Raw genomic sequence first — 71240 nt, forward strand, 5'->3', positions numbered from 1 at the left:
TGCAGTCACTAAAGCTTTGGCAATGATGATGGATGAGGATGGATCTTCTTCAATCCTTGAGTTCAACTCGAACTCATAGGCCTTGAGATCAGCAAACAAATCGAAGAGCACGATCTTGTTCAGGTCTTTGGATTCCCTCATATCCATCGTCTTTATGTCTCATTCCCTTGGTAAAGCATGCATGACCTTGATAGAAATCTCCCCGTTGATATAGGTCTTACCGAGAATAGATAAGGTGGATACAACTTTACTGAACCTTGCATCAAACTCGGTCATTATTTCTCTATGACGCATTTTGAAACTGTCGAACTCTTGAGTGGCAACCATAATCTTGTTCTCCTTTGTTTGTTCATTTCCCTCACATAGTTGGGTGAGTCTGTCCCAGATCTCCTTGGCAGTTTCACACTCGATGATGTAGTTGAACAACCTATCATCAAAAGATCTATACAGGACGTCTAATGTCATGTTGTTGAGGTTGTTTTTCCTCTTGTCTTCACTGGTCCATTCGGATTTCTCCTTTTCAGTCTTGATGGGACCATCTATGATAACACTCCACATGTCGTCATGAAGAGAGAAAATGTGATCACGAACTCTCTTCTTCCACACAATATAGTTTTCTTTTGAGAATGTGAGGATAGCGGTAGCACTGGCATCTTTGGTTATGGTCGATATTCTTTGTGATAGCTTGAGAATAGAAACAGGACTCTGATACCAATTGAAAGGATCGGTGGCACCAATAGAGACAAGGGTCTAACTATTGATGACAACTTCATACAAAACGATTTGATAGAAATTGTCACGTCCTAAAATCACGCTTTTCTTGACCGAGGAATCTGCGGTCGTGACCGAGATCTACGACCGTGGATGCTGGCACCCAGGGCTGAGTGGTCCGACCGATGATTCCGCAAACAAGGAATTATCAGGCAAATACTTTTCTATACGTTTCTAAAACTCACACAGTGCTATTTATTCATGTATTTTATATAAACGATGCATTTGGTTTCAAAGCATGTTTTCATTGCAAGTTTATGGTTTTCTAAAGAAGAATGGTTTTGAGTTAAGGGCTATGGAATCTAAGAGATAATCATGGAGGAATTGACGGATACGAGAGGATGGCCAGCCAGGATGAGCTCTGGTGGTCCGATGCTCTCAAATATGGCTGGAGGAATTGACGAAGGGATGCCCACCCCGGAGGATCAGCTCTCCGGGCTAAGGACCCGAATATGTGCTCAAGTCTGCAACTATACAAGATTGGCTGATGAGATACCCTTAAAAACCCTCATGGATGCAATGGCTTAAATGGTTTTCTTATAAATGTTTGCTGGGTCCATAGACTCACTATGCTTGTGTGGTGTAGGAATTCAGCCAGCGGATTTTATGACAGGCGAAGGAAGAGTTGGAGCGGAAGCGTGGTATTGGAGATGTGTGTGGAAGGAGGGACCGAGACCGTAGGACCGTATTTTATATCAACATTTTCAATGATTGGGTCAGATAGGCACCCTAGAGCTTCCGCATTTATGTTTGAAATCACGTTGATTTAAGTGCATGAAAGTAGGAATTTAGGGCGTAACAACTTGGTATCAAAGCAACGGTTCAGAACCTTAGCACTTTCACACATATGCTCCTGCGGATGTACCTCCAAGGCCTTCATGTCTGTAAATTGTTTTAAATGATGTTTTTGCATGACATGAAATCGTTTTTCATAATGGTTGGAAATAATGTTTTTCATGAAACTATTTTTTTCACAAACACACTATTTGTACTTACTTTATGATCGAATTTAGGGGACAAAATTCATTATAAGGGTGGTAGTTTATCACGTCCTAAAATCACGCTTTTCTTGACCGAGGAATATGTGGTCGTGACCGAGATCTACGACCGTGGATGCTGGCACCCAGGGCCGAGTGGTCCGACCGATGATTCCGCAAACAAGGAATTATCAGGCAAGTACTTTTCTATACGTTTCTATAACCCACACAGTGCTATTTATTCATGTATTTTATATAAACGATGCATTTGGTTTCAAAGCATGTTTTCATTGCAAGTCCATGGTTTTCTAAAGAATGATGGTTTTTGAGTTAAGGGCTATGGAATCTAAGAGATAATCATGGAGGAATTGACGGATACGAGAGGATTGCCAGCCAGGATGAGCTCTGGTGGTCCGATGCTCTCAAATATGACTGGAGGAATTGACGAAGGGATTCCCACCCCGGAGGATCAGCTTTCCGGGCTAAGGACCCGAATATGTGCTCAAGTCTGCAACTATACATGATTGGCTGATGAGATATCCTTAAAAACCCTCATGGATGCAATGGCTTAAATGGTTTTCTTATAAATGCTTGTTGGATCCGTAGACTCACTATGCTTGTGTGGTGTAGGAATCCAGCCAGCAGATTTTATGACAGGCGAAGGAAGAGTTGGAGCGGAAGCGTGGTGTTGGAGATGTATGTGGAAGGAGGGACCGAGACCGTAGGACCGTATTTTATATCAACATTTTCAATGATTGGATTAGATAGGCACCCTAGAGCTTCCGCATTTATGTTCGAAATCACGTTGATTTAGGTGCATGGAAGTAGGAATTTAGGGCTTAACAGAAATCCTGTTAGGGATTTATATCACTTTCTATTTTCACAAACCTTTGCAAACTCTTGAAGCGATTCAAGTGCGGAAACGGTTGCTTGGGTTTGAAGCTAAGAACGAATGAAAGAATGAAGGACAGAATGTAAAAGACACAACGGGTTGTTTATGGATGTTCGGAGTAAAACTCTCATACGTCACCCCTTCTTCCAACCATCGGAAGGATTCACTATACTTTTTTTGAATCAAATACAATTTCAGTGCTAACTAACTGTTGAACAGAACAGACTATGTTCAACTTACAGAAGGTTTAAGAATATCACTCAGCTAGATAATGTTTTGATTCTATCTCTCTTTATGTACAAAAACTCAATAATCAAGTAAACAATTCGTAAGATAGATTGTAAGTCCGGCAGCTCGTCCGTTGTCCTTGAAGATCTTTAAATAGAGAACAGGTACCAACGGTCGAATCTTCTCCATTGAGACGTGGCAAGCACCCATTGGAAAGCCTCCATAGTACACAGGTACAGCAGACTCAGTACACAAAGATCGTGGCTGTACCAATCTAGTATTGCGCCAAATATTCTTCTAGAATTGTCCTGCAAGGAACAAGTAGTGGAAAGAATATTTACTTACGTGGCATTCATTCATTGGAACAACTGGTTGTCGTACTGATCTGCACGGATGAGTGGAGCAAGAGTAACATACAACTAGTTGATCGTGGGTAAACGGATGTTGACTTTAAGCAACTGTTGAAGCGAGGCATTAGACGTACTTCGTTAGACTGCCAAGTCTAATAAAGTTAGACGCCCACGTCTAATAGCGGGATCTATTAGACCGCCAAGTCTAATGGAGTTAGACGGCACGTCTAACTACGGGTCACTTCAAACTAGTCTGAAGGAGTTAGACTCCCTACATCTAACTTTCAATCGTTAGACTGCACGTCTAACTACGTATATGTTAGATTGCACGTCTAACTAGCAACGAGTCTAAGAACTAACACGTCTAATAAGCCTGATACAAACTAAGTCTAGCTTAGCACGTTTTGATGCATCTGCACAAAAACAATTAGACGATTTAGTTTCATTCTTATTTAAGTTTTACACAAGTTTATCATCAAAATACCGTTAGTCAAAATAATTTGACCCAACAAATTATATAAACAATTTACAAAAATAAACTCTCATTATAAATGATCAAACAATTAAGCGATTTGTTGAGGATTCTTTCAAAGACGAACTTATTTGATTTCTTGAACAATGCATATTGTATTTGAGTAAGTCGAACGATGACTATTGTAATAGAGCAAGCCGAACGAACCGATGAAACGGTATTAGAAGAATCTTTACCAAAGATTATGAGTGACAATTAAAATTATCCTTAATCGAGGGCTGATAAACAACGCCGAAAAATGTCATGTCAAATGAAAATGAATCATCTAAATATATGGCCGATATAATGAGAAATTTATATAAATCATGGGAGGATACATGTATGAGGTCTTCCATATGAAAGATCAAATCGAATAACTTTTTATTGATAAAATGAAAAATAACTCTAGATCGATTATTTCGTCTCCTTTGTTGCTAAAAAGGGAATGGACACAAACTCGAGAAATGGTCACCAACACAATCGGAGTGTATGAGCAGTAAACGTTCTACGTTCTACCAACGACTGAAAGTATTATTCGAACTATAAAAATTCGAAATGAAAAAATCGATATAACTAAACAGGATGCCGGACCAAACAAAACAAAACACAACATCAACTCAAATATGAGTGATAAAAAGAAAAACAAAACACGCTCTGATGCTAAAAAAAAAAATCATAAAAAGAGAAAATTTGACCTATCAACTTTTTAAAATTTATTTTTTTAGACAGAATAAAACAATGTTTCGTTCTAATAAATATCAAAATTTAATAAAATGAGTTAGAAACTAATGAGATACACAAAAACAAATATGAAAATATGTCCTCAAAAGATTAAAAAATGTCCCACCATAATTACATAATTTATTATAAATATTATATGATGAATTATGACCCAAATTATAATATAATTTAGTTTTATTTATATATTATTTTAAAATATGAACCAAATTATTATATTTTTTTCCAAATGTAAATAAATAATTTTATATCATGTTTTTTTTTTTATATTAACATGTTCCCCATAAACTTTTTTTTATGGTGATCATATCACGATCGATACAAATTTGCATTCAATATGTTTATAAAAAAAAGAACAATAATTTAAAAAGACTTCGTAATAATTGAAAATTAATATGAAAAAATCAAATGAAAAAATTAATAAAATAATTTGAATCATGCTGATCTATACTTTTATTTATATACCAAATTAAATATATTAAGATTATAACTGTACTACAAGTTATGTTAGCTTTCTATACTAAATAATTTTTTATTTTATTTTATTTGTTATAAAAATAGACGGGTATTATAAAATAGTGTTAGAGTCAGGGACGAATCTATGTAGGGACTCGGGGTGGGTTGAAGTCCACCCCGAAAAAAAAAAATCTTTTTACACCCCGAAAAAAAATTTTCTTTTTACGGTAGAAATATGATATTACTCTTAATTTCTTAAAAAAATTTAATATAATTCATTATTTTTTTTATTTAATTATTAAAAAATGGTAAAACTTTACTTTTATATACTTGTATTTTTCAAAATTTTCTCGTTATTATTTTAAGCACACCTTAAATTTTTTTCAAGTCTACCCCAGTTCGAAATATTGGGTCCGGTTAGAGTAAAATTTTTTTATAGAAAAAATAGGCTTGAAAAATATAAAGAATGAAATTAAATAAATATTATATTATATAATCAATTAGATTAAAATATTAAGGAATGGGGTGTTATTTGACCTAATTAGCTACACTTTTTTTTTTCTTCAGCCATAATGTAAATTCACGATTATTTTTAAATTAATATTATTCATAATCATAATTAATTTTTATATTATTATAAGTTTTGATAAATATAAATATTCATGATCTAGATGATAAATTATGATAATAAATATGTCATCAATTCACTTTCCTTACTAACGTGATAAATAGTTTCATAATTTATTTTTGAGGAGTGATAGAGTAAGGGAATTTGGTGAGGGAATTTGGTGAGGGAATGACTTGGCATCACCTTCATTGGTTGGAAAATGTAAAAGTGGGAGGAAAGAGAAAAAAGAGAGAAATTATATGATTTTTTCAGCGAATAAGATTATGCCAAGTCATTCCCTCACCAAATTCCCTCACCAAATTCTCTCACCTAATCATTTCTCTTTATTTTTATTGTTGTTTATATAGTTGATATATTTTATAATGAGGAATGATAGAGTGAGGGAATTAAGTGAGGGAATTTGGTGAGGGAATGACGTGGCATCACCTTCATTGGTTGGAAAATGTAAAAGTACGAGGAAAGAGAGAAAAGAGAGAAATTATTTAATTTTTTCAGCGAATAAAATTATGACACGTCATTCCCTCACCAAATTCCCTCACCAAATTCCCTCACCAAATTCCCTCACCTAGGGAATTTGGTGTGGGAATGACTTGTCATCACTTTCATTGGTTGAAAAATGTAAAAGTAGGAGGAAAGAGAGAAAAGAGAGAAATTATTTGATTTTTTCAGCGAACAAGATTATGCCAAGTCATTCCCTCACCAAATTCCCTTACCTAATCATTTCTCTCTCTCTATATATATATATATATATTTGGAATTTAAGAAAAATTTAACCCAATTGGGATGTATAAAAGTTAATAGAAAATAAATTTAGGTTGAGTTGACATAGTATCATATAATTATATATAATATTGTTATTGAATAATAATATATACTATAAGCTTTGACAAAATATGAAAATAATAATAAAAAATGTTTCCCACGTAAGAATGACAAAAGTCATACGTCATCCAATATTATTCCAATTAAAATGACCAGAGCTCTTTTAATGTTTTTTTTCCTAATAAAATTTCAATTATTATCGGTATTATTTTTTAATTAATTAAAATATTATAATAAATTAATAAATTAAAAGTCTAAATAATGTTTTTTAAAAAGCCTGATAAAAATATTCAAATAACATTACATGAAAACCGTTCTCCAATTTTCTTTAAACAAGGATTGATTATGCATGTTATTTAGGATTTTATTATGTTTTTTTAGAAAACTTTTGTAGTTAAGAAAAATAATATTTATTTGTTTTTAATTAATTAAATTATTATATTGTTTCTCATATTTAAAATAAAAGTATTTTATTTAATGAATTATATAGAAAAATATGACAATTAATTAATATGTGTTTTATAACTTTTATTGAACCTATTTGAAAAATGCGTAGAGTTAGAACGTAACTGAATAAATAAATACTATTAAATTTATTAATATATACCTAATTAAAATGTATTCTAGATTATTTTTATTTAAATTAATACCAATAAAATATTTAAACAAAAATTAAATAAATTAAAAGAAATTGTTCAAACCAAGCTCCAGTTCCAAAATTCCAAACAAGTTAGTATTTATAAAAAGTAATAGCCCGCAAACACACTTGATTAACCAGACGCAGAATTTATCGTTGACAGACTCGAACTCAGAAACTTAGAGTTAATATACATATTTTATTACCGTTAGGCTAATGGGAATATGATTTTGTTTGGAAATTAAAAGCAAATATAATGATTTGAAAATTGGAATAACTATTAAGAAGATAAATAAATTAAAAAGCAACTCAAACGTGAATTGTGTTCTTCATAATTGATTTGAAAGGAATAAAAAACAAAGTAGCATAAGGAAGTCATCCAAATCAAAAAAATTGGTCAAAAATGAATTCCAGATTTTCTACTTTTGGTTCCATCCTTCTTCTCCTTCTTTCTCTTCTCCTTGTTCTTTTTCTTACCCTTCATTCTAAGGTAAGTTTTCCTAATCCTCCTCCTGATAATCCAATCGAGATTCACAATCAAAATCATCACCATAATCACTCATCATCACTTCAAACAAGTGATGATAATCTTGACCCTGCTTTTAGGGTTTTCTTCCATTTCAACGAACTAAAACCAGGTAAAATCATGCCAATCTATTTCCCCATCAAAGATCCATCCAAAACCCCTCATCTTCTCCCTAGAAACGAATCAGATTCAATTCCCTTTTCCTCATCTCAACTACCCACCATCCTAAAATTCTTCTCCTTCTCAAATGACTCAAAACAAGCCAAAGCCATGGAAGACACCTTAAAGCACTGTGAATTCGAACCACTCAATGGAGAAAGAAAGTTCTGCGCCACGTCTCTTGAATCAATGATGGACTCAGCCATCGAAATATTCGGACCCGGATCTCGACTCAAGGTTATGATGACTACCCACGTTTCAGATCACAAAGCTGCGTTCCAAAACTACACGATTGTTAAAGTTCCTAAAGAGATTTTAGCTCCAAGGATCTTGGCTTGTCATACTTTGCCTTACCCTTATGCTGTTTTGTATTGTCATAGCCAAGAGAGTGATAATCGACTGTTTGAGGTTTCGTTGAATGGAGAGAATGGGGAGAGGGTGGAGGCGACGGCGATCTGTCATATGAATACGACTCAATGGGATCCTGATCATATGGCTTTTCGTGTGCTGGGGATCAAACCGGGTGGCTCACCTGTTTGTCATTTCTTTCCGGCTGATAATCTTGTATGGATTCCGGTGCCGTAGGTTAATAATTCCTCTGTTTTTGTAAAACAAAAGTTTGATCTGCTGATATATGTCGTGTTTGATTGTAGATCTAGTGTTTGTTAACTTAAAAGTAATTAATTATAGAAGGGTTGGATTGATAATACAAATTAAAATGTTACTTTTTTATTACAACTTTTTTTTAATAAGAATAAACTTCAACTTTAATTGACAGTTGACATTTTACGTTTAAGAATTTGAGTTTTCTTATTGGGACAACTTACCATTTTGGGATCACATGTTTCAAAATTTTATAATTTGGATTCTTTATTTTTAAGTTATATAAAATTCACTATTTCAAATTTTGTTAATTTATTATTTATTATATACATGATATTTATAAATGAAAAATTAATATTATTAATTTTATGTTGAATTTTAGTGAATTTAAATTTTGTATTATAAAATTATATATCACTCTAATTAATGATATAAATAATTTATTTATTTAATTATAAATATTACCTATATAATAATTTAATGGAATTTGAAACTGTTTGAAATAAAAAATTATTTTTATATGAATTTAATAATAAATATTATAAATGGTGAAGTTTGAAAGGTATAAATCAACTCTAGAGACTTAATTTCATATCTTTTACGATAATTTAAATATAAAAAGTTTAATATATTAACCATACATATAGATGCCAAGTTGTCATAGTAATTTTCTAAATTAAAATTGATTTATGAAGACTGATAATTGTTTAATTTAAAATTTTGATAATTTTTTATATTATTATTGTCTTATAAATAACAAAAGAAGAGAAGTTTTCATCTTTTATTGCCTATTTGTTAATAGCTATTGAAAAATTGGTTTTACTCAAGTATAAGTGTATCACATATGACATATTAAAATAAAAATAAAAACAAAAACAATATTTTATGAATTATAATCTTAAAAATAATATTTATAATGATGAAAAAATTACAATAATGTAAAATGTGATCTAAAATCAAAATATTTTATTAAATATAATTTTTTTTTTACAAGTTATATACCACCAACAAAATAAATATTAATTTAATTTTAAGCTGATTTATAAGCCTACCTATCACGATAAATACTCTTTTCCCGCCATTTTCCGTAGCTTCTTTTCGGCCGGGGAGGGGAAAAGAGGAAGTTTCTTCAGGCAACCAAAAAATGGAGTTCAGTCTTAGTGGAAATGCTCTGAAAACTTTGGCCAGATCGATCACATGCCTCGCGCGCATCGGAAACGAGCTAGTTGTTGAAGCCTCTCCTTCTCAGGTAAGCTTCCTTGTCCCGGCGATCGAAAGCCTATTTGTTCCCTTTTCGAATTCTCTCTGTTTATGATACTTTCACCATAGATTTGTTAGGTTTATGAGTGAAATAGTCGACATCATTCAGGAAATTATGTTCAAATAGATATCTAATCTGCGAACAGATTGAAATCGTATATGGAACATGAATAGTTTCATCTATTCTTTGAGATTTTGCTGGATATACTATTTATTTCAGTTGTCTAGGGTTTGAAGAGCATATAACTTTTTGGTGTATCACATTCAGACAGCATTTGTATTATCCACTAAACTTCTATTTTCTGCTGTACCTCGACGAATCAAGTTACGACAAACAGCCATTGACAATACTTGTGATCGATTCTCTTTTCTTTTATTTGCAGCTCACATTCCACTCACTGAATTCATCAAGATCCACGTACCTTTCGATATCATTTAAGCCTGATTTCTTCGATGTTTACACCATTTCTAATCCTCAGGTCAAATGTAGTCTTCTTCTTAAGGTAGACTCTATTCCTCTTACCTCTCTTAAATTAATCAGTGGAACGAGGTTAAGGTTTCTCTCTAACTTGTATATGTATAGGCTGTCTGTTCTGTTCTAAGGACACCGGTTACAAGTATTGACCATTTAAGTGTGCTGCTTCCTGATCAATATGCATCAAAGATACAGTGGACGTTGGACTGCTATAATGGTAAACTGTTTATTATATTGTCTTGTAAATGATTGAAAAAAGTATGGACATGATTATCCTCAAACATATAATTGAAGTACACTTATTTGAAGGCATATGAACTCCTCTCTCTTTTATATGTAAATTCATTTCTCTTCATGTAGTCAATTGATCATATTTCATTCAAATATGATACAAGTTAGGTTGAATTATATGTCCCTTAGAGTTGCACATTCAACAGCAGCTGTAGTGTTGTGATATTGTAATTCAACCTGTTAAAGACAATGCTTGCAACTCATATTTGTAAGCATTTGGTACAAATAGATTATCACACTTAACCATACCAGTGTGCCTCTTAAGCAACAACACACATATTATATATCTTGAACTTAAGCATCCAACAATCTGTTTCATTCTTGCAGGGATAAGGAAAGCATACTGGATCACTTGCAATATTGAACCTGACATACAACATCTCTCTCTTGATAGAAGAAAGCTTCCTAGTAGCTTTGTTGTGAGACCTCGTGACCTGACCAGGCTACTAGCAAATTTCCAATCAACTCTTCAGGAGATCACCATTATTGCTACAGAACCTTTGTCTTCGCCTGCCGATGTGGAAAATGAAATTGGTGGGAAAGCTGTTGAACTCAGAAGTTATTTAGACCCAACAAAAGGTGGGGTTATGTGATTTTCTTTGTTTCAATACCAGCATCTCTGCATTTTGGTTGCTTTATTCTTCAACTTATTATAGCAGAAAATGATTCATCCCTCCACACTCAGCTATGGATAGATCCAACAGAAGAGTTTATGCTGTATACCCACAATAGAGATCCTGTGGATGTTACATTTGCTGTCAAAGAATTAAAGGTAAAGTTAAAGATAACTGGTTTGTTCAACCATTTGATTGTTAATTCAAAAGAGATTAAGCTTGCTTAGAGTTGGAGCTTCTGCTTGCATAGAAGTGGTGCAACGAGGCTGTATATTTTTTTATAGAAAGACCTCATTTTTTTTTCTAAATCAGAAATTAGCTGGAGATATCAGAAAAGCGCTAACCAAAAACTCTTTCTAACAATTAACCTCTGATAAACTGCTATAATATCCAAAATACAGTAATTATTCTATAAACCAAGTAGATTAACTACTCTCTGAGTTATATTTATTAATTGTTACCATTATTTTGGGATGTGATTATCGTTTGGCATTGCAAAGTTTAAGAGTTATCCATCCAATGGGCCTCGTACCATAGCCATGTACTGTTAATGCTGGAAATACGATATCTGATGTTTCTAGTAACACACAATATATATTCTTACATTGCATATTTTTCTATATTTGTCCTGAAGTATCAAGTGAGGCATCCACTTTATCCATTTTTGTGTCTTTATCTGTTAATGTTGTTTTTTCAGGCATTTCTTTCTTTCTGTGAAGGATGTGAAGTAGATATTCACTTCTATTTTGACAAAGCGGGCGAGTATGATATTCTTTTTCCTAGAATCTCTATTATGATGTGTATTCTTAATTTCTTACTATTGCTTCCTATGTAGTTTCTCTTTCTTGTTTTCCTGCAAGAATTTCACCTCACAAGAATTTTATGAAGCAACAGAAGTTATAATTATTCACATGCCAAAACCATATAAATGTGTCCTTCAATATAGCTGGTTGCTCACATTTATCCTGCAGACCTATAATATGTGGTCTTCATAATAGTTTTCGTACCTTGCAGTAGTAGGATATTTCTTTTCAAGTTATATCATCTGGCTGAAGAACTTTCTAAGTTTCCAAAAATTGAAGATATAGATCAAGAAATTGAATTTCAGTTATTTGTAGTAACATAAATTGGCAGAACCTTTGATAAAAGAAACAGATGCTGTGTTTGAATAACTTTATATGTATTTGGAGGATTAATTTGGAAGACGAGTCAGGACATGCAAGAACAAACAATTTTGACTGGTAACATTCCTCTAATGAATTGTAGATGTGAATAAAATGGTTTCTAGGCTCAAGTATCATTGTACTGATCAATTAACTAAAGTGCTGTGATGTCAAAATACTCACTTGGATTTGATAATGTATATCATTAATTGTCATACGTTCCAAAATCCAAATATAAGCTCAATGCTTCTAGTTTTCCATTCTGACTTTGGAGAAAAAAAATAACTTTCATGTAATAGATCTGTAATGGGCCTAATTCTAAAACACCAAGAGCTTGTTTGATGTAGGCTTTTGTTTTTTAAATAAAGTGTTTTCTTAGAAAAGAAAATATTATTTGATAAAAAAAATGGATTATTTGGGTTAAATGACTAAAATATCCTATGTATTTAATATTTAAAATGTTATAAAAAAAACAAAGGGTAATTAAGTATTTGGTTGATAACTTGAATGATTTAATTGATGAAGTGATTGTTAATGGGATAATGGTTTATTTAGATTCATCAATCAAGGCCCATGCTTTTTTACAAGTGCATGTACATCCCTGAAACCTAAAAAGGTGGTTTCTTATTGCAAAAATATTTGAGCTGGATGAAAATTCAACTTCAAACTTGATGTGTCTGTAGCAATTGCAACAATGCATCTCAATGTTATCTTGTTGTTTTTGAGATAATATCAGTTTCTAGACTTTATTCTAACTTTTGGAAATATAAATACTTATCATGTCATAAGGCCTATTCTTATGGCACCAAAATTTGGGCTAGATGATGGCTCAACATCCAATTTTGATGCGACACTAGTACTTGCAACGATGCTAGCATCTCAGTTGCAAGATGGAAATCCTGTAGAAGCTGCTGCTGATGCAATGCATGGTCAACCTGTTCATGAGACGTCTCAAGCAGAAGATAGATCAAGAGGAAATGTGTCTGAGCCTCCTCCGTCTGATCATACACGAATTTGGTCTGATTTGTCAGGTAAATTTGACATCTTTAAATGCAATCTAATGTCATCAATCAGGACTAATGTTATTCTCTAGTATTCATTTGAAACAGGAAGTGGGGTGAAAAATGGTAGTGCTGAGGGAGAAAGGCGGCTTGAAGCTCAGAGAAATAGAAACATTGATGACACCAGGGACATACAGAGGATTATTGAAGACGTGCACCTTTCTAATGCTGCGCCTATCCAAGGAAACATAACAGGTAATTCTAATATTTAATTCTTATCATTCTTGTCCAATTTAAAAGAATTTCAACCTGCACATTTGATTCAAAATGAAGATACGAAACTGATTGGAGTTATGTGAGTGATGCTATCAGATGAGTTACATGTGCCTCCTGAAATTTTAGAGTTAGTAAGTGATTTTTCTCTTTTCAAGCCTTACTCGGTGCCCCTTATTAGTTTCACATTTTATCAAATTAACTTAAATATCAAGTGCTTCATAATTTTAAATATTTTGATTTGGTTTATTTAACATTATTTTTTAAGACACTTAGTTGATTCAACACTTACAATTCAATATTAAACACTTAATTTTTAATCCTGGCCCTGCACCGAGGAAGGAAAATCTTTACATGAAGTAGTATCATATCTATAACTATTCAAGATATCTGCACCTGTCAAGCTTTTTGAAATGATGAAAGCATTTCATCAAACTGCATTTTGCAAAGATTGCATACGGAGAAACATCGAACAAAAACAATGCAAGCAAAGTTACGACTTTGCTTGTCATAAGTTAATCAAATAGACTGAAACATGTATGACTTCATAAAACACAAAGATCAAAAGAAACTCTTAAAAATTGCCTGATGGGGATAATTATTGCTCGTGGTCGGAAGAACAAAAATCAAATTGGATCATAGCTCTCCTTGTGCCTGACTCCTTTCCGATCATCATAGTTTACCCCACTGTGCAACTTGTACGTTTCTTTCTTAAGCTAAGATTTTGTATCTGTTCTTTGTTTTCTCACTTCTTTGGTTCACCTTTCCAATAAATTTCTCACATCAGTTTGAGTTCATTTGTGATCACGTGGCAAGCTTTTGGTTTCAGACATTTCTTATTTCCCTTGAGTTCTTTGTACTATCCTACCTTCTTTCCCTTTCTCATGACATTATCTCAATGCGGCTTCTATAAATATCTGAGGATTCTCTTGAAACTAACAGAGTGAATGCAAGTTTTTCTTGACCATTTTGCCTTACTTTCGCTGAAACTAATTGAAATATCAACTCTTGTTGTCAAGTAGGATCATATGCACTAATGCAAGAACCTATATGCTAATCAAGTATTTAATATCTGTAACTTGGAATTGCAGTGAGGGAGAATGTTGTTGATCATGGATTATCACAAAGGCACCCTAGTAACTGGGTAGAAACTGCTGATGATGACGACGAAGATGCGACTGAAATATGTGTTCAATCAACGCCTCCATATTACTAATGAGTATGTCACAGTTTATATAATACAGTATTAACTAATTATGCGGGAAGATGAAATTTGATATAGAATCATATGTAAATGATAAAATCTTTCATCTGACAGGGCTCTCTCAGAATAGTATGCATAGTAGTTTCTCCAACCTTAGTCCTGACCACCACCGACGAAAATCAATGTTTGTGATTTATTTGAGTATCTATCTATTCTAAGAATTTAATCTTCTATATGTTTGTGCACTTTTAAGTTGACATGATCAGAATTTAATGAAAATTATAATAGAGACTGCTCCACAAATAAGACAGTTAGAATGACTATGTATAGTGACAAGCTGTCCTACTTAAAAAATCTAGATGCTAGATATTTGTACCATTTTTACAAAATGTGGTATATTTTCAAAGTTTAGTTTTGTTACTTTTCCTAAAATATCTAACAATACATTTAATCTAGGCCTTGTTTTTATGAGTTATTTGAAATTAAAAAAAAATTAAGTTATCCAAAAGATTAGACAGCTCTAAATGAGAATTTGAGATATTTGTAACACAAGTACTAATCTGGTGGTTGCTATCTTTTCAAATTTCATTTGGTTAAGTTTAGCTTATTTAAAGGGTGAATTTGAATTTGATTTTAATATATAGATTGATTTGTATGGATAAATAAAGTCTAGTTCATAAGTAGACATATTAATATTATTTAATCTTTCAATGTTTATTTACAGAATCTCCTTTATTGTTTGTAATAAAAGCAAGCAATCCCTCTCGAATCTACATTTCATATTCTTTTCTTTGTGATATGTTTGAAGGGATGGCCTCTGCTACTACATTGTGAAATATCAACATCGAATATTTTCTTTTTGTGTTCACATTCATTTTATTTCCTTAAAGAAGAGGAGAGTGATTAAAACATGTACTTTTGGTGTTCTTTTCTAATAATATTTCTTTAAGGATATATATATCAATTTCTTACATTAAAGGTACCATGACAATTATGTTTTTATTCAAAATGATATTTTTTCTTTCTCCGGATCATATTTTAATTTTATTTCGAACACTAATTATCCTAATTAAACATATAATATCACTAATATATTTATTTATTCTTCATATTTTATAAAAAACTATTTTTTTATAATAATATAAAATTTCAATATATTACGATATATTTAATATTAAAAAATTTGTTTATATAATTTATTGAAAATAATATATATATTTTTTTAAAGAACATGTAAAACATTGTTTTGAGATTTTTTGAAACGGAACATAATGAAAATGATAATGAAAAGAAAATTCGAAACAGAATGAATGTGGAATGATGCATGATCCGCTTCATTGTCATTCCTAGTAACTAATAATGGATCCCAACAAATAATATATTTTTTTTTGAATTAAAGAGAATTAATTTGACACTCACAGACATGATCCCATTTGAACACAATGTTTCCTAATAGAGTTGAACATATAACATTTTGATCTCTTAAATCGACTCTTACAACTGTGCTATATTGGTGGGTTAACAAGTAATTTTGTATGAATTAATAATAATAAATATTGATAAATTTAGTTGGATATAATTTGAAATTGATAAATTGGGGTATTAATTTAAATCTTACCAAATAATATGAATAATAACCATTAATAAATAATAATTATATGAATATTGAATTGTAATGTGAAAGGTTTAATTTTTAGAATTGACTAGCTAACATCATATCCTTATTATAACCCTATTTTAATTAATGTATTTTTTCTTCTTCTAACTTGAATTACCGTTTTTGTCTTTGTATTCAATCTAATATAAAAACAAATAAATTTCATTTCTTTTTTTTTTATCTTCCAATGCACCTATTTAATTTATTAAAAAAACCTAACATTTGTTAATTATTAGTGAATAAATTATAAATACTATTTAATATCATCAAATAATTTTAATATAATGAAATTTCTTTGAGAAAAAATACAATACAGAAATAAAGTATATTCTTCAAAGAGAAGGTACAGCTGTTAATTAGAAAAAAAAGAAAAGAAATACGGTCGTGATTTCATCTGTTTGGTGGTAACGCGCAAACACAGATGTTCATGTGGGACCCCCCTAGAGACGCAACGGCTACGACCCTCCCTTACCTAACGCCGTTTGTGGCCCTCACGTTTATTATTTTTATTTTATTTTAGATATATTTATAGAGAGAGAGAAAGAAAGAAGAGTCGGCAGGTAGTTATTAAAAAAAGAACCCTGTTTTCCTTCTAATTACGACTTTACCAATAACATCTGTTTCCTTTTTTTAATTTTCTTCCCGTCAAATACGGCAAATCAAATTTCAGCAATTCCTCTCTGGCAAATTAGTGAAAGACAGCCAGAGTGGCAAAAGTGTAATAAACTAATCTAGACAAGGGTCATTTCATTATTAATAAATGGCCAGACTATCTACTTAATAATAATTTTCTCGCCGGAGAAGGAAACCCTCAAATCAAATATACAGATTTCTAGAGAGAGAAATAAGAGAGAGAAAACAGAGATCTGTTCGAAGAAGAAGAAGAAGAAGCATCAATGGCGGCGGTATTCTCAGGTTATTCAAAGGTAATAATATTATTAGCTACTTGTTTTATGGCCGTCCTATTCATCTCATCAAACGGAGCATCAGCAAGCATGGACGCCGCCGATCAACTTCTCGGCTGGATTCCGACTAAATCCGGCTGCCGCGGAAGCATAGGCGAGTGTCTCGGCGATGAAGAAGAATTGGACCTTGATTCGGAAATCAACCGTCGGATCTTAGCCACAACTAACTACATTAGTTACGGCGCTTTGCAGAGAAACAGCGTGCCTTGTTCGAGACGCGGCGCTTCATACTACAATTGTAGATCGGGAGCTCAGGCCAATCCTTACACCCGTGGTTGTAGCGCAATCACTCGTTGCAGGAGTTAGTTTCTCTCTTCTTTTATATATATATATATATATATATATATATATATCTATTTTCAGTCATACCATTTCTGTGTTCTTATTTTTGGGGGTTTTATGGAGGAGATTATTATTATTATTATTATTATTGTTGGTATAGAGATATGAAAGGGGATTTGAATGTGTGTATATGATGAGGAAAAAGAGAAAAAAAATTGAAGTGTTTATCCCTCCCCCTTCCCCCCTTATTTATTGATTGTATTAAGGTCATCATCATCATCAACACTACTGCTACTACTACTACTGCTATTGTTTTGTTTTTTTTTTTTGTTTTGGGTTGTTGATTTGGGTTATACTTCGATTTATACATATACAATATATTATTGTTGATTGCATTTCAATAATGTTCTTTCTTTCTTTCATATTCATATCTTTTGATTGATTGATTGATTGATGCTTGTTCTTCTCTGGTGTTTGAACTTTGTTTGACTGATCTGTGTGGTGGGTTTAGGGTAGTTTTGTAGATGACGTATCTTCTTAGTTATATTTTCATTTCTTAAAGGAGAAAGATCATATCTTGATAGTTTTCCTTTCTTAATTTGGTTAGATGAGAAAAAGGTAAGGTTTGAGTATCTGAAATCTAGTAATCAGATGTAAATATATTACATATTTGTTGAGTCTTAAGTTTGTGGTTGGTCAGTTAGATAGAAGATATCTTGTGCTTTGAATTTAGTCAGACTCATGAATTGTATCAATGTTTGATACATTCTAGGATGGATGAGATTTTTGTCTTTAGATATTCTAGATGGGCATTATCAGATCATGATGATCCATCCTTAAACTCAACATTCATAGACCTATTGATTGATTGCTTATGGTGACTAAATTGTGGATATTTGAAACATGTTGTAAATCTTCACAAAATTTAATTTGGTCATGTTTGATAGGGTATGTAGGATTGAAATAGTTACTCATTTTGCTTGAATAAAATCGCAAAACTTTTATCGATTGTAGATAGTCTATTAGATCCTTTCGTGTCGTAATTCATACGACATTGATTGAGATTTGTATAATAAGTTTCGTTGACTCGGTGTGAGACTAGGAGATTTTTATGATCTAAATCTCTTCAAAATAGATAATTTTTTTACTTTTTATAATTAATTTTTGTTTTCAATTTTTACTTATGTGAACGCTTGTTTTCACTATTATTCAAAATTTCACCACAAATTCTATATGTTTATATATTTACTCAATTTAGTAATATCCTTCATTTCTATAACAAAGAAAGTTTTTTTTATAATCTCCTAAAAAAAAACATCAATGACTAGACATGACTTGCTAGTAGATTCCATTTATAATTTTCTTCTTCCTCTTAATTGTTTTAATTTGTTGTACCTTTCAAACATATTTTTATTTTCTTTGATATTTATTGTGCTATTTATTTAGCTATAATGGCTCCAAATAAATGAGAAACCATCCGTTTAGATTATGACAAAATTTGGAGTGATTTGAAATTTAAGAAATTGATTTATCCAAAAAAAAATTAAGTTTTATCCACAAAATAAGATGTATATAATTTATTAACAATTTAAATAGTTCATTTCATTAGCCAAAATATTAAAATACCCTTTATTTTAAATTATTATTTTTTATTTTATTTATATATATCAATATTTTTTTAAATATTTTTATCAAAAATAATCATCGTCTATTTAAAATTATCGACAATCATTATTTTTTTTCCCTCTAGATTTTTTCAAAAAAACTCAATCCAAACAAGATCTTAAAAGTTCAAAATGTATATTTCTTCCTTTTTGTCCAGTTCCCTCTTCAAATAAAAGTTAGGTGGACACAATCAAATCAGGGAAGATGCAAAACTATTAAAATAGACATTTTAAATAAAATCAAAACCACATTTAAATTGATAATACAATAACTATTATTTTGTTAAAATAATTTATGTACAACATAATTTATTTTGTGACTTTCAATGCCATAACATTTAAAACAACTTATTGTAAATAAAAATTTAAAATTTATTAGATGTAATGGTTCGTCATAGTAGTATTGCACAAAGTAGTTGATCTCTTACATCAATTGTATTATTTATAGTATATTTCTTATCACTAAACAAATATTATTTTGTATTTACAAAATTATTATTTAGTTGCCTACATTCTAAATTGACCACTAATTTTTTGAACATTTAGATTTGACAATTATGTATGTATGAAAGATGGTAAAAAAAAATACATTATTAATGCCTTAAATTTGGAATGTAATGGAAATATTTTCCTCTTCCTAATAATCTCCAACTAAAAAGAAAAAAAAAAATAGTTATAGCCATTTGGGCTCAAACTATATAATGTATTTAGGTTTGAGGTAAAGATTTAAAAAAAATAAAAAATAATTCGTACAATTTCTTAATGACATAAATTTGTGTTCGATTTGAACTAATGATATAAGCGGTTTGGTTCGATCGATTTCTTCACCGAAAAATTATTTCAACCGTTTGTATCGGTTTTCAAAATCTTCATCCGTGACAATTAAGCGTCGCTTCAATTTGATAGGTTATAAAATCGGTTTGGCCTGTTTATCAGTTTAATCGTTAAAAATAAAAATAAATATAATATAATAAACTAAAAATTGAATGAAAAAAAAAAAAAAATATATATATATATATATAATAAACTAAAGAATGAAAATCCTAATTAAATCTTAAAAAATATTTTAGAATATTAATTAAATAAAAATAAGTTAAAGAAAGAAAAAAGACATCCAAGTATATAAAATAATAAATATGTATACAAAGATTTTAATCCTGTGGACAGATATTACAAGAAATTATAAACTGAACGTATTTATATTTTAATTTAATGCATTTCAAACAATAAAATCCGGTTTAATAGTTTAAAAAAAAAAGAGATAATTGTTATTTTTATTTATAAATATCATAAATTAATTAAAAAAATATTGTTATAAGAAAACAAAATTTTCACTTTTTTTCTTTTTTGTAGAAGAAAACTTTAAATGACAAATTATAACTTTATTTTTTTTAAAACCTATCATTTAAAAATAGTTTGCAATTGATACTTTATTTATTTATATATTTATATTATATATATATACATATATAGAAGAGTTTCATTGAGAGCCGCAAACAACAACTGGATCCTACGATTCACGAAGATTCAGAAGACAGCACATTTATTCATTTTTCCCTTTTTAACCGCCGCTTCTCTCTTTTTCTATTCTTATAAATTCACAAGACCTCTCCTCTTATTTTCCTATTAATAGTCTCTCCCCTATAGAAGACTTCATCAATTTTGTTTCTAATCCCCCTTTTGTTTGTTTGGCATATGGCTGATTCAAACCCTAAACCTCAATCAATTCATCAGGAGGTATTACATGTCAATTCTTCATCACATAATCCCATCCTCAACTGATTCTGAATTTCCCCTTCTTTTTTCCAGGAAGAAGAAGAAGAAGCGCAGAAGCAATTGAAGCACTTGGAATTTGTTCAAATTGCTGTCTTACATGCGTTTGTTTGTTTCTCCCGCCTCTATCACTGCGCTAAGGACAACTGCGGTCCTCTCAAGCCCGGTGTGGAGACCGTCCAAGGAACAGTCAAGGTTGTCGTTGGTCCCGTCTATGACAAATTTCATCATGTCCCTATCCAACTCCTCAAATTCATCGATCAAAAGGTAAGGTATTATTATTATTATATGCTACATGATCAATCTTCAATTTTGATCTTCACATACGTACATAAATATAGGTTGACGAGTCCATGGTTGAGCTGTTGGATAAACATAAACGATTTCAATTTCATCCACTAATGAAAAAGGTCTCAACAACAAAAGCAGCAGCTCAGAACGCACCCTCAACTGCTTCGGGATTCGCCAAAAATGTTTATGCCAAGTATTATCAACCGGGGCTATACACCAAATATGAACCCCTGGCTCAACATTACGCAGTCTCGACATGGCGTTCCCTCAATCAGCTTCCTATATTCCCTACACTTGCTCAACTTGTCCTTCCAACCGCTGCATACTGCTCTGATAAGTATAATCATACTGTTCTTAACACAGCAGAGAAAGGATACAAAGTTGCCTCTTATCTCCCGCTAGTGCCTGTCGACAAGATTGTCAAGCTTTTTAGTGCCCACGAAGAATCTGATGATGCCCCAGAGCCCATTCTCCATCAATCTGCTACACAACAGGGACCACTTGCTGCTGCATAGAAGACAAAGACCGTTTCCTCCTAACACTCTTGTATCATATCATGATCTTACAATGTATTATGTATGTATATGTATGTAAAATGAACTGCTTATTTGAATATTATGTTTATTTTATATAACCGAGCTCAACCTCAAAAAAGTCTAGAAATATTCAAGCCAGAATCCTGACTTAATTCGGTAACACAGTGTACTGAGTTTGCTCTAAGACAAATTTTCAAATCCTGAAAACTAATCAAATTAGGTCATATTTACTGAAAACTTAAGATATTCATTATTCATCTCGACTAATTTGGAATTTGTGACTGCTAGTTTTGCATGTTCTATCATCTTATATACATATGGGTTACTTACTAGGTTACAGGTTGCAGTAAAGGAGGAAGATATATTACAATAATGTAAATGTACAAACAAACTCACTTGATCTAAGCAGAGGCGGTTGGCACTGTCTAAGCAAGATCAACATCTAAAGCAGCAGGATGTCTATTCTCATGAACAAGGCTCCAATAACGTTTCCACGCTTTCAGAGGAGTACTATCTCTTACATTATTAAGATGTTCGGCCACTCTAGTGCTCAAAATTACTCTTGTTTCAGTTAGGTCAATGTAACCTTTGACCCTTGACACAATGCTACCTCCTTCAGAGGAGATACTTGCTGCCCAGGAAGGAGAAGATTCATTTAGTAATGTATCGTGTTCTTCTTCAAGATGGGTAAACCCTGTCTTCTGTTCATGCTCACTACTTTCCTGCATTTGTTTTGGAGGGTTGTGAATTTCAGGAATTACGTAACTATCCATGCCTAAAGATTCCCAATCAACTTTCTGAAGGATGATTGTTGCTCGTTCTGTATGATTCAATGAATTATAGTTTTGAGTGTTTTCCAGAGCTAATCTTTCAGCTTGAGCCTTAAGTTCTTGTAGTCTGTTGCCGATTCTCAAAGATACAGCATCATGGAGGCTTCCCCTTAACTTGATATGGTTCTCTTTAGCCAAAAGATCGTCGAAATATATTGGGTCCCCAATCAGAACAGTTACCTGTTGTTTTAAGTAAAACAAATGTTAAGGAGTTTGCATATGACTATAATACCATGTTTATTCAAGTGCTTTGATGTAGTTTTTTTTTTAAATCAACCTATTTTGGGGGGGAAAACTGATTTGACGAAAAAGTGGATTATTTATTTTGAAATGCTATAAAAATAAAGCAAGGGCATTTTAATATTTTATTTTTTGATCAATGTAGGATTGAGAAAAAAGGGTCAAGGTCACACAAACTATGACCATGTATCATTGAATGTGTCAAATCCAACAAGTTTCATATCCAGGCGGAGGGCACATGAACTTTATTAACATGATGCAAATTGATAGAGAAATCGAAATTTGGAAGCATACCGTGTTCCCAATGGAAGGAAGTTTGGCTCCAATAGGCATGATATTTTGCATTCCAATATGCACAAATGGGATGACCAAAGGAATGGTGTCTGCATCTAGGACTAACCTGTTTGAAGAATAATGAAGAAGAAGATAGAAAAACACTATGCTAAGTACAAAGAATCTAATAGCATCCCATCCAAAAGATCCACAAATGTAACCGATTTTGACCAGAGAACTACCCAATTGCATAATTGAACAGCAGATCAAGAGCAGAAAAGTGATCCTTTTGTATCATATCCAGTAAGACATTCTCACCTTGCAACACCTCTTTTAGCGGAACCCATTGTTTTTCCGCCATCTCTAGATCGGGTCCCCTCTGGAAATATATGGACCCAATCACCATTGTTTAATTTTGAAATTGCCAAGTCCATTCCCTGTAGTTCATACACTTAGAAATTTAAAATCACTAGGAAATCCAACAGGACGAAAGAACCGACATAGAAGAAACACCATGACTAACAAGTGCAACAAGGTTCACCCCACCCCTGAGACTTAAGAAGAGACAGCCATAAGGCACTAGGAAATGTGTTCTTCCTTCAGTGAAGGGTAAGGCTTGTAAAGATAGCCCCAAACTAAATATGACCCCCAACCCATGTAGTTATGTGTTTCAACTTCAAACTATGTTAAAAATACAATAACATATTACCTTCTGATGAATCCCATCTCCACGTGAAACAGGTAGAACTTTAAGACATCTAAAGAAGGCAGACGTGGCAGGATTACGGAAGCATCGATCTGTTGCACAAAGTGTCCATCTTAGTTTATTTGCATTGAACAACACACTAGGTGGAAGCAGAGAAGCAACAACCAGTGGATCATCCATTGAAGCGACATGGTTGCTGACCTACAATATACACGAGATATTACTAGTGTACAAAATATCTTATCCAAGAAACTAATTCATCAACCAGACTTATAATTCCCAAATGCTGAAATCTAAATGATTGGTCTTTCATGTAAACATGAAATTGAATGTTAAAACTCAAAATAGAAGCAAAGATGGAACTGGTGCTTGATGTGTGTACCGTTAGAAGAGCCTGATCGGTTGGCCTATTTAGTAATGCTTGGTGAAGTTTTTCAGCACCATATATCTGCAATATTGTCTGAATTAGAATCTTAAGAGCAACAATTAGGCTTATACGCTAAACTAAGATACATTACCTGAACACGATTAAGTCCATGCATAAACACATAACAAACATTTCCAAATACAGGAGCAGCAAGAGCTTGAAGCATGCGAATTAGGATTGACTCTTCTGCTCCAGCATGCTTATTAACTGCAGACAGTATGTTACAAACAATACCCGAAAGAAGGTTCCACAAAAACAAAGTGCAACATAGTTACTAATGATGCATAGGTCAAGCAGAAGGATGGAAGCTGAAAATTCCGGATGTTTAAGATTTTTTTTTTTGGCTATGAAGATGATAAAAGATGTTTTAGATGCAAAGATATTGGCTTCTAACAAGGATTTTGAGGGAAATGCACAAATGTAAAAGCAGAAAATGCTTTGCAAATATATATTTCTATGGTTTCCTCTCTTGAAGATGTTGATCAAGTCAATATTGCACGTGAAAAGGTGTAAGAAAATGATCCATAACGCGATAAGAGGGAGTAAACTATGACATAATAATGCATGTAAGGTCTAAGTTTAAAGGTTTCCAAAAAGAAAATTGTCCGTAGAGAGTCAGCAAGCCTCGGTAACACAAAGTTTTCAATAACAATTAGATGGATAAGCATAGGAAAACTGATGTTCCAAGTCCCCTGGCTTCCTGGAATGAACCTTCAGCAGAATTTATGGCTTTGAAATTGAAGTTTTAACATCTCATTTATAGAAGACAACAATATGATTACAGGTACAGATAACACAAGCAACTAAAATCCTAGTGTTACCAATCCTAGTCCTAGCAGACATTCAACTTCATATAACTTTCATCTACACAACAGGAGGTCATATGTTCCTAAATTAACCACGTCTGATCCACACAGAGAAGCTGAAAATACCTTTTCTCCGATAAAAATTGGAGGAAGACGGCAATGATTCGGTGCGAAAATGTTGAAATCTTTGAAGCCAGCGTTGCATTGTGGTGGAGAAGTAGCCATCTCTGGTGAACCTCTGGTGGCGGCAATGTCTATCTACTGCGACTCTGAAACGGTTTTTGAGTCGCAACTGCAAAGAAAGAGCATTATTCTTCCAGAGATCGGTTCTCACAACGCGCTCCCCAACCATCGGTAAAATCACAGCTATGATGTTCTCGTCTGGCTAAGATCCCAGGAACTATAGAGAGAATGGTGAAGAACAGATCGAAGATCGTCTAGTCTAGATCCTTCCTTCGTTCTTCAAGGAAACCAAAGCGGCGCGAGCGTAGTAGTAAGAGAATGTGCGTGTACTAACTAATCAGTTGTGTGACGGTCAAACGAATTTACGATTAAAATTTTAAAACATATATAATATAATATAGAGGAAGGATAGAGAGCGCGACTCTGAGACAGCGACTGAGAGCGCGATGCCTATGGTGTGCTACGTGGGTTGTGGGTTGACAGGTAGAATATTCTCTTTTTATTAATTATTTTATCTCTCTTCTTATTAATTAATTTCTCTCTCCTCTTATTAAATAATTTTTCTCTCTATCTCTACAAATTAATTTATCTCATTTATCCATATTCTCAATTAATATTTTACTCATTTATTTAATATTTACCATCTCTCGTTTAAGTTTAATAGTTAAAATAAATCAATAATTTACAACAAATTCTCACATTAAATATTTTAATAATATGTTTAAATAAATTCTAAACCCTAAATCTTAAACCCTAAATTCTAAATCCTAAACTCTAAAACCTAAATACTAAATTCTAAACCCTAAACCCTAATTAATATCAATGATGAGTTGAATTATGAATTTATCTCTTTCATTTTTATGACTTTTCAATTCCTTTATTTATCAAATATTTTTTATGGCCTCTTTTTTCTTTTTTTTATTATTTTTTTTATATTGATTTATTAATATTTTTTTTTATTACTTATAAATAAATGTTTATCTAATATTTCTATTTTCACGATTAATTATTTTCTCCAGTAACTAATTATTAATAATAGGAGAGAGAAAATAATTAATAAAAGGAGAGAATATTCTATCTGTCAACCCACGTAGGCACACCACGTAGGCATCGCGCTCCCAGTTGCTGTCTCAAGTCGCGCTCTCTATCATTTTTCTATAATATAATATTCAGTCATATATAAGTAATTAGATATTTTCTCTATCATACCATAATAATTCAGTTATACAGAATTTTCATGTAATTATATTTTTTCTCTATCATCTCTTTTTTTTACTATTTATTTTTTAATTAAATTTTAAATTTTTTAAAAATTATAAATATATTTTATCTTATATTTTTTCTTTCTTTTTTAATTATTTTCTCACTCATTATATATATATATATATTTATATATATATTCTCACTAATAACAATATATATTTTTTATTAATAATTTATACATATAATATAATATAATATAATATAATATATATATATATATTAAATGTAGTTATCTTATATATATATATATATATTATAATTAATTTTTTTATTATTAATTTTATATAAATACATTTTATTTTTTATTATATATTTTTTCTCATCATATATATATATATATATATATATATATATATATATATATATATATATATATATATATATATATATATATATATATATATATATATATATATATATAATATTTTCTTTATTAATATAAATATTTTTTTAGTTAATATAAAAATTAATTAATTAGTAATAAATATTAAATACAAAATATATATACATACACAAAATAATAAAATTATTTCAACAAGCTAAGTGGTCTAGCAATTAAAGTGTTCACATTTTATACTTTAGACTAGGGTTCGAATTCAAAAACATGCAAATTTAGATTTCCAATAATACATTATTGATTATAAATGATAGGAGGCACACTGAAAGTGTGAGGTCGAAATCAGTGGTTGGTTTGACGAGTATTGGTGAGTGTTTTGTCGAGTGTAAGGTCGAAATTAGTTGTTGGTTTGGCGAACATTTGAAAGTGTGGAGGTTACAAGATGAAGGTCGGGTGATGGGTGGTTTATCGAGTGTGAGGTCGGAATTAATGATTGGTTTGGTGAACATTTGAAAGTGTGGAGGTAGGGTGGTGGGTGGTTTGTCGAGTGTGTGGTCAGAATTAGTGGTTGGTTTGACGAGTATTTGAAAGTGTGAGGTCATGAGATGGAGGTCGGGTGGTGGGTGGTTTGTCGAGTGTGAGGTCAGAATTAGTTGTTGGTTTGACGAATATTTAAAAGTGTGAGATAATGAGATGGAGGTCGAGTGGTGGGTGGTTTGTCGAATGTGAGGTCAGAATTAGTGGTTAGTTTGGCGAGCATTTGAAAGTGTGCGGTCACGAGATGGAGGTCAAGTGGGTGGTTTGTCGAGTATATGGTTGAAATTAAGATTGGTGGTTGAGTTTGACGAGAGATAATAGTTGTGTCATCAATTGAGGTCGACTAAGAGTGGGTGGTTCTCTGAGAGGATAAAAAAGATATATGAAAAAGTATGAGTCACAAGATGATGGTCAATTGAGGGATTAAGTGGGGTGCTGATGGATAAAATATATGTTAACATTAAGTTTAAGATTAAACTTAATTTTACAAACTAAAACAATTTTAAATTAATTATATTTGAATAATATTAATTTTATCTAAAATATTTATAATTAAATAATATTTTAAATATATTCTTTTCCGTATATTTGCTCGGGACTTAGGCTACTTTGATTAATTCTTAGAGTTGATACCTAAACATTCTTCTTAATAATTAAATTTTTATTTGGCCTTGTTTGGTTGGGGTTATTTAAATAATCCAACCCATTCAAACATTTTTTCACTCTCTTTCATCAATCAAATCACTCAATTCATTACCCAAAATACTAAAATAATATTTATTTTAAATTACTATTTATTATTTTATTATTATATATCAATACCTTTTAAATAATTTTACCAAAAATATTCTCACATCCTCAAAATCATCACTAATCATTATTTATTAAGGTATATCAATTTATTAATGATTAATATAATTTTAATCTAATGTCGTGCAACAGTTTGGATAGCTGGTTTTCACCTAGGGGACTTAGGTTCGATTCTCGGCATTGGAATTCTTTTATTTTTGTCGTTTCTTCTTTTTTTATTTGAAAAACCACTTATAACGTTTTTATTAAAAAAATCAAGTTACATCAGAATAAAACAAACAAAACTAGCCTCAATAAATGCGGAATAAAATAAACAGATTAATCAAGTTACATGTGAATAAAACGAACAAAACTAAAATGAAAATGCGTTGTATTGGGTAGTTAAGTTACATTTAAATCAAACGAACGAAATTGAAATAAAAATGCACTTGTATTGGGTAGTTATCGTGACTTCGTCAAAATCAATATTTAAGCCTCGACACGTTTCCTAGTTTAGTTGAGTAATCGGGTAGGTATCATGATTTCACAAAAATTAATGCTTAAAATCATGACGCATCTCAATGTATGAGTAATATCTTACACATTTGATCGAATATCCTATTAAATTGGTTCAATTGAACGAAACTGAAATAAAAATGCGCTTGTATTGGTTAGTTGTCGTGACTTCGCCAAAATCAATATTTAAGCCTCAACACGTTTCCCAGTTTAGTTGAGTATTCGGATAGTTATCATGATTTCACAAAAATTAATGTTTAAAACCATGACGCGTCTCAGTGTATGAGTAATATCTTACACATTTAAGTGAATGTCCGGTAAAATTTGTTCTATTGTTCGTCCTCTCATGTGAATCAAACGAACGAAATTGTAAAACTTGTTCAACAATTTACTTTTGTATTTTGATGCACAAATCGATATTATCGAACTACTTACATTATGTCGTTCTAGACTCCCTAACATATCCTGAAAGAGAGGAGATATGTGATTTTTGAACTTACTTTGTAAATAACTTTAACTTAAATTTATGAATTGTATATTAAGATGTATTAAATTAATAATGATTAATGTACATTAATCCGATGTCGTCCAGCGGTTAGGATATCTGGCTTTCACCCAGGGGACCCGGGTTCGATTCCCGGCATCGGAATTCTTTTATTTTTGTTTTTGTAAAATAAGCAGCGCGGGTAGTTTAAGTTACATATGAATCAAACGAAACTGAAATAAAAATGCGCTTGTATTGGATAGTTATCGTGACTTTGTCAAAATTAATATTTAAGCTTCGACACGTTTCCGAGTTTAGTTGAGTAATCGGGTAGTTAACATGATTTCACAAAAATTAATGTTTAAAACCATGACGCATCTCAATGTATGAGTAATATCTTACACATTTAATCAAATGTCCTGTAAAACTTGTTCACTTGTTCGTCCTCTCGTGTGAATCAAACGAACGAAACTAAAATAAAAATGCGCTTGTATTGGGTAGTTATCGTGATTTTTCCAAAATCAATGTTTAAGCCTTGACACGTTTTTCAGTTTAGTTGAATAATCGGGTAGTTATCATAATTAAAAAAAAATTAATGCTTAAAACCATGACACATCTCAATGTATGAGTAATATCTTACACATTTAATCGAATGTCCTATAAAACTTGTTCAATTGTTTGTCCTCTCATGTGAATCAAACGAACAAAACTGAAATAAAAATGTGCTTGTATTGGGTAGTTATCGCGACTTCACCAAAATCAATACTTACGCCTCAACACGTTTCCCAGTTTAGTTGAGTAATCAGGTAGTTATCATGATTTCACAAAAATTAATACTTAAAGCCATGACGCATCTCAATGTATGAGTAATATCATACACATGTAATCGAATGTCCAGTAAAACTTATCAATTGTTCGTCCTCTCATGTGAATCAAATGAACGAAACTGAAATAAAAATGTGCTTGTATTGGGTAATTATCGTGGCTTCGCCAAAATCAATGTTTAAGCATTGACACGTTTCCCAATTTAGTCGAGTAATCGGATAGTTATCAAGACTTCACCAAAATTAATGCTTAAAACCATGACGCATCTCAATGTATGAGTAATATTGTACACATTTAATTGAACGTCATGTAAAACTTGTTCAATTGTTTGACCCCTCATGTGAAGTTATTACATTCTTGTAAAACTTGTTCAATTGTTAGTCTCTCTTCTGTGAAGTTGTTACCATCCTCTCTCCTCATATTTGATACACACTAACTCTAAATATATTTAAGAACATTAGCCACATATTTTTACAATTTTTCTTCTTCACTAACAAGTTAGAAGAGCCTCACATTGAAGATGGCTAAAATACTTGTTATTATCCATTTCTTTAAATAACAAAAATTATAATATTAGTAATAATAATGTTAGAAAAAAATTAAATAAAGTAAAAATGTAAAAGGAACCAAAACACTGATTTGAGAGGTTGATTTGAGACATTTGTTTATCAAATTTCTCTTAAAACAATATCACCATCTCTCATTGTATAGAGTTTATCGCAGATGGTTTGTCTCATAAAGTACACTAAATCTAGTAGTGATTCATCACTGAAATCATTACGCATTGAATTTGACAAAGTACCTGAATCGATCACTTAGTTTCAACGAAAATACGTCAAGTGAAGAACTCACTTGAGTGAAGAACTCGAAAACACCCCCAACAAAAAAAAGACATTTCGAATTCTAAAAAAAATAATGAGATTAAATATGAGATATATTAATAGTTTCAAAATATGAGATATATATAATTGAAAATGAAACCATCATAATAAATTCATTTTAACAATCCAACGGCTAGTAATTAATTCATCCAACTACTATCATTTTTAGATTATTGGCATTTAATCTTATCTATTTACCTTCGATCTTATTCATTGGCACCAAGAATTCACGTGAATTTGATATGAATTTATATTTATTTGGATTAAATTACATTTAATTTATTTATCAAAATTCTCATTTTTATTTAATTAATGAAATTAGTTTAAAATTTCAACAATAATAATCTTTTATCACTAACAAACTAGGGGAGTTGAAGGTAGCTAAAATAATAAATAAATTACATTATGCTTTTAATATTAAAATGTATTAATTTCATAATGATTGAAAAAACATAAATCCGATGTCGTCCAGCGGTTAGGATATTTGGTTTTCACTACAATGAAAATAAGCTTGTATCGGGTAATAACATTTCAATAATTACATATCCTATTTGACCTATGGACGAATATAAAAGCATTCGTTTCAGGCTTGTTTGAGTAATAACTATAAGATTTTTCCTAATATCATACTAAGAATAGCTATATTTTTCTGAGAAAAAAAATAAAAAAAAATGACTTCTTACTTTCAAACCGGTCCTCCTCCATCTCTATTTTCTTAATAATATGCAAGAAAAGCCCTTTAAATTGTTGGTTAATCATCTGAGACGGCTTAAAACTAATCATTATCTAATGCATCTTTTCGTTCTAATAATGTATCAAAGAATTCTTAGTATCTATCAAATTTTTTACTATCTAAAAGAAGTAGGAAAATGACTTCTTACTTTCAAACAGGTCCTCCTCCATCTCTATTTTCTTAATAATAGGTAAGAAAAGCCTTTTAAATTATTGATGAATCATCTGAGACGACTTAAAACTAATAGTTAATTAGATAATGCATCTTTTCGTTCTAATAATGTATCAGGGAATTCTTAATATCTATCAAATCTCTCACTATTTAAAGGAAGCAGAAGAATATTTGAGAAAAAGACATCTATTTCCCAATTTAGTGGAGTAACCATGACACCTCTTTAATCGAATGTCCAATAAAACTTGTTCCCCAATATAGTTGAGTATCCATAATACCGAGTAATATCATGTACATCTAATTGAATGTCCGTAAAACTTGTTCTCCAATTTAGTTGAGTATTGAGTAATATCGTGAACATCTACCCGAACCTTCTGTGAATGTTCAATTATTTGTCTCCCTCGTAAGAAATTATTGCATTCTTCTCTGCTCACATTTAATACACTAACTCCAAAGATACTTTTAAGAACATTAACCTAATACAAATAGTTTTGACTACTTCTTCTTCACTAACTTGTTAGGTGAGCCTTCCAATGAAGATAACTAAACAATAAACAATACATTATGTTTATTAATTTGAATTTATAATTCATTTGGCTTATTACACTAGTTATATATATATATATATATAATAAATTAATTCACTAAATAGTTTCAATCACAAAAATTGTTCATTAATAGATAATTATAAGAATAATTAATAATTTGTAAATATTAATACAAAATATAATAATTAATATTGTAATTAAATCACAATTATTTTTTTTATAACATATAAATAATTATTTTTTAAAAATATATTAGTTACTTTAAGATGTATTAGATTTAATATTATAAATTAAAATAATAAATATATATTTATATGAATAATTAATAGTTTAAAAATAAAGTTATTTGGACAATGAAAATGATTTCAGGCATCGTGCGCCAGAAGAAAACCTTTACAGATCAACTGGCTGGCCCTCAGTGTCAAGTCCATTCCCTTTCCCTCCTCAAAATTTGCATTTAGTCAGTCAGTCAGTCACATTCCTTTTCAATTTTCCGGCGAAAACTCTCTACTAGATAGATGTCCGACGAAGAGCCGGAGCTCAGTCTCAAGCAGAAGACGGAGATCGCCAAATGGTTCCTTCTTAATGCTCCTGCTGGCGAAATACAATACGTCGCAAAAGGTACTTCATATCTTATCTAATCTTCCGTCGTCTCATCACCAGTTACATGTTCAATTTCTTCTCTATTACTTCATCTGATTGAATTGCTCCGTTTGTTTGATATCTTCGTTGTTTAATTTGGTTGTGGCAGACCTTCGATCTGTTCTGGATGACGATGATGTGTATAACACGGCGGCATCGGAAGCATTTCCTTTGTATAATAGATCTCACATGATATGCCTGAAAATGCCTGGAAGTAGCGGTGATGAGGTATGTCTCTTATTCCTTAAGGACCTTAACCTATTAGTGTATTGATTTTAGGCATTTTGACTTTTATATGTTAGTCTTCAATTAGAGCTGAAACGTACAACTTCTTTTGGTGGCTGAAAGAATATTAATGCCTTACAATTGGAATGTATAATCTGAAGTAGCTATGAGATGTATTCGAAGGAAATGAAAATACACTCTTATGTATAGGAAATTGGTCATGCTATGATCAAAATGAGTCATATCTATAAGATTTTAGGATTATAAAAGTACTAGACTTCTTGGAATACAGTGAGAAAACCTATGTTATAATAGAGTACTAGAATCAGAAGGTAACTTCGGATAACTCGTGTTAGAATAGAGTATTAGACTGGTGTTCATTGAGGTATGGGGTTAATGAAGTCACCATTTGCAACAGTCATAAAAGACAAAGTACTTGCATTGTTAATAAATGTGTGGCCCTTGATCTAGGTTAATGGTTATGTGATTCAGTAGACTATCACCCAGTGAAGGACATTCCGTTGAACTGAGAATCTGTGCACCTGCTCTTTATATTTGAGTTTTATGGAATCTATCATCATCTAAACTTGGGTCATCTGTAGGAAATTTTCATGCAGTTGAATTTTCACTTAATGGAAAACTATAAGCTGTTGAAAATGAATTAATTGTTGTTATATCAATTCTTAAAGGTCCTTATCACGTCATATAGTCAGCTTACAGAGGATGAATATCTTGATCCTAGGACTGCACAAGTTTCTAAAGTCGATCATATTAAGCAAGTAAGTAATATGTTTTCTTCTTTCATTTACATTTCCAATGATTGTGGACAGTTTGATATTGTTTTCAAGCTAATTATGTGCATGCTAGTGTTTCCCCCCTCAATTTAATAGCTATAACTCTCTGAATGGGACAAAAGGCTTTGACATAAGTTTTTCCACATAAATGCAAATTGATCCAGGTTTGCACAAAGGTGAGACCAGCAAGTGATGAAGAGCTTCCCTCACCATATGTTGAGGAGTATCGGTATTACTACTTTGCCCTTACATTAGCTTTCTCTTTGTTCTTTTGGATGACGTTCTTAGTTATACTTTTATTGAATGATATATTTGATTAGTTATTTTTTCAGAAATTTCTGAGTTCATCTTAATTTAAACTATTCAATTTCAGGAAGAGAAAGATCATGTTGCCCATAATGTTTTTTGTATCTCAATATTCATTTTGAAGGTTTTTTTTCTTTTATTACATTGCTAGATTAGGAAACCATCCATATAGAGAAAATCAGGAGAGTGGTTCAAAATTATGGAAATAAGGAAGAGTTTGTTAGATTAGGGAATAGTCCTAAAAGATGATGGTTATGCCATGTCATCACGTTCATTATTAATTCATAAAACGCTAAGCCTACGTGTATATATGATTTTGGAAAGTCGCATTGACTATGGTAAAAATTAGACCAAAGAAATACATGACACGTGTAGCAGTATTAAGAGGGTGAAACAAAATTATTAAAACTACTGTAAATGCAAAATATTGAATCTGACCATAGAAGTTATTATAATAGTCATCCTCTAATATTGTTATGCTACATAAATTCTTTACCCTTTGAAGAGAATTTTTACTCTCTTCGAATGCATGGGAACAGCTTACTATACATGATTCATGCAGAACATCGCGCCACCATACAAACATGGTTACATGATTACTGTAACATAAGTGAAAACCGAAGACATGTACACTGTTGCAAGATAAGAAACATAGTTAGTTTTGTATTTTGCAGAAAGTCGACTTTAGTATAATGATAATTACTCTGTTATTCAAAGAGCTGACATGATTAGCCTACTTAGACATTATATGCCTTGATCCATGTTTGCTAAATATTACACTTTTCTTAAATTTATTATTTCTTTTGTGGGCAGATGTGCACTTGATGAAGAAGTAATGAGATATGTTAGTGAAGCTTATCCAAAAGGTGTTTGTTCCGTTTATTGTGGGAAGGGAAAAGACGTGGAAGAACCAGGATCTGATTTTGAGTTTGTTGTGGTCATTTCAGCTAGTCGACACAGTCCTCAGAATTTCTGGTAGTCAGCTTAACCATTCTTCTTTTCCCAAAAGATTTGCTTTCTCTTTAGTGCATTGTACACATAAAACTGTCATTTATCTTCATTTACTTGTTATATATAAATAGCAATGGGAGCTGGCGATCAGTGTGGAACATTGAGTTTAAGGATGAAGCGCAACTGATTGAGGTTCGAGGCAAATGGCAAGTAAGTTCATGGTCATTGTAGAACTAAATATGTTTCTTGATGCTTTTATTTTGGTCATACAAGTATATACAGGAAATGATACGCCACTCTAAAGTTTGTTCTTCATTCAGGTGGGAGCACACTATTTTGAAGAGGGAAACGTCCAATTAGATGCAGAACATGAATGCAAGGATTCAACTCTATTTCAGGTGATCCTGTAATCTTGTCGCTTTTGATAACATAACATGTTTCCATTTTAGGATTATTGGACCATGTATGAACCCTTCTTATTTTGGTTGATATATTTCCTTTTCCATGCACTTCTGTAGTCCCCTGATGATACCGCAATTTCCTTGAGCAATATTATCCGACACCATGAGACAGAATACCTTACTGCTCTTCAGGTTTGTGTTGCTTTTTGCTTAATCTCTCTGTATTACCATTGATAAATTTACTTTTAGCGTTAATCGGTAGCTCTTTGGTATTGGCAGGGTTCTTACTCAGATTTACCAGATACCACATTTAAGGTATTTGATCGTTAAAGTAGTCTAGGAACTTCTCAAATGCAAGTCTAATAACTTAGAATAAAGTTTTTCAGAAAAGCTTCTATTTCTATACCCAATATATATATAGTTAAGAATGCTTTTTTTTTTTGGTAAGAAATCAATCAATTCATAGATTTTGGTTAATAAAATAATTTGGAACTTAGAGGCGTCGTAATTCTTGGTCTTAACCTTTGTGTCGATATGCACCAGGATCTTCGGAGGAAACTTCCAGTAACTCGAACTCTCTTCCCATGGCACAACACCTTGCAATTTAGCCTAACTAAAGATATCTCAAGAGAACTTGGGATTGAAAAGTAGTGTTTTTCCCAAACTGAAGATTTTTGTGCCTTTTCTGTATTATTTATTTTTGTTATTAGTTTTTCTATTCTCAGTTGGAAATGGTATAATTTGTAAAGAGGGATCTTTAATATATTGGAGTCTATTTGTGAATCTTTCACTATGATTGTAACTTTTGCACTCCACTGCCTTCTCTAAATACTTGGCTTAATCATCCCAAAACAGTTTCTATGTCAAGATTTTATTTTAAAACTGTTAGTGTGAAATCAAATTATAAAATCCTAATTGTTTTTAATTAATATTGAAATCAAATAGGATATTTTTATACCACTCTTATAGATTAACTGAGATTGTACATAATTTATTTCATTTATGAATTAATTATGTTTTTACATTGTTTCAAAAAAAAAATTATGTTTTTATTTTTGTGTGACCCAAATTGATTCTGGGATATCTAGCTTGATCCATTTTAAATATTATTATTACTGGAGTCCAATTTTAAGCTTTTGAATTTTTAAATTAAGTTTTTGTCACTTGATTTCATTGTTAGGTATAAATAATTAACCTAATATAAATATAAATTTTAATATATTATGTTTTATATATTCTAATCATCTTATATTTATTACTTATAAAACTTAATTTCTTAAAAATCTAGATACTTAAAAGTTTAATAATAACAATAGAATTAAATAATAATAATGAAAAAATAAATAAGCAAAGATTAACAACATAGTTAAATTAATTATCATAACTAACTGTGAGACAAAATTAAGTTTTAATTAATTTTAAATGTAGCATGTATAAAAAAGAGGAGTGATAGAGTGAGGGAAATTAGTGAAGGAATTTTGTGAGGGAATGACATTGCATCACCTTCATTGGTTGGAAAATGTAAAAGTTGGAGGAAAGAGAGAAAAGAGAGAAATTATTTGATTTTTTCAACGAATAAGATTATGCACGTCATTCCCTCACCAAATTCCCTCACCTAATCATTTCTCTATAAAAAAATATATATATTAAAACTTATTATAAGATTGTTTTTAACTAAACACATACATAATTTCTTTTAAAAACATTAGTTTATTCTTTTATAAATTCAATTTACATTGTTATATATATATATTAGAGTTCGTTTTATATATTAATTAACTATTTTATAATTAAAAACATAATAACCATGCATATAAACTGAAATAAAATTTAAAATTAATAATATATAATTAACAAAGAATTTGAATAAAAAATATTAATAAATTATTTTGGATGAAATAATTAAAGAGAAAAAAATGTATATACATTTAATTATATTTTAAATTAAACAATAAATTATATTTTTATTAAAACTGAATATATTAAAATTGTATTAAATAAAAAACACATTTTTATAAAAAAATATATTATAAAAAAATATATTCAACCTAACAAATAAATTTAAAAATGAACTTTGATTATTAGTATTTAAAAAAGTTATCTTTTCTAACAAACTACATTAATACACAACTATCTTATTCAAAATAAAGTAAATATTTTAAATAAAATATTAAAAAGTACATTAAAATATAATATAAAATAAAATAAAATAAATAAAAAAGTAGTCTTCTCCTGATTACTTCACTATTAGATTTTTATATTTTTATAACGGCTGTAATAGAGAGAGAGTTGAGATAGAATTGAGACAGCAAGAAAAGAAAGGTTGAATTTAATTACTAATAAAATATTTATTCTTCTTTTCCAATACAACAACAAGTCTTATGATTCTCTTCTTCTGTTTGGCTTCTCCTCCGGTCTCCCAAAATCTGAAGAATTTATTCATTTAGCTGACTGACTGACTGTGTGCTTGTTCAAGGTTATTAGGTTTACTTACATGATTATGAATTTGGTGGATGCGGATATGCTCGACGATGGTCACGGGCTCCACAACTCGTCGCTGCAATGCTCGATTTGTCTGGATTCTGTGCTCGATGATGGAAAGAGATCATGGGCAAAGCTTCGATGTGGCCATCAATTTCATCTAGGTAAGTTCAATGACCTATCAACATTATTGCTGTCAACTGTAGTGTAGTGTAGTGTAGACTCATCTTTTTCATTTTACTTCTTATATCTAATGCTGTTGTTCATGTACGTTAGAGACTCCAAAGAATCGACTTCAGGGTTTTTTTAATATATAAAGTTATGCCTATGTTAACTTAGTAAGTTGATTGATTCATCATGATAGATAGATAGCCATAAGGGTAATATGAAAGTCTATATATTTCTCTGTATCCACTATTTGATTGGGGAAATTCAATGAGTAACCATGATTAGTATTGTTTGTGCTGAAATACCTCTTCTGTAGATTTTAGTGTATTCATGCATGGTTAGTGTGGCTTTGATTTCTCTGGGTATGTATGGGTTCAAGAATATGAAATGATTTCCCCTTGTTTGGAATTGTTTAATCTCTTTCAACCCAAGTATCAAGGAATCATCACATACCACAAAGGTATGCGTAGTGTAATCTAAGGCTCTGCAGTAACATAGGTACTTGTAAGAGCAGACGAGCTGGGAATTCTTCATTACTTGTGTTGTTATCATTTAGCAAGGCTGAATCCTTGCTTTTCTTTAGGTCAAGAACCCCAAATCTGATTTAGATTATGTTTGATCATCCCTCTAAGCATGGTATATAGCACAACCAAACTAGAAGATATACTTTTTTGCCCAAAACTTTTGCAAGGCCATCCTCACCTTGCAAACCCTTAGTTCACACCCCTCAATGATTTGAAATTGTTCATCCTCCCTATCTTTACAAAAGTCACACTGAAAGATGAGTAATTCTCCATATCAATGGTATCAGAGCACCAGTTATGGCCATTTCTTTTCCCATCTTCTGACCATTCCTTTTTCTCATCTCAGATTCTGCCGATTCTTTTCTCATCTCAGATTCTGCCAATTCTTTTCTCAACCCCAAGTCTAATTCCATTTAACTTCTCAAAATTTAAGATTCTTGTTTGATTCATTTCTGATTTTTTTTTATCAAGTTTTAGTTCCTTTGTTCGCTAGTGGTCAGTTGTTCTTGGAAAACTATTCTGCCCAGTGCCAATGATAGGTTCTATCAAATTCTTTTGTTCTCTTGAGTGGTAGTTCTTGCAAAAAGGAAACATGACTTTCTTCTACCCTTATGAGAAAAGCCAATATCCCCAAGATTCAATAGATGTCCAGTCAACTGCTGCGCCTAAACGCATGGTCTTTTCCTTTATGTGTAGGAAAATCTACTTTCAAGATGCCTTGGTGGTGAAATGGTAGACACGCGAGACTCAAAATCTTGTGCTAAACACGCGTGGAACAATGGATTTTCGAAATGGAGAAGTTCTTCCAAAAAGAAGAAATGGAGATGGCAGAAAGAATTCAAATGACGTCAAACTGTATAGAGGAAATGCTCGCAAATGGGATGGTTTATTATTTGTTACAAAAATCTACCAAAAACTGATTGAATTAAAATAGGCAATTATAAGTCATTTTTTTTTCCAATTCTAGTGGAGGTTAACATGGAAACATCTTTAAACCCGAAATGAGAGATCAACTACCAAGAATCTTTGGCAAGATTTTGTGGAGATTTTCATTCAATCAAGAAGCTGAAAGAAAGGATAGGTTGGACTCGGGATTTGAAAGTAGTTGAACGGCAGCTGGGCCAATTAGACGAAATGCTGAATAACATGATGCACAAAAATGAACAGCCTCAGAAGGCACTTCTTTCTGGAGGAAGAAAATGATGCATCAACTGAAAGCATGGAAAAAACAACCATTTCTGAAAATGTTAGTGTCCAACAATATGTTCAAGAACAAGCATATTGAGCATGTTCGAGTTCATATTTGTCTAATGTGATATTTTCAAAGATGGTCTTTAAAGAAGTTCAATAATCGACTGAAGAAGTGCTACAACATAGACAAGAAGAAGATGCGAGTATTGTTGTTGATAACATTTTTCTTGTTTAAAAAGTGATCCATTCTTGAACGTGAATGAAGAAAAATATCAGTTGGACAGAAGAAGATGGTTTATATGTTAAATGATAACGCACATGATTCGATGATATTCAAAGTAGAATGCTACAAATAGTCAAAGGGGCAACAAACATCAAGTTAGCGAACATAGGCCACAAATAGAGCCGCTTAACTTTATTGTTGATCATCTTCTCCAAGCGATTGAAAAAACAATGGTTCAATGGTACATCATTGTATGTTTTTCAAAACTTCGGAGAAAAATAAAATTGAAGATGAAGTAGAGGAACCTTTGCAAAAGTCGCTCAACTCCTCATTGTCACGATTTCCCCCCAAAAGTTGTTAAAGAGGCCTCGTTCGAGGACACATGATTTTAAAGGGTGAATAATACTTAGGGATGGACTCGCTAATGGTTGAGTATCGTAGAGATCTCTAGCTCACAAGTTCCTTGGGCGATGTACTTTTTTGAACTGAAGTTGATTTAATCCAAACATAAAGAGGGATGCATTGATTTCAAGGGTTAACAAATCACCATTTTTAGGCAAGCTGCTGAGCCTTTTGGAGAGACTTGTGGCTGCTAAAGCTGGAAGCATTGTACTCCATTGTTTGTTTATGTTTGAGTCAAGTTAAAAATTTTCCTTCATTGTGGACAATGAAGTTCTTATGGGGGAGAATTGATCAAATGTAAGGGTGTAGTTAGGGTTCAAATTTGTCATGGGCTTGTTATAGTTCTAGTCCAAGAAAATCAAGATGGTTAGTTAGGTAATATTACTATAAGTAGTAAAGAATTAGTATTGTAAATGTGGGAATAAAGTTCAAAGGTGCTATATTCTCATTTACTTTTGGTTGTAGCGAAATCATTCAATTCAAGGTTACTTGAGAGCAATTCTCCATATCACAATCTTCCTATCGACTAGTGTTGCCTGTGATGTCACTTTCCCCTGTTTCGTCGACCATATATGACTCTGGATAAGGAGGATTAGTTAGGCCAGGGTAAAAAAAAGATAAGGCCATTTTTCTTGTGTTTGGCGGCATACTAGAGTAAAGGTTAGGGCATCATGCAGTTGGGCTTTAGTGGGCCGACTTATGAAGGGAAAAAAAGAGGGCAAGGGGGCACTGGATTATCACGAAAATAAATAGAGGCAACATTTCAATCTATTCAAGATTCTTTTAGTTGGATGGATGTCTTTTTCGATTGATATTTCCAACAACTAGATATTCAATCTAAAAGTTTAATATCTACTTTGACACAAAATACGTCAACAAAATGGAGAAGGATGCATACATGTACAAACTACCAAGATATTGTTATCCACAAATCCAACAAATATATGGACTCTACAAATTTTGAATCCAACAACACATCTCCATCTTCAAGTCTTAGATGCAACCGGCGATTTTGTTCATGGAAATGCTAATGATCAACCCACATTTATTGCATGATGTTGTGAGCGATCCCCTACATTTATTCCATGATGTTGTGAGCGATCCATGGTTTGCGGAGACACCAAAGAATTTAAACTGTTTTTGTTTGTACATTAGCCCTCCATTGGCCAGCTGGGAAAAGGGATGCCACTACATGGTATCTTCTGAATTGTTTATGATAGAAGCAAAAAAAAAAGATAATGTTGCACAACTCACCCAACCCTTAAGGTCAAGGATTTCTATAGGGGAAGTAATGATGTGTACTAAAGTGATATGTATAAGAGAGTTCCTTTCTCACTATCTCACGATTGGGCATCTTCACTAATAACCGTAATCCTATTAACTCATACAAATTGGCTAGTAAGTATTATGGAATGTAATATCATTATTATTGATAAGAAGTTATAGGTAGTTAGTAGTAGTTATAGCGATTATTGATAGTAGTATTATTAATGCAATATGTAGTGTGTAATATGTTGAATATGTAACAAGAATTGTCTTCTTCTAAGCATTTATCTTCTTTCTAAATGTTTCTTCACTTCTCCTCTTCCTAAATAGAAATTCCTGTTTTGTGATTCTACATTGTCAACAACATTTCCCTCCTTCATTGACAATTCCTAAAGCAACTAAAGGAGTTCTTTTTGTTGCAAATCTTGAACAAGAATGGAAATACGAATTAAGTAGTGCGGAGAAGGTCTTCCACGAGAAGAGACAAGAGAGTTCCTTTCTCACTATCTTTCGTGGTCGAGAGATTTGAAGGAGGGTAGCCATGTTACAATACATGCAGCCTAAGGCTATCTAGTATAACTTGCGTGAATATTAAATAGATAGTTAGCTGTTAGTTATAAGAAGTTAAAATTAGCTAGAGGTAGTTCCTTGATGCAGAATTTTATTCAAGACATCCTTAGAAGAAGAAAATTCTTAATACAAATTACACGTTAAATATTAATGTCAATAACCACTTTTAATCATTAAGAACCGTTATAACTACCTCTAATTACTATTTGTTTCTTTTTTTGATACTTGTGTGTTTATTTATGGAGGAGGCTAGAATAGCATCCCACCGCAATGACCCTCATCTTCAATCAAAGTATTTTTTTGGCGGGAATCGAATTTGAGACTTCAACCTCTCAAGTCCAAACCTTTTTCACTTGAGCAAGTTTGACCACTAACTACTAAACTTTAATATTTAAACCCATCATGTTAATGGGTTGGGATGAGGATCGTCCCGTGCACAAGGATCGGGCGTCTAATGCATTTATGCGCGAAGTCTCGGAAAGAGGAAGCATACGGGTTACGATTAAGGGACTGGGGGAAAGTATTTAGGTCTTTTTCTCTATATTTCTTTTACTAGACTACTAGTCAATTACATTTAGACTTACGATTTCTGAGAAACCTCGCAAGTGTGATGAAATGTTTTTCTTTTGTCAAACCTATAATTTCTCTTTGTCATAACAATGCATTACATAATATTATTTTTGTCCTTTTTTTTTATCATATCTATCTAATTATTGAACAAGCAAGGAAAGCTACATGAATCCAATCTCTTGTATTGAATACAAAGTAGATAGAAAGATATTATATACCTTTCAAGGTTCCTTTATTTCTATTATTGGTATTTGTTGTAGTATAATATAGTACATACATTGAAGACCTAAACTAGACCATCACTTCCCGTCTTTCCATTTCAAATTTGGGCAGAGGCACATTGATTTTAGTTAAGTTTGACAATTATTCAATTCCCTAAACTAGTGCCATTGATCCGAATAAGAAAAAACATATTGGGGAGCTAAACACTATGAATAAAGTCAACTCTCTCAGGCACATATTTTCAATTCATATTATGTAGCAATGAAATATCTTGCTTCCACTACTTTATGTTCCCCCTATGTTTATCTTTTTGTATATCATATCTTATATGTTTATGTTTGGTACTTCTTGAATTTCTTCCTTATTTTCCTTCTTTAATGTTTATTGTAATTTTCTTTCACACTAATCTTGATCTTTTATGACCAGATTGCATTGGGTCAGCATTCAATGTTAAGAATGCAATGCAGTGTCCCAATTGTCGGGAAATCGAGACAGGTCAGTGGCTTTATGCTAATCAAGCATTTCCGGATCATGGCATTGAAGATTGGCACAATGATGATGATTTATTTGATCATGCCATCTCCGATATGGTACAAATCTCCCAAACCTTGATAGAAATTAGTATCTGTTATAATTAGTTTCACGGTATATATAACAGTGATAAAGTGATTTCAATACTTTTTTTTTTATCTTGAGTTATAACGATTTGATATCCGGCATTTGTCACTTATTATGTGGCCTGATTCTTCATGTAGTTTTAGTGCGTTGAGACTTCGATCTCATTTTACTTTCTTCAGTTTTTTGCCTTCGGGTCTCAAGTATATATGCATCATTGATATACTTTTCAAAGAGAGTGTAAGCAAAGAATAATCATGCTGGTATCTGAACATGGTTATTTGGAAAGTACTACTATGAATTGATTTAAATTAATATTTCCATGTTTGTCTTGTAGTTTAATTGTCTTCTTTTCTGAAGCTGCGAGTCCGACCTGTTTTTCTAAATCTTGCAGTCTTTTGGACTTCACTGGTGTCCTGTGGGAGGATTGGCACGGCTTCAGGAATCTTTGAAGTATGTTTGGACTGCTTAATACTTATTTCCATCTGACTTATCTTCTTGTTCTTTAATCTAGGAGGTTTAACGCCACTGCAAAAGTATATATTCGTAATATTTATTAGACCCTTTGTCCTCCTCTGTACATAGATAGTTCAATCCAGAAACAGTTTTGTTGTTGTGTTCATAGAGATGGCAATAAGGTCTTGAGAAGGGAATTCAATGTTCCTGAGCTATGACCCAAACAAGTCTTGGGCTTTGAAATTTTTGCAACAGCTATGAAATGTCTTTGCCTTTTAATTTCATTTTGAAATTTTCTGTTCTAACATAATCCTTCTCTGCAGCGAGAGGATACAGTTGTCACCAACTACATGTAAGATTTCCCTTTTTCTTTAGTTTGGGTTTACAGTTATAAATTTCTGGATCACCTACTAAAAAATGTATTTCTTGTTATACAACAGATCCTAATCTTGTTGGACCAGGTCTCATGTATACTGATCATGGAGCTGTATCATCTGCTACTCACCCATACGTTACTTATGTTGGACCCCTCCATCCTTCTTCATCAAATCCAGGCAGAAGTACTGTGCCAGATAATGTTGGTTTGTTTGGTAATTGGAGTGTCCCACCAGTTCACAGTGAGATGCCCACTTCTTATACTTTTCCTACCATGGACATTCATTACCAGAGTTGGGAGCACCATTCTTCTCCCTTCCCAAACAACAGCAACACCAGCCACATAGCTGTCCCAGATCAATCATCCATTGCTTCTTTGAATCAGAGGGCAGTTTGGACAAATCAAGATTTACAAAGACCAACATCCTTTATGAATCCTCTCCTTGTGGGTCACAAGTAAGCATTTTTATATCTATTTTTGTTGCTTTCCTAATCCACAATGTAAAAGTAATGGCATTTATGGTAAGACAGATTTGTTTAACTTTGCGCTGAACTTTACAACATGGAAACTTGCAGTACTGCTACAGGTGGGACCAGCACCATCACTCCTTCACCTATTCCTCCTTATCGAGGCAGTTTTGCTCGGACCCAAGACCGAGTCCAAGCACTGGAGACTTACTTTCAGCAGGGTATCAGTACACAAACCATTCATCCAGCTTCTGTCATCCCCGGCATACCGAGGTCAAGTAGTAATCAAATAGAGACTTACTTTCAGCAGGGTATCAGTACAACCATTCATCCTTCTGTCATCCCCAGCATACTGAGGCCGAGTAGTAATCAAATGGGCTCGTCTTCTTCATCTCTAGTCCCTCCAATGGCTGCAGCATCAGCAGCATCATCTTCTTCTGATCAGGCAGCTGGATTCTACTACTTTCCCTCTGGCGGAAACTTCCAAGCTACGGCCGATAATCACCACCTGTCTGCAGCTCGTTTTGGAGGAGAATGGGAGAGAGAGCAGGTGGTACCTCCTCCCACGTTGGGAGGAGGAGACTTTGTACTCGAAAGAGAACCGAGCAGGGTGCCAATTAACTACTGGTCAGCTACTACTGGTGGTGGAACATCCAATGGCTTCTTCCATCAGAGACATGCAGGTTCTTAATCTTTTCTTTATCAGAAGAAGAAGAGAATATATTTTGCATTGCCCCCAACTTTATATTTGTCGCGCCAATGGTTTGTGGCCCAACATACTTGGCAGTCATTAAAAAAAACTGTGGCAATCAATTATAATGGCCTGTTTCTGTTAGCTGAAACAGTTGTGCCTAAGCTCTCAGTACTTTTAAGCTAAACTTAAAAAAAATGCTGATTGTTGACTGTAAATACATTATTTTTCTTTTGTTTATTTCATCCTCCTCTCTTGGCATGAATCTGTTCTTAGTTCTTTAGTTCTCTAGTGCTTAGGTTTGGTTAGTCATGTTCATAACCTGACGTTGCTTAGATTTTAACTTCTTTTTTTACCGGGTTTATTTCTCGGGGTGGCTAGCACGACCCCTACAGTTATGATCCCTTTAGATCAAAGCTTTCAAAGTTTTCCCCTTTAGATCAAAGCTTTATTAGTACATTTCTTACTAATTGAACCTGAAACTTGTAAATTTTTACGTAATACTTCTGGATTTGAGTGTTTCTTACTAATTGAACCTGAAACTTTTAATTTTTTAAGTAATACTTTTGTATTTGAGTTAAACTGTGGTTAAGGAACTTAGGATTAGGGGTGAAAATTACAAATATTTTTGATATATTGAAACCATCGAACCGCAAATTACCAAAAATATCGATTTTTTCACTATACTGAAAAATTTAATAGAGTGCTACTGAAATTAACGGTTTTGAGTTTTTCAAAATTTTAATATTTTGGTAAATACTAAAATAATACTTATATTTATTCATGTCAATTTTCAATTAATTGTATGTAGAAGAAGAAATGACATGATAATGTCCCATTTACTTTATTAAATTATTAAAGAAGAATTTTTACCTGGAAAGGGGCAGTCGGCTATTAGGGTTGATGATGATGCATCATCTCCTTCTTCACCTGATCACCGATTTACCTTGAAAGGGTTTGATAATGAAGGTTTCTGGATATGGCGAGAGATTGCTTATTATTCGTTTTCACTATAAACTCAAAAAGAATGGAATCTGAATAAGAAGTGGAAGAAATGATTCTGATATTCTTAGTCGAATGAATGAGAATGCATAGATAACCGAAGAATTTGAGAATAGATATAGAGAGTTTTCAAGTAAAGCCCGCCGAAAATGCGAATCCGTTGACTGAATTTTCGGAGAAGAATGCCTGATTGGCCTACCACGTGTCATTGCTGGTTCTGATTATGTAATTTATTTTAAAATTTTAAAATATTATTTTTATTACAGAATTTTTTAAGTGTTATTTCTATTGCTTTTTTTATACTCAATCAAATTATTTAAAATAAATCATTTTTATTATATACTTTACACATTTATATTTGAAATAACTAATTTTTTTATGTAGTACAAAATGAAAATATGTTTCTTGAATAATGAATAAATTTTATGCAATGGCCTTAATTCTTAAATACTCTTAATAACTAATTTAAAGAATAAATTATTTATCGTTTTAATTAAGTTATCTTTCTCATAATATATTTTTGACTAATAAACTAATTTTGAATTCAAATTATATTTATTTTCATTCACTTATTTATTCACATTAAGAGGAGTTTGTTTCACGTTATCATATTTATATTTTGTAATTTCTATTCTATAATTTATATTTTATATTCTTAGTCGAATGAATGAGAATGCACAGATAACCGAAAAATTTGAGAATAGATGGTAGAGAGTTTTCAAGTAAAACTTGCCGGAAAATGCGAATCCGGTGACTGAATTTTTGGAGAAAAATGTCTGATGGCCTACCACGTGTCATTGCTGGTTCTGTTTATGTAATTTATTTTAAAATATTGTTTTTATTACAGAATTTTTTAAGTGTTATTTCTATTGCTTTTTTTATACTCAGTCAAATTATTTAAAATAAATTATTTTTATTATATATTTTACACATTTATATTTGAAATAACTAATCTTTTTTAGATAATACAAAATAAAAATATGTTTCATGAATGAATAAATTTTATGCAATGGTCTTAATTCTAAAATACTCTTAATAATTAATTTAAAGAATAAATTATTTATCGTTTTAATTAAGTTATCTTTATGATAATATATTTTTGACTAATAAACTAATTTTGAATTCAAATTATATTTATTTTCATTCACTTATTTATTCACATTAGGAGGGGGTTTATTTCACGTTATCATATTTATATTTTGTAATTTCTATTTTATAATTTATTTTTTATATTCTTAGTCGAATGAATGAGAATGCACGGATAACCGAAGAATTTGAGAATAGATGGTAGAGAGTTTTCAAGTAAAACTTGCCAGAAAATGCGAATCCGGTGACTGAATTTTTGGAGAAGAAGGCTTGATGGCCTTACCACTTGTCATTGCTGATTATGTTTATGTAATTTATTTTAAAATTTTAAAATATTGTTTTTATTATACTTTTATTGCTTTTTTTTATACAGTCAAATTATTTAAAATAAATCATTTTTATTATATACTTTACACATTTATATTTGAAATAACTAATCATTTTTAGGTAGTAAAAATGAAAATATGTTTCATGAATGAATAAATTTTATGCAATGGCCTTAATTCTTAAATACTCTTAATAACTAATTTAAAGAATAGATTGTCTATCGTTTTAATTAAGTTATCTTTCTCATAATATATTTTGACTAATAAATTAATTTTGAATTCAAATTATATTTATTTTCATTCCCTTATTTATTCACATTAGGAGGGGTTTGTTTCACATTATCATATTTATATTTTGTAATTTCTATTCTATAATTTCTATTTTATATTCTTAGTCGAATGAATGAGAATGCACGGATAACCGAAGAATTTGAGAATAGATGATAGAGAGTTTTCAAGTAAAACTTGCCGGAAAATGCAAATCCAGTGACTGAATTTTTGAAGAAGAAGGCTTGATGGCCTACCACGTGTCATTAAAGGTTCTGTTTATGTAATTTTTTTAAAATTTTAAAATATTATTTTTATTACAGAATTTTTTAAGTGTTATTTCTATTGCTTTTTTTATACTCAGTCAAATTATTTAAAATAAATCATTTTTATTATATATTTTACACATTTATATTTAAAATAACTAATCTTTTTTAGGTAGTACAAAATGAAAAATGTTTCATGAATGAAATAATTTTATGCAATGGTCTTAATTCTTAAATACTATTAATAACTAATTTAAAGAATAGATTATCTATCGTTTTAATTAAATTATCTTTCTCATAATATATTTTTGACTAATAAACTAATTTTGAATTCAAATTATATTTATTTTCATTCCCTTATTTATTCACGTTAGGAGGGGGTTTGTTTCACGTTATTATATTTATATTTTGTAATTTCTATTCTATAATTTATAATTTATATTTTTAGTTGAATGAATGAATGAGAATGCACGGATAACCAAAGAATTTGAGAATAGATGGTAGAGAGTTTTCAAGTAAAAATTGTCGGAAAATGCGAATCCGGTGACTGAATTTTTTAAGAAGAAAGTCTGATGGCCTACCACGTATTATTTACCACGTTTTATTGCTGGTTCTGTTTATGCAATTTATTTTAAAATTTTAAAATATTGTTTTTATTACAGAATTTTTTAAGTGATATTTCTATTGCTTTTTTTATACTCGGTCAAATTATTTAAAATAAATCATTTTTATTATATACTTTACACATTTATATTTGAAATAACTAATATTTTTTATGTAGTACAAAATGAAAATATGTTTCATGAATGAATATTTTTTATGCAATGGTCTTAATTCTTAAATACTCTTAATAACTAATTTAAAGAATAAATTATCTATCGTTTTAATTAAGTTATCTTTCTCATAATATATTTTGACTAATAAACTAATTTTGAATTCAAATTATATTTATTTTCATTCCCTTATTTATTCACATTAGGAGGGAGTTTGTTTCACGTTATTATATTTATATTTTGTAATTTCTATTATATAATTTCTATTTTATATTCTTAGTCGAATGAATGAAGGAGAATGCACGGATAACCAAAGAATTTGAGAATAAATGGTAGAGAGTTTTCAAGTAAAACTCGCCGGAAAATGCGAATTCGGTGACTGAATTTTTGGAGAAGAAGGCCTGATGGCTTACCACGTGTCATTGCTGGTTCTGTTTATGTAATTTATTTTAAAATTTTAAAATATTATTTTTATTACAGAATTTTTTAAGTGTTATTTCTATTGCTTTTTTATACTCAGTCAAATTATTTAAAATAAATTATTTTTATTATATATTTTACACATTTATATTTGAAATAACTAATCTTTTTTAGGTAGTACAAAATGAAAATATGTTTCATGAATAAATAAATTTTATGTAATGGTCTTAATTCTTAAATACTCTTAATAAGTAATTTAAAGAATAGATTATCTATCGTTTTAAATAAGTTATCTTTCTCATAATATATTTTGACTAATAAACTAATTTTAAATTCAAATTATATTTATTTTAATTTCCTTATTTATTCACATTAGAGGGGGTTTGTTTCACGTTATCATATTTATATTTTGTAATTTCTATTCTATAATTTATATTTTAACTATACAACTAATTTCTTTCCTTTAACATCAATATTTTATTGTGTTTATAGATGATTTTGAAGCATAATGAGGGACGAACCCATTATTTATAGTTGGGTGAGCTTAAAATTTTTTAAGGTAAATTTTTTTAAAAAATAACGATAAAATTTTAGATAAAAAAAGTAAAAAAAAAAAAAAGTAAGTTTTACCATTTTTTTAATAATTAAATAAATAAATTAGTGAATTATATTTTAAGAGATTAAGAGATGATTTTACATTTTTACACAAATAAAAAATAAAAGTATATATATATAATTTTTAAAATATTTGTCTATACTTAAAAAAAAATAGATATATTACATATTAGAAATTTTTTTGTATATTTTTAACACAATTAAACAATTTTATAGTATTTTAAATGCGTTTATATATTTATAGTATAAATTCAAATAAAAATAAATATATATATTTTAAGAGGCGTGATACGGGAAACGAAACTGGGGGAACGAATCCCTCAGCGAATCCCAGTGGCAGGACATGTAGGTTAAAAAATAATTTTTTTTTTGTTTTTTTTTCACGTAGGATAATTCTCCCTCATTTTAAACCCTCTCATTTCCTCTTAAACTTTATCTCTCTTCAATCTATCTCCTCTCAAAGTTGAAACGGCAACGACCTCTCATCTCCGCTCAAAGCTCAAACTGTCTTTCATCTCCGCTAAAACCCTCCCTCTCTTCAATCTATCTCCGCTCAAACCCTAACTCTAAGTATCTACTGCTATTCAAACAAAATCCACTCAAACCCTAATCCTAAGTATCTGATGATCTTCAAACGAAATCTACTCAAACACTAATCCTAAATATCTGCTGCTCTTCAAACGGTATCCGCTTATCTGCTTCTTTTATTCAACTTCTTTTTCAAACGTTAATCAACTTCTTCTTCTCCTATCTATAAAATGTTTTGTTACTAATTAGCATTTGGTTATTGTTACAGTAAGTATGTCAACAATGACAAAGAAGAACAGTAAGACTTTAGGTAAAAGGAAATCTTCAGATAGAGATGAAAGGTAATATGAACTTATCGTTGTTGTACTGTTTTCATATACTATGTTGTCCATTGTTGATAAATATTAAGCTTAAACTGTTAATATTTTGTTGTATTGTGTGTTAGACTATGTTGTCATGTGTTTTTAGTTATGTTGTCCTGTGTTTTTAGTTATGTTGTCCTGTCGATTACAATAATAGTGTCTTCTTTTTTATTTTGCAGAAAATTTAGTGGGGTGGTATATAACAGGAAGATTATCAAGAAGAATGTTGCTCCCTCTGACCCCCTACTAGTGTTTGCGAAGGCTGCTTCTAAATCCAAGACCACAACTCCATCAAAAACAATACAACCTGAGCCTAAGAATTATCGGATGAACTTAACATACAAGACCATAAAGTTGTATGAAACCAAATTATCCGAAACATTAATGTAATGGTTTCATGTTAGTAGAATTAAAACATTTACTTGTTGTGAAGCAACAATTTGTACTTAACGCTTTAATGTGAAACAACAAATCGTACTTAACAATTACTTGTTGTAGAAATACAATATTTATGTACTCAGGACAACATAATAATAAACACATGACAACATATTACAAAATAAAGTACAACATGGTATAAGACACGGGACAGCATAGTATTGGACAAATGACGACATAATTTTCGACACTAACGACATCCCAACCTTTGGAATTTTGTCTTCGGTACATTGTGATGGTGCTTCATCCATAGGGCTACACAAGAATACAAAAAAGAGAAATCAACACAAAGAATACATGACAACACATTAACAACTTATTATAGTAATACCGGACAACATATTGGATAAAACACATGAAAATATAGTTTAAAACACGGAACAACATATTACAATAATACAACTGACAATAGAATATTAACATTTCGAGTAACTTAAATATTTACAACACATGACACCAGTGTATAAAAATACAGGACAACTTAGTTTAGGACACGAGACATCATAGTTTAAGACACGGGACAACATAAAACAAAACAGAGGACAACACAAAACAACAAAAATATTAAAAATTTTACACAAGTTTTTAAAAGATGTCGGGACCACATCCGAATCATAGATGTTGGTGAATATTTGGTAACCGCTCTTCAAGTCTTTACGCCAACGGTCCAATATATAATATGCTGGCACCTGGTTCACTTTCATTCTATTCAAAACAGTCAATATATGCCTACATGGTGATGATGGTTCATCCATAGGGCTACATAAGACAAAAAAGAGAAATCAGCACAAATAATACATGACAACACATGAACAACATATTACAGTAATACATGACAACATATTTAATAAAATGCAGGAAGACATATTGGATAAAACGCATTAAAACGAAAAAAAATAGTTTAAAACACGGAACAACATATTACAATAACACAAATGACATCGGAATATTAACATTTAGAGCAACTTCAATATTTACACGGGACAACATAGTTTAAGACACGGGACATCATAGTTTAAGACACGGGACAACATAGAACAAAACAGAGGACAACACAAACCAACAAAAATATTAACAGTTTTATACAGGTTCTTGAAAATAACAAAAATATTAACAGTTTTATACAGGTTCTAGCTACATATTGGTTCCTACACATAACAATCACATAACAACAAAAAAAATGTGAATCCAAGAAACAAACAGAAGAACAATAAAACAAAGAAAATAGTAAGCTATGATGGCAGAGAAGATATACCATTAGAAGAAGAAGCTAATCGGACAGTCGGACAGTGACGAAGACGAATATAAATAAAACGCAAGGAGAAGACGACGAGGATGAAGACGAAACTAAAGAACGGAAGGACGACGAGGATGAAGACGCAATAACAGTAAGAAGTTAAACGACGAGGATGAAGACGAATCTAAAGAATGTAAGGAGAAGAAACTAGACGGCGCGAATGAAGACGAATCTAAAGAATGGAATGAGAAGATGATAAACAGCGTGCCGATGGTGAAGAAAATGGAAGAAGAAGAATAAGAAGGGTTTTGTTTGATGAGCGGGAAATGATCTGAGGGTCTGCTAGAGAGGAGATGTAATTTTTTTCTCTTTCCTCCATGGCATGCCAGGTGGCTTCGCTCCCCATTTCGTTCCCCCAATTCGTTCTCTATATCATTTATAGTATTTTAAATGCGTTTATATATTTATAGTATAAATTCAAATAAAAATAAATATATATATTTTAAATAAAAATAAATGTTTAGAAACAATATAAATAATAATTTAAAATAAATTATTTAGAAAGATATTTAAATTAAAAGTATATGAAGGTTATATTATTAGTTTAAAAAGAAGTTATTTAATAAATAAAAAGTTGAATAAGGCAAAATGGCCTTTTGAATCTGAAGAATGGTCCTCGCTCGCGTGACATGGCATCTAAATCTTGTTTGAAAGTGCCACTTGTGACTTGTCACGCCAGTCAGTCAGAATGACGTGTCCCACCTCCTCCTTATCTTATTATCATCTTGTATAAATTAAACGGTCTATTATTCCGTTTCTACCCTTTCTTTCTTTCATCTGATTCGATCTTTTAAAAGCTCATTTCTCCTCCATACACAAATATTCAATTTAATTTACTTGTCGCATTTTTCATCCTTTGAAGTAGTCCTATCTATCAATCTATCTATCTATAGATACTATGATCTTACTGAAGCACCTATGGGATGATACCCTCGCCGGTCCCCTGCCGGAGAGCGGACTCGAAAAGCTTCGAAAACAGATAACATTTTCCGAACAACAAACATTGAGTATTTGACAATCAGAAAATGAAAACGCGAACAATAAGAAGTTACGCATCATTCTTAATCTTCTTCTCTCCTCTCCTATGTCCAATTCATTGACCATCCAACAAAAAATAACAATTCAATATAATTTTGTAAATTTGTGTCATATTTATTCAAATGGGAAAAAAGTTTAATCGGTGTTAAATTTTGCGATTTGTTAAGGATTTCTCAAAAGACAAACTCATTTGAATTTTTTAATGAAGATGAATGAAGTAGAACAAGTCGAATGAACCAATGAAATGACGTCGAAAGAATCTCTATCAAAGATTATGAACGACAGTTAAAATTATCTATTTAAGAGTAATGATAAAGAATATGAAAAATATTGACAAGAAATTGTAATAAATGATGTGTCATCTAGATTAAAAGTCTAACAAGAATGAGATTTTTCATATTTTCAATAAATAAATAAAACTCATCTTTCCTTACAATTTCTTGCCATTTTTTTTTATATTTCAATCATTTCTCTTTATTTAAACTACATAATTATAATATTACTATAATAACTAGTTATAGTATATGTTATTATTTTACTTAATCTAAATATTCAACCCTTAATTAATTTTTAAAGAGGAATTATTGCTCAAATTTGTCCTTAAATTATCTAAATTTACATTTATTATCATTTCTTGTTCATTATTTTCTTGTTACAGCTAAAAATTCTAAAAGGTCAAACAGAATAATCAAATATTTAACTCGTTAATTTGAATCAATTTGATCAAACTGAACCTTCCTTTCATCTATGAATTATCGAGTGTTTGAGGTTTTGAAAATCGATATACAAATCATTTGGATGATATAGTACTCATGTCGTGAAAATAGGCAAAATCCAATCCTATCGTATAACCAAGTGCCTAAGAGTTGATGCCTTCCCCTGAATATCGAACAAATTTCTCATGTGACCTCCTGGTAAATGACGATAGAAGCTAGCTTTGCACCTCCGCGCATAAAAGTGTTTAAATTTTTTATGTGGCAAATTCAATGTTTGATCATACTAATGCGAGTTTAGCTCAACCACTTAAAGCCTTTAGGGTTCTTCAAAGCTGTATCAATGATGACACTTCCTTGTCTCAATTTTGCAAGCATCGATCCTAAGTATGAGTTTAGCTCAACCATGTAATATTTCTTGTTATTGAAATAATACATTCATAAATATAAAAACAATATTCACATGATGGCCATAAGCTAATATTATAGTTGTTAAAAAATAATGAGCATATATAGATGCTTGAATTCGACCGATTAACAACCTTTTATTTGAGAACTATGGTCTGAAAACTTCATTGATAATCAAATTCATCACAAAAAGGTGGGCATCTGAACATGTGAAGATTTGGTTTAATGAAGAGCTAGGGTTATCTTCTTTTTCTTTCTTTAAAGGAAACATGAAAATGTGAGGCTAAATGAATCATAGTATTTGAGACAAGTTATTGATAATTTAGACAAAAAAATTCTTTATTTTTTTAATAAACATATGAACTTTGAAAATGATAAGAGTGTAAACAAGAATTTTCATATAAAAATAAATGGTTCATACAAATCTTAAGTTAAAATAAGGTTTTGACTATGGGGTTTTATAAATTTTCTAAATATTATATACATTAATTTAACTTTACAGTTTGGACAAATCTTTTAATTTTGAACTATCTTAATACATTTTTGGGAAGAACCAATTTTTATCATTAAATTTAAATGCATATTACAGAATTGAAATGTCTGATTTTTAAGACCATCTCCTTTAACCCATACTGAAACTCAAAACCCAAATTGTGTTTGCGTTACACTATTCACATAAGTTGATTTTCAAAATTATAAATGAGTCCTTCTACTATTGATATGTGAGTAAATTTTATCCTTTTTTTAGTTTGCATTTTGTTTAACTATGAAGTTTAATGTAAAAAAGATTATTGATATGTATTAATTTTATTTAAATATTTATTTTTTTGTTTTTATCCTATATTTTTTTATTAATATTTTTTGTACATATCATAAATTTATAACGATGAATAATATTGATAAAAAAAATAATAAAACAATTTCATTAAAATAAAACACAAAGTTAGGAAAAAAAAATTACCAACTAAAAAAATTAAATAAATCAAATAGAGAAAAATCTAAGAAAAAAAATCAAATAAAAAAATATTAAATTAATAATCAAACATAAAAATTATGTTCTTCGTACTAAATAAAAATACAAGATAAATAATAAAAATTAGTCACAAGTAATAAAATTAGGATTAATAATGTTTAATTTTTTTAATATGTATAAATTTATTAATGTATAATTAATTTTATCATAATTTTTTCTAATTGAATAAATAAATTATTTGAGTTTGATTTATAAATTTGATAAATATATAGGTAGTGTTACAAAAGTTTGTATGATATTTTTTTTTGAATTTAAGATTAATTATTTGACCGGGGGGGTCATTTTGAGTTTTAAACATTTGGAGATTATTTAACATTGAAGAATGAATTTTGTTATATAAATTATTATTATATTTTTTTCATTGAAAGGCTAGTCCGACCTTCTTATAATTATCACCACTCAATTTAATAAAATTTAATAAGGTGTTTTAAGTGCGATTATCGATCTAATCCGTCACAATACTTAAAAAAATAAAAATAAAAAGTAATTAGTTTAAATAATATTATTGTAATTATTTATTTTTTTAAAGTATTTTTATGTTGATTATATATCCTAAACTATTATTTTATATTAAAAACAAAACGTCCCTCTCAAAGAATTAGTTTTCTTATTAGAGATGGCCCAATTGCTATTAGGTAAACTGCTGCTTCAACTATCATTCTTCCTTTTCCTTCTTCATGCTCTGATCTAGACCGACCGACCGACCGACCGGTTTCAGAATAAGAAGAAAAAGAAAACCAGATCGATTCAGGAAGGAAGCTATGGGTTTTTCATTTCCGCCGCATCATCATCAACGATCGACCATCATCATCATCATCATCTCAGCCTTGATCTCGTTCTTCTTCCTCGTCTCATCATCTGCCGCCGACCAGCCGTCAGCGTACGAGGTTCTTAAGAGCTACAATTTCCCCATCGGGATCTTACCAAAAGGCGTAACAGGGTACGAATTGGAGGAATCGACGGGAAAGTTTGCAGTTTATTTGAACGGTAGTTGCGGATTCGCCATTGAGAATTCGTACAAACTGGAATACAAATCGACAATCAAGGGTTTCTTACAGAAAGGAAAACTATCGAAATTAGAAGGGGTTAAGGTAAAGTTGCTTTTCGTATGGGTTGATATTATTGATATTGAACGGAGCGACGACTCTCTTGTATTCTCGGTTGGGATTGCTTGGGCAGGGTTTACTGTTGATAATTTTGAGGAATCTCCTCAATGTGGATGTGGGTTCAATTGCAATAGTAGTTTAGAATTATTAGGTCAAAACCTAAGTGTTGGTCATTCTTCTTCTTAGTTAATTTTACTGCAAACAAAATGGTTGTATTTATCACAGTACTTGATGATTCAACTGGAAAGATCCTTCTTAGATATCTTCTTATTATTATAGTTATCTTTTTTTCTACAGTTTGAGTTTTTAGCTTCTTGATATGATGATGTTTAGATTATGTTCCTGATTGGGAAGGTTGAAATGGACATAACATTAGGGTTGTTACATGGGACAGATTTAGATTTAGGATGGAGTTTCGATTGAAAATTTTGGATAAAACGAGTAAAGAAAAGTAAAATAATTACATAATCAAACAGCGATCATTTCTTCTTTCTTCGGGGTGGGTCGAGCTCCTACATATCCCCGTTCTCGGGTTGTTTTTGCCGACGGTTTCTGGGTGTCTTTTTACTTAAAAATCACAAAAGAATACATGTTTAGCCTAAAGAAACTGGAATTTACCTATCAAACATAAATAGGTTACTTTAAATACCAAGAATTGTGTAAATATCACTGTGTTTCAATTGTAACTAGATGAAATGAAGTGGAATGTCAATGATGTCCAGCTTCCTCGATTAAAGAAAAAAACATCAAAAACAGAATATAATAAGCTGTGAATTAACAAACGTACCTAATTAACTAAACGTCATAACAATTGTTTTATTCTAAGCTAGTCAATTGGATGACCTCACCTTAGAGCTTGGTTTATTGGAGTGTTTCTTAGGGATTTTATTCAAAAACTTTGTTTTATGAAACATAAAATGAGTAGTTTATTTGGGGTTTTAATTAGTTTAGAAAATTTCTAAAAGAAGTAGCTACAATCCAACAAATTCCTAAAAAACCATATCAAACAAGGTTAGGTGTGGATAGGATTGAAGTTTAAAAAAACTTGTTTATTTAAAAAATAATGATAGATGGTAATTTTATAGATGTATATACTTTCTTTTAATAAAAAGAGTAAAAAATAATTATTTAAAATAAAATATTTTAATATTTTAATTAATAAATTAGAAAAGAATGAGATAGAGATTTTGAATAATAGTATATAAATTAGAAATAATTCCAACCAACTCGTAAGTAAATCATTATAGATATTTTAACCCTCACAAAATGGCCAAAACAAGAGTGAGGATACGGGTGTTCAACCGGTTGATTAAACGGTTTCGGTTAAGTCCGGTGTTATCTTTTATTTTACAAACCGATTAACTGATCGATATTGGTATTGGTATTGGTTAAGTCTGGTGTTATCTTTTATTTTACAAACTGATTAATTGATCGGTATTGGTATCAGTTTTATCGTTTCTGGTTCTACTGTTATATCGATTAATCGAGTTTAACTAAGAATGATATTTCAATTTTTTAAATTAAATATTTAATTTATTACATAATTTTTAAAAAAAAAATCCTGATTAAGCCTTTATTTATAAATTAATAGCTATATAAATTAAATTTTAAAAAAAATAATTTTATATAAATTATAATTTAAAAATAATTAATATATATATATATAAATTATTAAATATTATTTATAATATAACTAATATAAAAAAAAAAAACTAATATAAATTATAAAATAAAAATATATAATTAACTTATTATTAATTTTATTAGTTCAATCGTAAACTGAATAGTTAATAGCTATAAAAAAAAAAAAAAAAATCGATAAACCGAATCAGTTAATTAATAATCCATGAAAATGAAACTGGTATCGATTTCGTTTTTTTTACCGCACTAAATAGAAAATGATCATTTTATTGGATTTATTTGTGCTGAACCCGAAATCCGAGAAAACCCGGGACCCAGAACAAGTCCAGGGTTACCCGATTACAGAGATAGGAGAGAGGCAGAGACACGGCGGCGCCGCCTGCTGCACTTTCTACACTCTGATCGTACGTCTTCTCAAAATGAATATCTCTCTCAAACTTCCTACACGATTCTCATCACTTCGTCTGTCTGCATCTAATTACCATAAATTCTCCTTCCATGAAAAAGACGCGCTCGACCTCCTCAAACAATCATCCCTAGCTAAGAAATTAGCAATCGGGAAGCTAATCCATGCCCACTTTATAGTAACTCATCGAGCCACCGAAGACAACGTAATAGAAACCAACACCTTAATTAACCATTATTCAAAATGTGGCCATGTTCACATCGCACGTAAACTGTTCGATAGAATGCGCCACAGAAATATTGTCACATGGAGTGCATTAATGGCAGGTTATTTACACAGCGGCTCTCCCGTAGAAGCCGTAAGATTATTCAGAAACATGGGTGATCTAAGGCCAAACGAATATGTTCTCGCAACGATCATTTCTTGCTGTTCTAAAGTTGGATTCGGGTTATTTAAGGAAGGAATCATTTGTCATGGATATGCTTTCAAGTCCGGATTCATCTTTCATCTATACGTTAAGAACGCACTTATTTACATGTACTGTATGTCTTCCGATGTAGATGCTGCATGGAGAATTCTTGAATCCGTACCTGGTTCTGATGCTTATACTTACAATTCGTTAATTAACGGACTCGTTGAACAAGAACATGTAAACGAGGCTTTAAGAGTTTTGGATATGATGGTGATCGAGAATTTGGAATGGGATAGTGTCACTTACGTTAATGTATTCAGCCTTTGCTCGCGTATTAGAAATTTGAAACTCGGTTTGCAGGTTCATTGCAGAATGGTAATAACGGGAGATTTTGATTACAATACCAATTCCAATTCCGATGAGTTTATTGTCAGTGCGATCATCGACATGTATGGGAAATGTGGCGACATTTCATTGGCGAGAAAAATCTTTGACGTGCAGAAAACATTAAACGTTGTATCTTGGACGTCAATCTTGACTGCCTACCTTCAGAATGGATTCTTCGAGGAAGTGCTTAAGCTATTCTCGAAGATGGATTCGACCCGAGTAAGGCCTAACGAGTATACGATTGCAGTGCTGCTTAAATCTTGCGCCGGCTTGTCAGTTATTGGACAAGGGAGTTCGGTTCATGGCCGAGCTTTGAAAGGAGGATTTGCGGATCATGTCATTGTAGGAAACGCTTTGATCAATATGTATGCGAAAGGTGGGAATATTGGAGCTGGGAGGATAGTTTTTGTTGAGATGATATATAGAGATTGTAAGACGTGGAACGCGATGATAAACGGGTATGCTCGTCACGGTCTTGGTAAGGAGGCGTTGGGTGTGTTTGAAGAGATGTTGGCGGTTAAAGAGCGTCCGAATTATGTAACTTTTGTGGGGGTTTTATCGGCTTGTGGACATCTTGGCTGGGTGCAAGATGGGTTATACTACTATGAAAAGTTGATGAATGAAATGGGAGTTGAACCGGGGTTAGAGCACCACACGTGTATTGTCGGGCTGCTGAGTCGAGCTGGACTGCTCGACCGAGCCTTGAGCTTCATGAGGTCGGCGCCAGTCAGATGGGATGTTGTGGCTTGGCGAACGTTGCTAAACGCTTGTCACGTTCATAGGAAATATGATTTGGGGAGGGAAGTGGCGGAGATGGTCATGCAACTTGATCCCGACGATGTGGGGACTTACATACTTGTTTCGAATATGCATGCCAAGGCTAAGAGATGGGATGGGGTGGCGAATATACGTAAATTGATGAGGGAAAGAAATATCAAGAAAGAACCAGGGGTTAGTTGGGTGGAGATGAAAAACAGGACTTATGTATTCGCTTCTGATGATTGTAACCATCCTGAATTTGCTCAAATTTATGAGAAAGTTAGGGAGCTGTTGGCTAAAATTAAGGCGTTAGGATATGTGCCTGCGGTTGGTTCTGTGCTGCACGATGTTGAAGATGAGCATAAGGAGGATTATCTAAGTTTCCACAGCGAGAAACTTGCGATCGCTTATGCGTTGATGAAAACGCCTGATCAGGAGTCTGCGCCTATCATTGTGATGAAGAACTTGAGGATGTGCGATGACTGTCACTCGGCCATCAAGCTCATTGCTAAGGTTACTAATCGAGAGATAATCGTGAGAGATGTTAACCGATTCCATTGCTTTCAAGGTGGAACCTGCTCTTGTTCGGATTACTGGTGATACGAGAATACTTAGCTTTAGGTAGAAATTAGAATAATCCTGATTATCAAGTGTAGTTGGGATGATCATGTTCATCTTATTCACCATTCATTTATTTTCAATATTCACTTCAAATCCTGCACAACATTCAAATGTAATCAGAATCATGTAATTTAAAAATTAAAAAAAAGGTTAACATTACGATAGATACAATTAGAAAACATGTTAGTGTATATGAACAAGCACCAGTGGTCTAGTGGTAGAATAGTACTCTGCCACGGTACAGACCCGGGTTCAATTCCTGGTTGGTGCAGGTTATGGGATTTCTATGATGATTTCATCCTCAAATGGCTTACAAGGGTTGCCAATATCATCTGATTTATAAGATGTTTAGAGGCTATCTGAGATCTTCCACTTTTTCTGTTTTGTTTTTCAGTTTATACTACTAATTCAACAGTAAGCTTACTTACCTTTTTGATATGTTTTCTCTTCATCATCATGTTTGCAGAGAAGTCTACAAATGTGAGATAACAATGTATAAGTTTTAAGTAGTGTCGTTAACTGCAAATGTGAGATAAAAAAACTTAATCCAAATATAGTAAAAATTAGATAGTGCAAATGTGAAATATAAGTGAGAGTAGTCTACTTTATGAGATACATATATAAATTCATTTGTTTAATAAAAATAACATAAAATATTTTTGTTCAATTATTTTGTCAAATTTTAAATTAAATGTTATATTAAGAAAAATAGTAATACAAAATAACTGGAGATACTTAATGGGTTAACTATTATTTGCATATCAAACCTTCAAAAACTGCATAATCTATTTAAAAAAATGAAATGTCCAATTATATATATATATATATATATATATATATATATATATATATATATATATATATATTAATTTATTTGTTAATGTTGAAATTTAACGCTAGTCCATAACTAACTTTCTCTTCAATTTAAATCATGTGAGATGAAAATATAATTTTAAGAACCACTCTTACTAATGATATTATATATATTAAATATAGTTATTAACTAAATAAATTAAATTTTTTGGTTAATCATAATATAAATTATTATATTTATTTAATATAACTTAAAATATGTCTAATAAAATAAAAAATAATAACAAATTTAAAGCAAGAAAATATAAAACCATGATTTTTATTTTTGCATTAATTACTGACTTGTTTAATATAAATTTATTTGATAACAAATATTTACAATATTTAAATAAAAAATATTATAAATAAAAAATTAAAACATTAAGCTTATTTTAAAAATAAAAATAAAAACTAAATATGTCTCTTTAATAAAAATATCACCAAAAAGATAAAAAAAAATCCTTCTAATTTTAATAAAATTACTACACTTGCAATAACTTTTGGGTTTTGTTATCTTTACAACTACAACCAAGGATGGATTGATTAAGGGCTCGATTTTATTTATTTTTACTCTAAAAATGTGACACTTCTACTAATTTTATTTTTTTAACCGATATGTGTATAAAAAATGTTGTATAATGGCTAATCATTGTCGTATGTGTCAAAAAAAGGTTGAATCGACAACTCATTTACTTTTGCATTGTCGAGGGGTGACTAATATTTGGAGTCATTTGTGGAGTATTACTGTGATTAATTGGGTGATGTCCGAGTTCTTAGGTAGTTGTTGAAAGTTTGAATTGATGCGCCTGATATGACATGCCTACATATTTGGGTTATCATCTCAATTATTCTTTGGTGGACTTCAATGATCGTAGTCGTCCGATTCATATCATTCATAATACTATTATTATGATGTTTTCTATTATTCGTTTAGGAAAACCAGTAGAATCTGTCAGGGAGTTAATCGTTTTTTCTAAGATTTACGAGCTCGATAATTTTTTAAATATTATTTTTTCTTATTTTTTATTTTCATGTCATGCATTGTTGTTGTGCTTAAATATTTTTTTTCTTTTCATTTTTAATATATATGAAACTTTAAAAAAAAATGATTTACTATTTGTTTATATATTTTATTTTAAAAAAATGGTAAAACTCATATTCATTCACTTGTTTTACTCATATTTTTCCTTTTATACTTTTAAGCCCGTGCTAAAAAAAAATTAAAGCTCACCAAAACTCTAATTTATTCGTTCCTTGTTACAACAAATTTATTTTTTCTCTTTAACCTAATTCATAAATTTTTAATATTATAAACATTATGTGATCATATTTAAATTAATTATAAATAGAAAAAAGGAAATAAGTTAACAAATTATAAATTACACTACAAAATTTTAAAAAATAATATTATTTATTTTTATTATTTTTATTTAATATTTAATATTTCAAATTATATAATTTAATATATTGAAATTAGTAATTAATATATAAGAATATAATAATTTTTTAGACATTAATTATAGAAAAAAAACTCATTAGATGTATATACTTGTACATCTATCTCACTTAGGGTATGTACTTGTACAACTATCTCATTTAGATCGTATGTACTAATAAAAGGTATTTAAACCGTACATACTATTAAAAATTGGCTCATTTAACCTATTCTAGTAAACTATGATTAATTTTTATTTTTTAATTTATATATTTAATAATTAAATATTAATATATTTTTTCTCTCATTCCTTTTCATTTATTACTAATAAATGAATTTTCTACTTTTTTTTATATCTTTTATATTTTTTTATTATTTTTATATGAGTATTTATTATTGATTAATAAATATATATAATTACTAATATATATAATTTTATTATATATATATTAAAATAATAAAAAAATTAAGAATAAAATAAATTATCTTATATAATTAATAAAAAAGAAAGAGAGAAAAAATATATTAATATTTAATTAATAAATATATAAATTTAAAATAAAAGTTAACCATGGTTACTAAAAGAGGCTAAATGAGCCAATTTTTGATAGTACATATGTTTAAATGATCTTTTATTAGTACATAATGAGCTAGTTGTACAAGTACATACGCCTAAGTATACGTCTAAGTGAGTTTTTTCCTTAATTATATATATTATTAAACTAATTTAAATATTTAGTACTTAAAATTTAACCTGAATTAGTATGCTATTCAAATCTTAAACTATAGCTTGATATAAACTATAACTTTTGTGCAAAATAAGAAAATGTAATATAATATATATTCACATTAAATGAGTTAATTGTACATATACTTAAAAAAAAATGAGGGAAATGATTTGACTTTGAACATTGAGAAAAGAAAATAATGAGGGATCTTCAATCCATTAATTCATCACATGATGAAACAATGAAAAGTATAATTAATATTGAGAAATAACCCTCAATCAATTTTTGTTCCAAAAAGGAAATAGTTCAAGTAATGCTTTCCTTGTGTTATCTGAGCTATTAGTACTACCACTCCCACTTTGTTGACGACCCCCACCACGACGAGATTGGCGACCAGGATGGTGCCCTTTTCTGCGTGGAAATGGCTCTTTTGCCGTGGTGGCAGCCGGTTTTGGAGATTGGGCTGGCGGTAGAACTGCTGCTGGTTTAAGAGGATGTGTTAGTGGTACGCTTTTTGGTTTGGTGGAAGCAACAGGGGCAGATGCAGGGGCAGATACAGGAGCAGCTATGGGGCCTATTTGGCTAGTAGGGTCGGAAATTACGTTGGCTGCACTTGACATACCACCTGGATCCTTAACCGAGCTCTCGTAACTGTTCTTTGCAGCACTGTTGGTCTCGGTTGGCAAAGGCTCTTCGTCGTCATCTTTAGCGTTAACCGTGTCTGATGGCGCGGTGAATACAAGGTTTGGATAGTAAGGGATCCCTGTTTTAGCTAGCCAAGATGATGCATCAAGGAATGACGAAGCAGTGAAGTGCTGTATTCTCTTCTTAGTCACTTCCTTAATACCAGGCCACACGACTCTGTTAGCCTTCGACGACCCGGGTCCCCTGTTGTTGTACTCTACATAGTAACAAGTTTCCAATGCATATGTCCCGTTCCAGGGCAAGTAACCGTCGCTGCTTATCAGGTCATCGATGAAACTTTCCATTATCACAGTCCTGGAATATTCCTTCCAGGGTCTTGCCAGGTACGACTTGATTTTCATTCTCTCTGGGTAGTATACTGCATCCGCCACAATCTTGCAATCCTGAAGAACAATGCCTGTAGGCTGACGCGGCTCCTTACGTCCCTGAGCTGTCACGATGTTGGCCTGGTACGACAATGGCATTCGGACTTTCATTGTACAGTTTTGAAACATGGAAGCACTGTCCCCGAAGATGAAATCTATGGTTCCGCTGATCTCACAATCGCGATAGTATTGTCTGTATGTATGTGAATATAAGGTGTCCTGGTAACCGTCCATAATGCAGTTATAGAAGATTGACATGTCAGAGCCAACTCGCAACGCCACAGCCTGATGCTTCTCAGCACCGGCGGAGTTCTCGAATCCTATGTCTTTCGCAATGAAATAATCTCCCAACACAACTGCAATATTACCCGATTTTCAAAATAAAACAGAGTTTTTTTTTATAAGTATAATGAAACAGAACAAATTATTTTCATGTTATATAATTTGGAAAGCAAAAAACCTGCGGATGCTGTGTTGAAAGTAGACACCCCGTCGACCCAGTTAAGGCTTCCGGTGATCCTGGTCTTTTTGGGGCCATCTCCAAACACCACCAAATGAGTCAAGTTTCTGTCAAACTGAACTCTCTCATGGTAGATTCCTTCCTTGATGTACAACACAAACGGGGTGACACCGTTGCGAGGAATTGTCTTCAAGGCGTCGCTAATGTTTGTGAAATCTCCGCTCCCATCCTTGGCCACGACCAAGTTTGGTTTGAGTTGGTCCACCGTCGTTTGGAGAAGTCTTCGCCCCCCTGCTTCTACCCAGTATGGAATATCTCCGTGACCAACTATGAAGTCCTCATCAGAGAGCAACCGTCGGCTGACCCCTTGAAGGTTGAGAGAAGCAAGAGCTTTAGCAATCTCGTCCATCATAGACAAACCATTGCTAGTCAATTGCATGCCTATTTTAAGAAATTGCTGCATTTTCTCTCCAGCATCTCCATTTGTGCCTTCGAACCCATCGAGACAGGTTTGTTGGTATGTCAAGGCCCCGCTAAGCCAGATCTTCAAATTGGAAATGATGGTGTCGAAATTTCCCTCGTCCACGTTAGACATATGGTCAAACGATCTCTGAAGATCCATGGCCGCAGTATCAGCCAATTCCTTACAATTATCAAGTGCCTGTTTGGTCCGGGGATCATTTTTCAAATCATTGAGGAGAGTTGAGTTTTCTGAGGCTTCCATGATCATCTTCTTAGCAGCCTGGAAAGCTATTTGAACCAACTCCTTACCATCGGTGGTGTTGGCTCCCGACAAGCTTTTCTCGCAAGCTTCCTTGTATTCCGTCGGTTGGCAGATGGATTGAACTGCCTTGGCCGAGGCAGTGATATCTTGGTGGTTGAAATTCTTACTCGATTCGTCATCATCACCACCGCTATTGGAGACACCTACGGTCACCGCAATCACCATCGCCACCAAGAGCAAGGAAGAGACGCCGAGGATAACAATCCCCTTCTTGCTCCCATCCTTGCTACCCATGATGACTGTTTTTCCTTCGGTTGTGGATGTATTGAGAGTTTTTTTATTTGAAATTTATTAACTATCCTTCTGTTCAAAGCCACTCCAAAGAGTGGCCTGAAAAATTATGTAACAATTGGAAGGAGGGATTAAGGGTATATAAACCATAAATCAGTTATTTCAGTTACAAATTTTGTATGGCCTGGAGTCAAATAATGTAAACAAGAGGTTAATAATTTCCCATTCCCCTTTTTTCTTTTTACCAACCTTCATTTCTTTAAAATATCTCAATAACAAATAATATAGTATACATCTATTTATTTCTTAGTCCATAACTCCTTGTACAACTTAGTACCACCTTCAGCCTGAGAATTATTCGTCGCGGGTTGCCTTTTGAATTCATCGGCTGATCCATCGTTCGTCGTGACTTTTTTCGCGTTCCAATACCAAGGCTGATGATGGTGAGGGGATGCGATTGAGGGCGACCATGAAGACGGGTGAAGCACGACAGATCCCAAGTCTCTAGAACCGAGACTTGCTTCCTTCAATCTCCTCCTTATCAGTAAGCCGCTAGAGTCTTCCTTACTTGTTTCCGACACGCTCCTCAGTATTGAGACGCATATCAGAAGCAAGAAAACAGCATCTTCTTCGGGCTGGAATTCAACTGCTAATAGTTTCCAGTTAAGAAGAGCAGTTGCCTTTCCAGATGGGCTGTCTTCCGAATATCGAACCAGTGTCAAGAACCCCACTTCTTCTTCGTTGTTTTCTTCAAACTCTTCGTTGTCCATGCTCGTCCTCCAATGATATTGCTTTTGTCTACCGTTAAGCAGTTTTACCTGTTTTAATATTTTAACAAAAATGATCATAAGATGACATTCTTTTGCATTGTGCTGAACCCGACATGATTAACTCACTGTTGATGAATCAGTTGATGTTTCATTTCTCAGCTGAAACCTCATGCTTGAAGATGACTCCCACATGATCAACAGTTCTTCACCCGTTGACAGTTTCCATGAAGCATTCCATTGCTCTGGTGGCTCCTTCGGTTTCGCCGTTCCCACCACTTTCTCTGCACTAGAGATGATAAATTTAACTAGTTTGATGTAAAAAAGTGGGATATTTGGGTAAAATAACTTGATCAATCAAAATTCATGACATACCGGGAGCTCGACCAATTGAACCGGCAACATAAGCCCAAGATCCTTCTCGTATTTCCGTGATCCTGTCTTCCCATTTTACTATAGATGGTGTTTCACCGCCTCGTCGCCAGATTCCTCCCCCCACCCTAACAGACCAATTAAAAGATGAGAGAATCAGTGTCTTAAACTGAAAGAAAACAAATCCTTGGACACTTCACAGAGAAATTAACTAGTAGTGTACCTCATTCGAACCACAAAGCATTCTCGTCCAGCATGGTCAAGAACAGTCCGTGACAACCATCGACCTTCTTGTGGCCTATAAGAGTTCATCCTGAGAATCACATCCGATATCACAGCTCCTGAATCGTCTGTAACCCGATCAGGAACGCATTTCAGAAAATAAGACGATTGAACAGGCGGAGTGATTGAAGTAACCGCTCTAACTCTCTGACCAATATCCCTATCTAGACTAAGCGACGTTTCCCTTAGCTCGTCGTTCCATAGAAAAGTAAAGTGGTCCTCTAAGGTGCTGCTGCCTTTAGAGCACCAGGTACCTTTTCGACGAAGCTGGAGGTCAATTCCTCTTGTTCCAAACTCACAATAGAGATGCCAAGCCTTTTGCCACGAATCAGAGAAGAAAGTTGATAATGGTTTGTCGAGTTTAAGTTCCTTATGGCACCTTACAACTCGAAGGCGCAAAAACTCATTACAAACTTTCCCGCGATCTGTCATCTTTAGTTTCACAAATATGCAAACCTCAAGTGTAAATCTAGGAAGCATAGACTTGTATTTTGTATTAACATCAATTTCTGTGACATCCCAATGAAATGGCGGCTTCAATTTTGCAGCTTGTTGGTTAAAACCGCCTCCAGCCTTCTCGTAAGGTAGGTCGAGCTCTTTCTCCCATAGCTTCTTGCTAGCTTCCACTTCTTCTTCATTGACAGCTTCCCAAAGAGACAACACTTTTGTCAAATTCTCTTCTATCTCCTTTGTATCCGAAGCATAAACTGTTGAAAAACTCTGACAATTCAAGATGAATCTATTGTTATCATAATCAAGAAAGTATAAAAGCTTATATATGTGAGCATCTAACAGTTCTCAGACATGGGTAACCGACCACACCTGATGGGTAAGCCACATTAGCTGGATATCCAAAGCAGGGACCAAGCGTCTATGTTCATCTTCAAGTTTTTGCAAGAAACAGAGGAATCTTTTGTATCTCTGTCTGGCGGCAATAAGGTATACGGTTTCGGACATATATGGTTCAGAAAACATGCTAATTAAAGCTCTCTTGTCCAATACTTGATGCAAGATGTCTTCATTTTCCATAGAAGGAATTGGATCTTCAGAACCTATCCCATTCTCAAATGGGTCAGAAGGGTATCTATGGATCCATAACTCTCTGCATCTATTCATCGCGTATTCCTCGTTCTCTTCATCAAAGATTGACGATTTCCCAATTAATCTAGAGAACTTCCTCTCACAATATTGTCTATAGTTTACCTGAAATGAATCTGATTTCAGAGATTACAATTAATCTAGAGATAAGAGTGAATCATTCTCTGGTTACCGGATTCAAGGTGTGGCAATACCAGACCCATTCAACATCGATAGGAGGTAGAATCATCGGAGGCTTCGACTCCGCCGTTAAATCAGAAATCAACGGCATCCATAGCTCAGTATACCTGCGATCAAAAGGCATAACAATGAAGTTCATACTCATATTCATTGTTGAAAATGTCCTAAACATTTAAACCCACCTCCGTACGGCTTCCACAAGAGTGGGTTTGTGGTGAAGCCAATCGGAATCGGCCACGAATCTCAGAAAAGAAACATTTCGTCTGGCGGCGGCAACCAGATCTATGCTAATCTTAGAGGTATCTTCTCCGGACATCCCGGTGAAACTCCGGCTAGACGAGCCGCCATCGTCGATAACTGCCGCCGACATATAGGTGAAACAGGAATCGTGGAGATTAGTCAAACCTCGGACAAGGTCAGGTTCTTGATCAGCTAAATGAAATGGTGTTGTCTCATTGATTATCGTGTAAATGTGTTCATGTGAGAATTGAGAGTAACAGACAAACTTGGTGTAGTGGTTATGGCAATAGTGAGGGAAAAAGGAAAGATGCAAATTTGGCAATGGTGGGTATTTGCCACGTGCTATCTACATACTTTTTACTAGTTTATTAAAGAAACTTCTAACTTGGTGGACATCATTTTCATATATTTTTTATTTAGAAGATATTATTTTTTATTAATTTAAATATATATTAACAATTAAATTATAAAATAATGTCAAGAAAATAAAAAATATATTAAATAATATGATATATTTAAAATAATTAAAATTCTATAAAAAAAAATTGAACAATCATCTAATTTTTTCTGGGTGACTCCAAAGATTTGTAATGATGAGTGATGAAATAGGACAAACCGAACAAATAATCAAACGGTATCGAAAAAATCTCTACCAAATATTCTGAACGGGAGTGAAAATTATCCTTAAATGAGAGTTGGTAAACAAAAAAAAAAATATGTTTTGTCAAGTGATAACTTATTATCTACATGTATGATAAAAAAATGGTAAGAAATAATAATGAGAAATATTTGTAAGAGGACATCAAACTAAAAAATTTATTTCAGTGACTCTTTATTAAAAAAATAAAAAATAATTCCAAATTCGGTAACTTTATTTTCTTTACTATCAAGAATGAGACGCACACATACTCGAGAAATGATTACCAAGACAATTAAAAGGCATGAACAACAAACGTTCCACTAATCACTGAAAAATATTATTTGGATTATAAAAATCCGA

The 71240-nt window shown here is 31.8% G+C and overlaps 10 protein-coding genes, 1 non-coding gene and 1 pseudogene across 12 annotated transcripts; 9 read left to right on the plus strand and 3 right to left on the minus strand.

Moving 5' to 3' along the window:
• Positions 1-7373: 7373 nt before the first annotated feature.
• Positions 7374-8427, plus strand: LOC124926889 (BURP domain-containing protein BNM2A-like). The gene has a single exon (XM_047467205.1). It carries the CDS (start codon positions 7414-7416, stop codon positions 8278-8280), a length of 867 nt encoding a protein of 288 aa, XP_047323161.1. The 5' UTR covers positions 7374-7413; the 3' UTR covers positions 8281-8427.
• A 976-nt stretch (positions 8428-9403) lies between these two features.
• LOC124926155 (cell cycle checkpoint control protein RAD9A) lies at positions 9404-15128 on the plus strand. Of its 2 annotated transcripts, none has more exons than XM_047466333.1 (9): positions 9404-9547; positions 9942-10061; positions 10142-10250; positions 10652-10903; positions 10981-11096; positions 11636-11700; positions 12891-13357; positions 14467-14594; positions 14694-15128. In XM_047466333.1, exons 1-7 carry the CDS (start codon positions 9443-9445, stop codon positions 13192-13194), a joined length of 1071 nt encoding a protein of 356 aa, XP_047322289.1. In that variant the 5' UTR covers positions 9404-9442; the 3' UTR covers positions 13195-13357; positions 14467-14594; positions 14694-15128. The 2 variants fall into 2 exon arrangements, with proteins under 2 accessions (XP_047322289.1, XP_047322290.1); XM_047466334.1 differs by having other exon boundaries at positions 10984-11096; positions 14694-15121.
• Positions 15129-17036: 1908 nt separating this feature from the next.
• LOC124926676 (rapid alkalinization factor) lies at positions 17037-17878 on the plus strand. The gene has a single exon (XM_047466952.1). The coding sequence runs from the start codon at positions 17133-17135 to the stop codon at positions 17505-17507; it is 375 nt and encodes a 124-aa protein (XP_047322908.1). The 5' UTR covers positions 17037-17132; the 3' UTR covers positions 17508-17878.
• A 2871-nt stretch (positions 17879-20749) lies between these two features.
• On the plus strand, positions 20750-21845 carry LOC124926244 (annotated as a pseudogene).
• Positions 21846-21945: 100 nt separating this feature from the next.
• Positions 21946-25517, minus strand: LOC124926243 (tafazzin). The gene is made up of 7 exons (XM_047466437.1): positions 25156-25517; positions 24315-24430; positions 24179-24244; positions 23800-23997; positions 23409-23527; positions 23112-23217; positions 21946-22757 (listed from the first exon to the last, which is right to left on the minus strand). Exons 1-7 carry the CDS (start codon positions 25379-25381, stop codon positions 22173-22175), a joined length of 1416 nt encoding a protein of 471 aa, XP_047322393.1. The 5' UTR covers positions 25382-25517; the 3' UTR covers positions 21946-22172.
• A 3714-nt stretch (positions 25518-29231) lies between these two features.
• Positions 29232-29303, plus strand: TRNAE-UUC. Its single transcript has one exon. It is a non-coding gene; the product is annotated as a tRNA-Glu (tRNA).
• A 3403-nt stretch (positions 29304-32706) lies between these two features.
• Positions 32707-36400, plus strand: LOC124925877 (F-actin-capping protein subunit alpha). The gene is made up of 10 exons (XM_047465996.1): positions 32707-32917; positions 33048-33166; positions 33853-33942; positions 34122-34186; positions 35077-35238; positions 35346-35424; positions 35535-35612; positions 35733-35807; positions 35895-35930; positions 36159-36400. Exons 1-10 carry the CDS (start codon positions 32815-32817, stop codon positions 36264-36266), a joined length of 915 nt encoding a protein of 304 aa, XP_047321952.1. The 5' UTR covers positions 32707-32814; the 3' UTR covers positions 36267-36400.
• A 1591-nt stretch (positions 36401-37991) lies between these two features.
• On the plus strand, positions 37992-46076 carry LOC124928148 (E3 ubiquitin-protein ligase IPI1). Its single transcript, XM_047468677.1, has 6 exons — positions 37992-38260; positions 43659-43822; positions 44242-44300; positions 44627-44655; positions 44744-45134; positions 45255-46076. The coding sequence occupies exons 1-6, from the start codon at positions 38110-38112 to the stop codon at positions 45835-45837; spliced, it is 1377 nt and encodes a 458-aa protein (XP_047324633.1). The 5' UTR covers positions 37992-38109; the 3' UTR covers positions 45838-46076.
• Positions 46077-57170: 11094 nt separating this feature from the next.
• Positions 57171-57701, plus strand: LOC124924820 (uncharacterized protein At5g01610-like). Its single transcript, XM_047464809.1, has one exon. The coding sequence runs from the start codon at positions 57171-57173 to the stop codon at positions 57699-57701; it is 531 nt and encodes a 176-aa protein (XP_047320765.1).
• Positions 57702-59476: 1775 nt separating this feature from the next.
• Positions 59477-61903, plus strand: LOC124926169 (pentatricopeptide repeat-containing protein At5g39680). Its single transcript, XM_047466349.1, has one exon. The coding sequence runs from the start codon at positions 59576-59578 to the stop codon at positions 61718-61720; it is 2145 nt and encodes a 714-aa protein (XP_047322305.1). The 5' UTR covers positions 59477-59575; the 3' UTR covers positions 61721-61903.
• A 3131-nt stretch (positions 61904-65034) lies between these two features.
• LOC124924821 (pectinesterase-like) lies at positions 65035-67341 on the minus strand. The gene is made up of 2 exons (XM_047464811.1): positions 66287-67341; positions 65035-66182 (listed from the first exon to the last, which is right to left on the minus strand). Exons 1-2 carry the CDS (start codon positions 67302-67304, stop codon positions 65035-65037), a joined length of 2166 nt encoding a protein of 721 aa, XP_047320767.1. The 5' UTR covers positions 67305-67341.
• Positions 67342-67426: 85 nt separating this feature from the next.
• Positions 67427-70505, minus strand: LOC124925659. The gene is made up of 7 exons (XM_047465726.1): positions 70183-70505; positions 69993-70107; positions 69545-69925; positions 68664-69442; positions 68444-68568; positions 68198-68352; positions 67427-68119 (listed from the first exon to the last, which is right to left on the minus strand). Exons 1-7 carry the CDS (start codon positions 70368-70370, stop codon positions 67601-67603), a joined length of 2262 nt encoding a protein of 753 aa, XP_047321682.1. The 5' UTR covers positions 70371-70505; the 3' UTR covers positions 67427-67600.
• Between the last annotated feature and the right edge of the window lie 735 nt (positions 70506-71240).

Source organism: Impatiens glandulifera, chromosome 2, assembly GCF_907164915.1.
Source record: "Impatiens glandulifera chromosome 2, dImpGla2.1, whole genome shotgun sequence".
Classification (NCBI taxonomy): Eukaryota; Viridiplantae; Streptophyta; class Magnoliopsida; order Ericales; family Balsaminaceae; genus Impatiens; species Impatiens glandulifera.

Bases quoted from the DNA above. Each gene is read 5' to 3' on its own strand.
- LOC124926889 (XM_047467205.1), top strand. From the start codon at position 7,414: ATGAATTCCAGATTTTCTACTTTTGGTTCCATCCTTCTTCTCCTTCTT.
- LOC124926243 (XM_047466437.1), bottom strand. From the start codon at position 25,381: ATGGTTGGGGAGCGCGTTGTGAGAACCGATCTCTGGAAGAATAATGCT. The intron at 24,431-25,155 runs GTATTTTCAGCT...TACTGTCTGCAG, and splicing joins CAATTTTTATCGGAGAAAAG to TTAATAAGCATGCTGGAGCA. The intron at 23,998-24,178 runs GTACACACATCA...TGTATATTGTAG, and splicing joins CCGATCAGGCTCTTCTAACG to GTCAGCAACCATGTCGCTTC.
- LOC124926155 (XM_047466333.1), top strand. From the start codon at position 9,443: ATGGAGTTCAGTCTTAGTGGAAATGCTCTGAAAACTTTGGCCAGATCG. The intron at 10,904-10,980 runs GTGGGGTTATGT...AACTTATTATAG, and splicing joins TTATTTAGACCCAACAAAAG to CAGAAAATGATTCATCCCTC. The intron at 11,097-11,635 runs GTAAAGTTAAAG...TTGTTTTTTCAG, and splicing joins TTGCTGTCAAAGAATTAAAG to GCATTTCTTTCTTTCTGTGA.
- LOC124928148 (XM_047468677.1), top strand. From the start codon at position 38,110: ATGATTATGAATTTGGTGGATGCGGATATGCTCGACGATGGTCACGGG. The intron at 38,261-43,658 runs GTAAGTTCAATG...TTTTATGACCAG, and splicing joins TGGCCATCAATTTCATCTAG to ATTGCATTGGGTCAGCATTC. The intron at 44,656-44,743 runs GTAAGATTTCCC...GTTATACAACAG, and splicing joins ACAGTTGTCACCAACTACAT to ATCCTAATCTTGTTGGACCA.
- LOC124924820 (XM_047464809.1), top strand. From the start codon at position 57,171: ATGGGTTTTTCATTTCCGCCGCATCATCATCAACGATCGACCATCATC.
- LOC124925877 (XM_047465996.1), top strand. From the start codon at position 32,815: ATGTCCGACGAAGAGCCGGAGCTCAGTCTCAAGCAGAAGACGGAGATC. The intron at 33,167-33,852 runs GTATGTCTCTTA...CAATTCTTAAAG, and splicing joins CTGGAAGTAGCGGTGATGAG to GTCCTTATCACGTCATATAG. The intron at 33,943-34,121 runs GTAAGTAATATG...AAATTGATCCAG, and splicing joins AAGTCGATCATATTAAGCAA to GTTTGCACAAAGGTGAGACC.
- LOC124924821 (XM_047464811.1), bottom strand. From the start codon at position 67,304: ATGGGTAGCAAGGATGGGAGCAAGAAGGGGATTGTTATCCTCGGCGTC. The intron at 66,183-66,286 runs GTTTTTTGCTTT...GTAATATTGCAG, and splicing joins TTTCAACACAGCATCCGCAG to TTGTGTTGGGAGATTATTTC.
- LOC124926676 (XM_047466952.1), top strand. From the start codon at position 17,133: ATGGCGGCGGTATTCTCAGGTTATTCAAAGGTAATAATATTATTAGCT.
- LOC124926169 (XM_047466349.1), top strand. From the start codon at position 59,576: ATGAATATCTCTCTCAAACTTCCTACACGATTCTCATCACTTCGTCTG.
- LOC124925659 (XM_047465726.1), bottom strand. From the start codon at position 70,370: ATGTCGGCGGCAGTTATCGACGATGGCGGCTCGTCTAGCCGGAGTTTC. The intron at 70,108-70,182 runs GTGGGTTTAAAT...TTTTGATCGCAG, and splicing joins CTTGTGGAAGCCGTACGGAG to GTATACTGAGCTATGGATGC. The intron at 68,120-68,197 runs GTGAGTTAATCA...ATATTAAAACAG, and splicing joins CATCAACTGATTCATCAACA to GTAAAACTGCTTAACGGTAG.